We start from the raw sequence: 68,985 nt of genomic DNA, 5'->3' as shown, positions 1-68,985 counted from the left end.
TCTGGGGTTTAGGGTCAGCTAGCATTTCCAGGAACCTTTGAGTGCACTTCTTCCCCACAGCACATGGCTCTGAGCTGCTTGCTCCCCCCAGCCTCTTTCCACTGCCTCCTTTGAAGTCCCGTTTGTGGGTGAAGCACACTGTTTCTTACTGAATACCCTCTGGAGAGGAGGCCAAGCAGACAATTAGCTCCTGGATATTGAATTCACAGCTCCAGAGCATAGTGGTGCTGCTGGCAAGGAAAAGCGAGGGCTGCAGCAAGGAAAACAGAGCTCTGCATAACAGAGCCCTTATTCACAATGATCATGCCAACCCTTCCTTCCCTTCCCTTCCCTCCTCTCATACCTTTCTATTTTTTTGGGATCTATTATTGGCTCCCATTTTTGTATTCCTCACTCCTCTATCAGCTCAGGACTAAATATAACCACATGAGAGGAAGGGGCTATCTGTGGTAGAGATTTGGAAGACTTTCCCTCACCCTGCCACCAAAATCCAAAGGAACCTTTTGATGCAGAAGGTGAAAATATGCAGAGCTATCTCTGTGCCTCTTCCTCCACTGAGGGCTCGTCCTGGAAGTCCTGCTGGAATTCGGGGTGTTTTTCCCAGTCAGAAGGCAGCAGGCAGCAGCCAAATCACTGTTATCTGTGTCTCTTCCTTCTCAGGGAGAGCCATGTGACTTTTTCATTTTGGTAATAACAGGCTTTTGGTAGCACCTGCAGCACAAACCCAAGCTGCAGGTGAGCAGCAGGAGCAGAATAGTTTGGCTCAGGCTTAGAGATTCACTTTCAACTGATAACAGAGGGTTTCTCAGGGCTTTGTCAAAGCAGACTGAGTCTATCCAGGGAGCAGGAGGGCAGGGGAAACAGCATCCCTCATCTGGGAAAAAGGAAGAGGGGGATTTGTTGCAGGTGAGAGGATGACAGCAACTTTATGGAGAGGGATGAGCAAACCACAGAGGGCAGAGGACTCTCTTTGGGAAAGAGAAGCCATAGACAGAGGTGAAGTGAAAGGATTAGAGCAGGGGGAAAGTAAAGGGATAGAATGGGGGATTCTGGAAGGGAGCATAAATTTGGGCAAAGTTGAGAAGTGTCAAATTTCTGATGATGAGAGAAAGTTCCCAAAGTAGTATTTCTTGAGGAAAGAAAAGACAAGCTTTCTGCACACTTTATACCATGTTGGAGGAAGGGTCAATGACAGTACAATGACAAGCTCCAAGATATTCCTGTCACAGACTTTTCAAACTGTTGCAAGAGTTTATATTTCTCTCCCTTCCGTTTTCTCTCCCATGTTGCAATGGAAGATAAATGAGAGAGTACACACAGAAAGGAAAAAAAAGAAAAAGAACAAGCTCAAACTCAGTCACGGGTTAAATTTGTTAATATGTCAGACTATTTCAAGGTCTCTCTCCCCAACAAGACAATTTTAAATCCTCAGTTCCCCCCCTCCCCCCAAAAGCATTGAATACAATTTTCTGTGTACACTTTTCCTTGTGCAGTAGGATGGTTATACTTTTGGGGCTGTTTGGAGGTCTGTGTACCCCAAAGGAGGCTCTGGTTTACCTGTGAATGTGATTCCAATCAGATAAGGCTTCACTGTCACTCAGGAGCTTGCTGACTAGCAATAAATATTCATAGAACTGATTAGACATTAATTGCACAAATCACCACCTCTTCAGCCAACCCCAGGAACCTTGCTTCCACCCACCATAGTTAAAGAGGCAGCAGAAAATGTCTTTGCTGTAGGTTCCTTAAGGTCAGCCTCAGAAGGAAGACTGTTAAATTCCTCACCTTGCGATGTCCCTTAACATAAATGCCAACCCAAATTCTGCCCCAGGTCAAGGACTGTGTTCCCACTGCTGTAGCTCCCATGAGGCAGGAGCCCTGTGGTCTCTACAGACCTCACAAGCCCTTCTTCATCAACTACCTGAGCAAAACTCAGACTCCTCCACCCTCCCTGACTCTTTCCTTTAGTCCCCTCTGTCCCAACGTACACAGCCCTCCTACAGTTAAGCCAATACCATCAGCCTTCAGAAGCCAACTGATGTCTGCATACAGCCTCACACAGAGAGTACTGTGATAACCTGGGACAGGCCACATTCATCTTCGTCACAGGGAGGCAGCAGGATTGGAAATGGCGTGGCAAGATGAGACTGCTGTGTGCCCCTGTCGCAGGCACTTAGAGCAGAGACACTGCAAACATGAAAATAGTGACACTCCAAGAAAAATCCTATTCAGGTCCTAACCTCAGTCTGCCTGGTCTTCCTCCAGTCAGGCTGGAGACAGAGGTGAGCCGGAGCAAGGTGCAGCAGAGAGGCTGTAGTGCTTTTGGGAGCTATCTGGCCCTCTAGCTTTGTGCTCTGGACTTTCTGTGCAAAATACAGATTTAAAGAAAGTGTTAGGAGGGAGGAAGAACCACAACGGTACTTTCCAGACACCAAACATAAGGGATGGGAGAGAGGAGGAGATGTTCCTGTTGGACCCACAAATCTGACTGTACCATTTGAATCAGCTCCAATACACCAGGGCTGTGCTCCTTTCCATACAAATGACCAGTTTCAGAGGGTATGAAAGACATGCCTCTGAGGTCCTTGTAACAGCCTCCTGTTCCTCCAGGCTTATGGCACAAGCTGGTAAACCTGTTGGCCCCTCTTGATGGCAATCCCTGCACTGCTGTGGTGAAGGGAGGTCTGGGGGCATACACAGCATATCACAGAGGGAGTTAAAAGGCTGTCAATCCCTTTCCAGATAGCCCAGTTTAGCTGTTAGAAAAGAGCTGCTCAGTTTCCCCCTTGCATTGAAGGGTGTGTGGCACACAGCTGAGCAGTTTCAGGCCTGCCAGGAACGGGCAGTATCTCAAATGGGTGCTCCTATCCTGCCACTGAACACCACTCCTGGCCAACTCGCTTGCAAAGTCTGGCCTTCCCACAGACCTCCATTTGCTCACGAGCTCCCATCACCAGGGGCATTCACCCTGTGAAAAAAGACAGGCCCAGCACGTGACCTTTGATCGATTCCGAATCTGAAGTTCAGTCCGGCGCAGCCCTTCTCCATTTATACACTGCTCTTCCCTTCCACCTCCCAGAGGCTTTCTCTACCATTTCCTAGATACCTAAGCTGTACTAAATGAGGCTGCTGTCTCTCCTCACAGCTGCTCCAGCTCTGCTGCTGCAATTTCTAGAACGCCTTTTTAAAATGTATTAGCCTTCCAAAAAGGAGCTGATAAACAAGGGACAGGAGGAAGGGAGGAAGCGGGGAGGAGGACGAAGCAGGATGCAAAGATGCAGTCTATTCCACACATCTGTGGTATTCTCCTCACCAGTCCTTTTGTGAAAATAGATGGGCATTTATGATGAAAACAAACCACCGAGTCCTTAGGCGGGCAGGGTGTAAGTGTCCGTCTTCTGCATGTATGTCTATGTGAGCTGCCTAGGATGAGAAAGAGGAAAACATCTACAGGATAGACAGCAATCTGTCAAATTTAGTACCTGAAGGTCTCTGTGTGTGTCTGTGTGTGTGTATTCAGGTGAGTGGTGCTGCTGTTCCCCTCAGCAAAGGGAATGTGCAGTGGTGGTCAGCAACACATTTCCCAGTGGGGCCATTCTAGTCCTTGCCATCACAAATTTGCAAGGCCAAGCATGGCTGTCAATGGACACAGGTAGGAGTAGATGGTCAGTTTTCATAGCCCTGTCCTGAGTCAATACCAAACACAACGGTATTCGGCAGGCATGAGGTCAGGGATACCAGTTGGAGAGGGCACGTGTTGTGTTGCTGGAGAGAAACATTAGGTACCATTGTGTTCACAGCACTGAGGACACTGGAGTATGGTACAGCAAGGAGTTTGGAAATGAATTTTCTGTGCTAGAGACAAGGAAAGGCAATAAAACCCTCAAATTTGTCTTTCCCCCTACCTCAGGCTCTAGGAGAGAAGAAACCTGGTCCATCTCCTTCTGACTCTTGTGGTTAGTTTGATGGATGGAAATGACACAATTGCCTGTCTCTGTGTGTTGTTTTGCCTCTCACAAATTGTCCTTCCCGCTCTGTCTCCCCTAGGAAGAATTCTGCTCTGCGGGGCGTGGGCAAGATATCTGGGGCAAGAAGGGAAGGGAATGGACACAGGCATTCTAAAGAGAATCACAAGGATTTGGAATGAGAAGGGACTGGGAAGAGCTTGGGTAGGCCCTGCTGTCACAGGAATGATCCAGGTAAACTCTAGGGAGGGCTTAGCCTGAATTCCCTCACCCAAGACCAGGTTGTGGGTAGAAGAGAGACTCCAGGCTACATTTTGGTAGCTTTTCTCACACAGAGCATGAGCAGGAAAGGCACTAGAACAGACATTTCTCACCCAAATCCTAGGCTCTGGGGCATCTTTTACCAACTAAGCATTTCTATTTCTCTTACATATATCAGAGCTGTTGCCAAGTTAAAGGGCCATATTCTGACTTCTCTTCTGACATCTGGACACAACTCTGCCTCTCTGCATTGAATCCAAAGCGGGAGCTGGAATGTGCAGCGTGCACTGGGCAGCAAACTCACTTTGTATCACATCAGTGACAAAGAGATTCAAGGCAGGAGGCACTCACAGGGGCAAGCAGAAGGGAACCTTCACGTTCCTTCTTGTGGGGTGAGCGCGTGCTTCAGCTCCTAGATACACTCCCCTGCCTCCTGAAATTAATTCAACGTTCCCGTGGCTCTGGCAAAAATAACTAATGAATAATGGGGCTGCTCCAGATTGCCTGGTAGATAGAGCCCTCTGCAGGAAGAAAAAAAAAGGTAAGAGGCTGAGGCAGCACCAGAGTTTACTGGGAGAGACCTGAGAGGAAACAGATGAAATAGCAGTAACTTGTCAGGTCCTTTCACCCTGCAGGTGTAACCGTCTCTAGCTCATCTCTGGCATCGGCCTCCGCGGTGTTCGCAGCGTTCCAGCTCCCGGCGCCTTTCGTCTCATCCTGATAGCTGCTCCTGCCTCCCACGCTGCCCAACAGCTCAGCCTGCCTGCATTTTGGATGCACTGCAGAGCTGCAGTGCTGCTCTGGCTGCTTTACTACACACAGGAACATAACACCTACATCACACCCGCTGCCTTATCGTTAACACGATCATGATCATGTTTGGCTGGAGATTGTTTGTGGCCCAAGAGCTGTCTGGTGGAAAAGGACATGGGGGTGCTGGTCGGCAGTAGCTGAATATGAGCCAGCAGTGTGCCCAGGTGGCCAAGAAGGCCAGTGGCATCCTGGCCTGTAAAAAAAATAGTGCGGCCAGCAGGACCAGGGATTGTCCTAATTCTTGGTGCTGGTGAGGCTACACCTCAAATACTGTGCTTAGTTTTGGGCCTCTCACTGCAAGAAGAACACTGAGTGTCCAGAGACCAGCAACCAAGATGATGAAGGGTCTGGAGCCCAAACCTGATGAGGAGCAGCTGAGAGAGCTGGGGCTGTTTAGCCCGGAGAAGAGGATCTTGAGGGGAGACATGATCACTCCTAAAAAATTACCTGAAAGGAGGCTGTAGCAAGGTGGGGGTCAGCCTCTTCTCTCCAGTAAGGACAAGAGGAGATGCGCTCAAGTTGCACCAGGAGAGATTTAGATTGGAGATTAGGAAGAATCTTTTCACCAAAAGGGTTGTTAGACACTGGCCCAGGCTGCCCAGGGAGATGGTGGAGTCCCCATCCCTGGAGATATTTAAAAGCTGTGTAGCTGAGGTGCTGAGGGACATGACTTAGTGATGGGCTTGGCAGTGTGAGGTTAGTGATTGAACTTGGTCATCTTAAAAATCTCTCCCATCCAAAATGATTCTATGACTCTAGGCTACCCTGAGTAGCTGCAGACCTTCCAGATACAAAGCCCAGGCCTCTGGGATGGTACAAGGAAGCAACTTTTGTTGGTGAGCCACCAGCCAGGAGGAAAGCTAGTGTTTGGGTTTCTTCCCTCAGGAGGCCTGTGGAGGTCGCTGACTCTCAAGACAGAGAGTCAAAAGACCCAGAGTTGCTTTTCTGGTCCCATAGCCTCTCTACACTCACTTATCCTTTATCTCCCTATCCAACATCTTTAACTTTCTAAAACCTATGACTCCGTTGCAGGACAGGGACTTTCCAGGATGACAGCCCTCATGGCTATAGGAAGAGGTGGAGAGAGCTCTCTTCTGAAAAGAGGGTTTCTTCCCTTAGCCTCTGGTTTCACAGTGAAGCCTTAAATATCAGTGGGCCCTTCTCCACAACCACTACACATCTGTTCATGGAAGAGAACTGGGGCTTTTCTGCTCTGTAATTGACTGGATCATTCTCAGCTGCTCCAAGAGCATCTACATGTTTCCACACAGAAGAGTCCCAAGGCCTGGTCTGATGGCAGGAGGGGCTGAACACATTCTGGAGACATTCTTTTCTCTTCTCAGATCCTGTCCCACATGCCTGGGGCTATATGGGGAGAAGCCAAAGTCCAGCCATTGTTGAGCCTTTATGTTCAGACATGGGAAACGCCATGCCCACGGTTGTGACAGTCCTCAGTGGATTATACCCTCCGCCTCTGCCTTCAGTTTGGAAAGGGAAGAAGCACATCTGGCAAGTTGTCCTGTCAGTCATCTTCCTGCCAAGTGGGAGGCAGAGGGAACCAATGCTCCCAAATTTCTTCACTGTAAGAGCCCAGCATGGATGGGAAGCTGTCCAACAACTGCATCTTCCTGCTACTAGTGACCAGGTCAGAGCTCAGTTTTTGCTGGCAATCTTTTTCTTACGGGCAGACACCAGATCATAGAAAGGATCCTGTGTGATGCTGGTCCTGCAGATAAGAGGAAATGGGAACAAAAGTAAGAGATTTAATGCTGGAGAGCAGCACAGTCAACCTGACTGAACGTGCACAGAGATATCACTCACCAGAATGCAGGACTGGAGATCTTCAAACTCACAGCAGAGAAATTAGCTGTGGCTAGAGATTCTCCAGAAGGGACCTTGAAACTCTTTGAAGTCAAGAGGTACCACAGCTGCTAGACTGCAAACATTTCCTTCCACCCCCTTTTTCAAGCTCTGGTAGCCAAATAGACTGTGGGAACCTTTGTCCCCTGGGCTGAACAAAGACAAGCTCAGGCTTCCAGTTCTGTTCTCCTCACCGTATTGCCTCAATCCACTCATCACGTTCTGCTGGTGTGGCTGCTGAAATCTTGTAGGATTGATGCTTGCCTTCAACAACCTTCCCATCCCCATCTGTTTTGCAGGCTTTGATCTTCTGCCCTTTGCAGTTAGGATTGAAGAGCTCAAAGCAGTTCTGTCAGAAAGGGAATACAATGAAGCTGTAGGGGAGGACAGGGTGGGCCAAGGAGACTATTCTAGGTTTGCGGGTGATAGGCTCAGAGAGCTTCCAAAGGGGAGAGCATTCTGTGTCTAAAATGCAACAGGGCCTTTCCTTCCCCACCCACGAATCCTGCTATGAGCTAACTCTCCAGTTTATACCTCCTAAGTAAAGGTAACCTTTTTGTAAAGGACTGGAGACTAAAACAGGTTTTATGGATAAATGGTGTATCAATAGTTATGAGAAAAAAACCTCCTGCTCCATTCATGAAGATCTCTCCTCCTTTTAGGTAGATTCAATATCCCCTCTTCTGCCTGCCACCACACAAACAGAAGGCACTTTTCCCAGAGTCCTGACACATCAAAGAGTGAGTATCCACAAAGGATACACAAAGAGTGTCACCTCCTGGGCAAGTTTTCTAACACCACAACACTGTCTGATCTACATGTGTTGTAACACATTATGGAGAGCCCTGGGGAGAGACATTGAACCCACATCGTCTAGTGCAAAATGAGAGTCAGCTGTGTGCACTCATCTCTGCCTATCTACACACACACACTTGTAAACATACAATTCAGCCAGCCAAAAGACAGCTCTCCATCCATTCACACCAGAACTTCCCTGGTAAAATACAATCATGTTTAGATACCATCATGTTTAGATGAAGGCACAAGGCAGTTTGGAGTGGCAACTTCCCCCTGAGAAGCATGGCAAGAGTATAGTGTTTGCACCCTCTCTGCCCTCTGAGCACCTAAGAGTCTATGTTGGCAGAGTACTAAGCAATGGAGACTTACTGGCTTTTTGGGATCATCCACCTTCCTGACTGACAGATTCTCCAGGGGGATAATGCCCAGAGGCTCTTTGTCCTGAAGACAAGGAAACATGAATTAACATCCCATATTTATGCCACTACTTAAGAGCCTTGATGATTTCCCAGATGTGTGCTCTTGTAGGGGTGACAAGGGCAGTGTATGCCTCAGGAGACTCTCCTCCATTTACACAATGGGCAGCTTAGATCACAGCAACAGCTGCAGTGTCCAGCCTCTCTCCTCCTCAAGACCAGAGGCAAGGAAACAGCACAGGAGAGAAGGGAGGTCCGAATTCAGTCTGGGAGCATAGGGCAGAAGGGAAGAGTTACTCTTCTCTGGTCCCTTGGAGGCTCATATAACCACCCAGGACACAGTTTCCCATCTGGAGTTAAACCTTTACCGTGGTATACTCGAAGTAGTAGAGGCAGTTATCAGTCAGAATGAACCAACGGCGTTTCCAGGTTTTCACACGTCCTCCTAAAGACAGTGAGGTTCAGCAGCCATTAGTCACGTATCTTGCTGTCCTTCCTGCCCCCTCCCCCCACCAAACTCCAGACATGCACACACAGGAGTACTCTCCCAGCTCTCCCTACAGAGAAAGGAAGACAATGGTGGTGCTCGCCACTGATGTGATGCTGTACACACACAGGGAGCCAGTTTTGCTCTGATGGGGCTGGGAATGGGGAAGGAGTGAGGGATATATTTTTGAGTCCCCTTTTTTGAGCAGACAGAGCCTGCAGGAGCTGGGAGAAGGAAGCAGGCGATTTTTTCCAACAGCAGATGTCAGCCTCGTCCCACCGCTGCAGACAGGAGGAAAAGCCGAGATGCTGGTGGGATCCTGGGGGATATTGCTGGTGGGAGGCAGGCAGGCAGGGAATTCAGAGGAGCTAGGCAGATTCTCATACTTACCTAGTTTCAGGAGCCAGCCCTCGCGGTTAGGGTTGAAGAAAGTATGTGTGAGGTCATTCCCATCATCCTCTGGTATGGAGAATGGCTCGTTCTTTATGCTCTCAAACAGATTCTGCCCCAGAGTGTCGGCGGAGAAAGGAAGAAAGGAAGAAGAAAATACTTCTGACAAAGTCTGTACACAAAGATTGTATCACTCTCCATAGCTACCTGAAAGGATGCTGTAGTGAGGTGAGTGTCAATCTCTTCTCTGCAGTAATGAATAATAGGACAAGAGGAAATGGGCTCAAGTTGCACCAGGGGAGGTTTAGTTTGGAGATTAGGAAGAACTTCTTCACCAAGAGGATTGTTAAGCATTGGAATGGGCTGCAGATGGAGGTCATAGAGTCCCCATCACTGGAGGTATTTAAAAGCTGTGTAGCTGAGATGCTGAGGGACATAATTTAGTGGTGGGCTTGACAGTGTGAGGTGAAGGATTGGACTTGATGATCTCAAAGGTCTTTTGCAACCTAAATGGTTCTATGATTAACATAAGCATCAGCTGAGATGTTTAGATACAAACAAGGGAAAGAGATTCATAATCTGGATGACAGTGACATTGTCTCACAAACACAGAGAAGCATAAGAAACAGACATTCCCCTTTGGAGGCTAAGTCAAAAGAGTCAGGTACACAGCTACTTCCCACAGAGGTGGGTGCTCCATTCACATAGCCTCATATCTACAGGACACACAAACACCCACAGCTTACACCTTTCTGCCTCACGGTTACAGGATCTGTTCCTCTCTCACACAGACACATTTTAAAGCACAAAGTTTCCTAAAGTTATACTGCTATTCCCTGAATGTCTCCAGCCCCTCATCAACACGCATGTGTGCAGCCCCTCTCCAAAAGCAGTTTCTACACTTTCCACCTTTGCTTTTGTGCATACTGCCCTCTTTCCTCGTGCAGCCCTTCCCCTAGTACAGCAGAAGGTCAGCTGGCCTGTATTAAACTGATACCTGTGGAGCTTCACTTCTCAGTGCACCCCAAACCAGAGAGAAAAGAGAGACTGATGAGAAAATGAGACTCCTTCTTACCTTTAAGAGCTCTTCTGGCAGGTCCCCTCCATTGTCAATGCCTCTGTTGATGGATACAAACCTTTCAAAGGGGGGTTTGTCTTTCACATTGGGGTTGTGCAGACTGGTGTTAAGCATGATGATGGAGAAGGAGAGTACATAACAGGTATCTGGCAATGAGAAAGAAGACCAAGATGAGTGGTACTCGTCCTGGAGAGCAGATCTATCCACATCCTAATAGGTGGCTTGGTTTCCACTCACTGGAGAACAGTGCCATCCTCTTAGCAGTATGAGGAAAAGGGAGAGGTCTCTTCTGCTAGGAGAAAGAGGGATAGAGTTGACCTCCTGTGATGGAGATTATTTCATCCCCTCAGGCTAATGGGTCAAGTTGTGTAGTCCTGGTCTGATAATGGCTCTGCCAGCAGGAAAGTTTCTATGACCCATGTCTGTCAGTGCTAAACTTGCTGTAAGGAGGTATATATATGATGAGATATGGCGTGGGGCTGGGAGCACTTCTCAAGCCTATTGCCTATGAGGATGGACTGTAGCACAATAGCAAAAGGAAGATTGAAGACTCTCAGCCTATTGAAAATTTCACAGGAACTGGGCTGCCTCTTTCAGCTTAAATGGAAAGAAACATCCATGCTATCAGGTGACGGATGCCCTCTTTGCTTTGTGAATGGAAAAGGAAGGTTCCTCTTTATTGCAAACAGTGGAGCTCAGCATTACAGGCCTTCCTCTCCCCATAACTACCTGTGGACTGGAATACTCCCGGGTTACACTTGCAGTACCAGTTGGCAAAGGCCTCCATCATTCGGTCAATCTTCTGCGCTTCTCCAGGCAGCCGGAAGCTCCATAGGAACTGTCTATCAGAAGCAGCATGCCAGACAGTTAGTCAGATGGGGTGCAAGGGATATTCATCCCTTCCCTCAACCCATGGGACACCATGAAAATAAAAGCAGTCATCCTGTCACACTGGGGACATAACATGGTGCATGAAGCAGGAGCTCTGCTCCTCTGTCTGGAAATTGCCAGGGTCTATCATCCTCAAACACCCTAAAAGAAGAACTAAGCATCCTGGATATCATGGCTTCTCTTCCCTAGTGAGTGCCTTGCAATGCAGCAAAGTCCTCAACAGGAAAAAGTCGTGCTAGGAGGCTAGTCTATAAGAAAACAAGATGCCCTAAGGCAGAGTCACTTTGTCACTGATAGAACAGACACTGTGGACAGACGTGTTTCCTGGAGCAAAAAAATAACTTGCCCCATCCCCCCAGCCACTGAACCCATAGTGACCCACTTGCTTTTCCCACCTTCTCTACACGTGGTCAGTCTAGTCAAGGGGCCATGAATGATTCCCCCCCCAGAAAAAGGTGTTAACACCTCACAGAGCAACAGTCTTGAAGCCAACATGTGCAGCAGGACCTTGGGAAGTACCATTTCAGCCCAGGAGGGCTTCACAACCTTCTTGTCTTGACCCAGGCTGAGCAGGCTCCTGCTCCATGCCCTGCATTTTGCATGCTCACTCACCTCAATGCCTGCACCAGGTTGAGATTGGCAAACTGGTGACATGCCACAAAGGCTTGGAGTATCTGAATGTTTGTGGGGTCCCTGTTAGACGGTAGAAGGAAAAAGTCAGAAGAGAGTATTGATCCTGCACGGTCTGGATGTCATGTCTGACCGTATGCACGTGGCTCCACACAAGCCTCCACTTTCTCTCTGTCCAAACAAGAAGCCAAGAAGCTCTTGTCTGGAACGACTAAGCCCACTACAAGCAGAAGGAAAGGTAGCCTGTACAGGTAGCCTTAGCCCCAGTTCAAAGGCCAACCCCACAGGGTGTACTGATCACACAGCCCACTGCATTTTGAGGAAAGTTCAGCCTTAGCAGCTGACTGAGGTCTGTCAGGGGGCACCTAAAATGGTAGTTGAGAGGGGCTATGCAGGACAAGGCCTCCTAAAGGGCCTCTTCATCCTGTCTGGGTTCCTTACCTCCCACCCAGGTAATCCCCTATGGCTGTCTTGTTCAGGCCTTCACCCCTGTGGAGGAACTTGGCGATCTCCTGCGGGTCTGTGGACAATACTTGGTTCTCAGTCAGGTACTGGATTCCCTGGGGGAGAAGAAGCAGAGCACTGAAATAAGACAGCCCTGTGGGCTGATGAGAAAACTTAACCCCTAACATCCTGCTGTCCTTCCTTGGCTTTGATGATTTTGATTCCTCTGTTACTTCCCAGCCACTTTATGGGAGACCACAGCCATGTTCCTACCCTTTCATCCATCCCTTTTCATCCACCATGGTGGGACAGTCCCATTCCATTTCATTCCTTGATTTGGATAAATGTTTCAGTGAAGTGGAAAGACAAACAAACAAAGAAGGGCAATGTTAAAAGGTTAAAAGTTGAAAAAGGCAACATCACAATACCTCGTTTTAAATTTTTCAATCAAAACATCTTTGTGTTCTGTTCCTAAATGCCTTTTTTTTTTCTGAATTAACTTAAAGAAAAAGATGTTCATTTAGAAGTAGATATAATTTTAAAATGTACTCAGACAAAAATACGGGCTTGAGACAACTTAAAATTATTTTCTCCTAGTTCTCCTTCTATGCCACAGAACAGAGAAGTCTGCAATCTTTGCAGCTTCATCCTCCCCAGCCAGAAAGGATTGAATATGATTTTTAAAAAATGTAGAGGGTCTGGGCTGGGCAGAGTTGACATGCTCTTTTTGAGGGAATTTAATGACTTTCATAGTCACAGAAAGCTGGAGTTTTGTTCAGATTCATAACAATAACTAAAACCACCGCAACTCTCCAGACCATGTTGCAATTCTCCTCACGAAACAAAGGAATGAAAATTGGTTTAGATCCATCAAAATGTTCTGCTTGAGCAGAACCAATTCACTTTGCCTTGTAATACATAAGAAAATATCTCTAAAACACCCCAAAGGAAAAACAGTTTCAAAAGAAGAAATGAAAATGTTTGTGAGATTTTTTTTTTCCCCCCACACTCTTTTTCCTTTCTTTTTCCCCAGATGGAACTTTGGTAAGATCAATTAAATTCTACAAAACATCGTGGTGATGATGAGGCTCCATTTTCCAGAAGGAAATGTTTATTCCAAAAAGTTTTTCTCAGCTAGATTCCTAATGCTCACCCCCCCCGGCCCCAGGAACTTGGAGATTGTGGTGACAGAAACCCATTTGAAGTATCGGTATTGCAATGGGCAAAGTGTAAGCTTAGCAAGGAGGGGCAGAGAAAATTCCTTGCACTGCAGTACCTCTCAGCCTATGACACGTAGCAAAAGGCAAGCAATAGATCTGCATAATGGAGGCGAAAGGATAACATTTTGACCAGGCTGAACTGCACTAGTTCAGGTGTTTCTGTTACAGCATGACACAGTGTCAAAGAGAGAGATGCCTCTGAGGCCTTGAACCAAGGTCAGTCAGAAAGACAAAAGGAAACCCACTCTCCCACAGGCTGTAAGTACTGATATCACTGCTCTGAGATAGCTCCCACAGGCAGAGGGATGTCCAGGGGCCTGGCAAGTACTCCAGCCGTGCTGTGGACACCAGGGAAGGCATCTTGAAGGTGTTAGCAGTGCAGGGAAGGTGGCACGAAAAGCTGTTGCTCAGACCAGCAGCCAGCCAAGACGCTAGCTGTGTGGTTATCTGATGACGAGCAATCATTCAATCGCAGCTTGTGGTTTTCCTTACAGAGCTCAAAAATTAGTCCACCAGTACTGATGAAGGAAGAGGAAACTGTCTTTCTTACATCTTCTCTACTTAACCACAACGATTTTAGATCTTTCTGCAGAGTCTGGACTCCACTAGTCAGAGTTCCAGAAAGTGGAAAACTTGGGTTCAGTCCGCAGTCCAGCCAGTACTACCAAACCCAAAACTACTTACAAAATGACAGAGGCAGCTTGTCTTCCTCTGTTCTGAACGAGCCAAGGAATCTAACATGCTCTTAAAACGTCTCACCTTATTTCATCCTACTCCATCACACTATAGCCCATTTTCAGCCCTTACAGGCAAAAAGAGCTGGGCTGAACGGGGTTTGTCTCCTCGACCCACTGGCGGCGTTAAACCATCATCCTTTTATTTCTCTTAGTTCTGGAATGGCCTAGAGGCCCATGATGGGAGAAGGCAACATAGCTTGATCATATCAGAAGATTTTATTCAGGGACAGGATGGAGAGTGCTATTAACTGGAGCCTTAGTGAGGTAGGAAACCAGCCCCACCATCCCACGCTATAATTTCTTTGGCTGCAAGTGGAGCAGTAGCCAACAGAAGCTCTTCCAGCTTTCTTCTCACAGGTGAAATGATCAAATCTTACCTTTGCAGGGTCCATGTTGAATTTCTTCCTGCCCAGGGACAGAAGTTTATCTCTCTGTGACAGTTTGCTGCAAACACGAAGAAGGAAAGTCAAACATAAAATAAAGCACTATGTTTCAGTTGACTCACAAGGTAACTCAGATATCTAAAGGACAGGAAAAAAAGAGAGATCTCAGAAGAGAGAAGGGTATTCCTGGACTCATTTCCCTGTCCTTGTTGTGATCCAAATCCCATCCATGTTTTCGTTTTCTCAACATCAAAAGAGAGACTTTGTAAACAGAGGAATACCCATTTTGTCCCACTTGCTTGGTCTGTTCCCCAGGATTACTGTCTGCTTCTTGCCTTTCTTTTTCATTTTGGAAGCACTCAATCTCTGCGAACACTTCAGCAATCTCTTCCTTCAGCTTCTGCAAAAGAAGTATCAGGAGAATGAAGGTCATTGAGGGAAAACCAGCACACACACACACAGCAAGTCTTACTTCTCTCAATGACAGGAAAATGATAGGACAGATGGACATGACCAGTCAAGGATGCCTATGAAATGGGCACTACTCTGAGTGGATTCATTTAGAATCCTGCTGGATTCTAGATGAAAACACTGGGAGAGAGGGGCAGAAAGATGTTTTGATGTGTGTTGTCAATCAAGGCTAGAAAATGAAGCTTAGACAATGTGGAGAATGTCAAAGAACTCACCACAGTGTTGATTTCAGTTCCTCAAACAATGTCAGATGTAAGACTCCTTCCATTGTGCCCATTTTCTACTAGCTTATAGTTTGCATAGCCCTGATATACATCCAGGAAAGGGGAAGTGGAACCAGTAACTGTGAGGTCAATATGAACCTGAAGTGTCCACTTTGTGAAACTCCAAGCTTTTAATGTACCTATCAATCAAATACCACTGAGCAGAGACCTGTCTTTAGGTTAAGAAAGAAGAAAGGTGTAAAAGAAGAGTAATCACCACACCATTCACATCACCATTTACAAATCAATTGTAGAACACTTTGCTTTGAGGTCCTTGAAAGACCATGACCTTCTTGGTTGGATATTATGTGTTATCAAAGAAGTTAAAATGGCTAAATCTTATTGCTGCCATCCTGCAATTATGGTCCCCCTCAGACTCAGACTGCATCACAGATCCCTTCCAGGAATCACATAGATTCTTCCCCATGCAAACCACAACAGGCAGTGGAAAACAGGTTGCTTTACGTCAGATCTTGCCTCAACAAAGATTGAGGATGTGGCCACAGTATGCACTCCGAGAGATAATGAAGTTCTCCAGTATTCCACAATTTAAAAGACCTCCTGGATTTATTTTTTTTCCCTGGCCTTCATTCCATCATGCTTCATCCATCACCAGAGCTGTGAGCGCTCCTTACTAAGCTTCAGGTATTGCACAAATGTAACAAAGCCATGATCTTGGCTCCTGAATTTCAAATTATTATCAGTTGTGTTATTTTCTTTGCTGCTGACTTTTGGCAGTGTAACCCACAAGCCCAGACCCATCCTCTGCCCTTCTCCCTCTCCCATCCCCAGATTTCCTCTCAAGTCTTTGTGTTAAAGTGTATTGCTAGACACTTTCTGAAGAAATCCACTTGGGAAAATGACACCAGTTCTAGATACTCTTTCACCTAAACTCTTCCTGCTTCATTGGACAATGCCGATCTCATTGGTTCATGGCTTTTGGGATTTAGAGTGTGGGTTGGTATAGTCTAGAAGCTTTTCCCTGCCCATACTGGGTAAAAAAATGTAGTATTCCTATTCAAGCATCCTGCTCCCCACAATGCCCACCGCCTGTTCTGAAAATCAAAGTGGTAAGAACCACATGCAAACAAGCCACACGCACATACATTCACAGCCTGTTTTGCAAGAAGGGACAAGACACCCTTCTGGTTTGCAGCACAGACTGAGAGTCTGGAAGCCAGAGAAGTAATAGGTAGTTTGACAATCTTTTACACAAGGAACTCTTACACCTATTTCCCAGCCATCTGGATATCTTTGTGTTTTGGGAACATCAGTGCAAGCTCTGATTCAGTGCAAAAAGCTCTCTCAAATGAGAGACCACACTCCATGGTGGTGAAGGCAGACAGAAAAGAAAGTGTAAGGCGCCATGCATGACTGTGATGCAGTATTACTGACTGATTTTGAATGTGTTACTTTCAAACATTGTGGGAGTCAGTGGAGAAATGTTTAGGTGTGCTACAAGAAAAGAAGACAAGCAAATTCAACCATGGAAACTTGTGTAGAAGGTCCTGCCATCACATCCCTCTAAAAAGAGAGGATCCATCATGGATGGACTGGTTAGAGGTCCACAAACCAAACAAAAGTTTGATAAACACAGGAGGATGCAGCAGATAACTAGGACCAATATGTCCTAGTAATAACAGGTAATTAGTAATTAAAAATAATCATAAATGGTGAGAGCGATCTCTGCTAGAAGGACTTAGTAATTCATACTGATTTCTTTGATCCTAAACGTGAAATCCCAGCCCATCTCTGCCAATGAGCTGACCATCCTTCCTCAAGTATCCTATTAGGGTAGCTGATGACTTTTGCAGCAGAGAGCAGCACAGTTTGGATGTACACTGGTAGTAGGTTCAAGTTAAATCATGCCAGAGCAAATGTCTCCTGTGCAGGAGCACTGATTCATGGGCCTGGATTGTTACGTGAAGATACTCTTTGGTGCACTCTTTTTTTGAGAAACTCAAGCAGACAGGATGAACAGGACGGTCCTTACCTTAATATCCTCCAAAAGCTCCTGTCTGTGCTTCCTGATTGTCTCTATTTCAGCCTCTTCAGCTTCAGTCAAGTCACTTGGCCCTGGGAAAACGAAGATGCCTGTGAGAATAGTACTGGGGCCAACATATCACACGAAAATCTTCCTCAGCCTCTCGGTGCCTATCCTCTCCTAGGGTTATGCCCTAGGAGCTCTGATTTCTATGTTTCAGCATCTATGCTCCTTGCTGGTGCAGTGACTGCACCTCAGCTTTGCCCTGAAAATGGTTCTCAGTCCAGAGCGAGCAGCATAGACCCATATACCCCTCTTTGCAGCCAGCCACTGTGCTAGTAGTCCTCTAATCTAACCCTACAGCATTTACCCACTGCAAGCAGAGTGAAGAGGTCTTAGCAACTGCTCTTTGGTGGTTTTTATGTCAGTCATCTTTATGTGCTGAAAAGCTGTGACCTAAATACTTTATCTACACCCAAACCTCCCATGAAGAGCCACCGGCTTCTTGGATTGATCCACCGCAGCTGGAGTCAGCAATGGCTTAAGAGAGAGAATCAAGGGGTTTATTTTCAAGTCTGAGGGCAGATTCTGGATTAAAGCCTTGCTGAAGAAGCAGCATCTGTGGGAGGCTCTTGTTCTGTGAACTACAGACAATATAGAAATATGAGTAGGCTTCCTTGTAATGCACAGGAAGTTAAAGAAGATACCAGCGGAGTCAAGGCGACCACAAAAATGATTCATAAAAGATCTAGAATTGGGGTGACAGCACTGCTACTAAATATAATCCCACATCTTCAGCAAGGAGAATCAGAAGGCTGCTGTCCTAGACACAAAAAGCATAGGGTGACCCTCAGGAAAAAAGCCCAGGTGCTCACATAGGGCTGAGAGCACCAGCTCCTGGGAAGTCGCTGCAGAACTTGCAGACAGGGTCCTTGCTGCATCTAAACACTGAAAGACAAAAACACTGAAAGACAAAGCTTCCCTGGGAAGCCAGGTGAGGTCACTGTGTGCCTTGCTCCACTGTTTCATAAGCCAAAATCCCCCTGGGCCTCCCATCTTCCTGGAAAAAGGGGAAGTGGCGCCAGCTGCCTTGGAAATTCTCTTAGTGTGGATCTCACATGCAAAGCAACTTCTATAAATATGAGTGGGGAAAAAAGGGGAAGGAACCAGCCAAGGCAGGCAGAAGGAAAAGGGGACAAGGGCAGTGATCTGAAAGCCCATATGCTTCTTTCCTGTCATGGCCACAGCAGCTCAGAGAGACTTGCCTTCCCCAAATATAATCCCCAAATCTAATCTTTCCCCCATTCTTTCAGCTTGTTGGGTTTCCATCTGCTAAGTCTGTCCTATTACTTTTTTTCAGCCTGCAGCCTCTCTCTCATCACTCCTCCCACTGTTTTCAAGCATCGCATTCCCTGGGGAGAGGCAGCTGAGCCTCTGGGAGGAAAGCACTGGGCAAGGAGCCAGCAAGAAGCCAGGGCTGGGAAAGACCCGTGTCCCCTCCCAGCTCTGCAAGCAGCCTTCATGAAGAGCTGAAAGGAGCTGACTAATTGCTAAAGCTGGTCAAGAGGGGAGGAAAGCCTGTGGCATCCAGCAGCTCGCAACAGCCAAATCACAAATATGTGAGGGGAAAACAAACAAACAAGCAAGCAACCAAACAGCCAATCAACCAACCAGAAACAGCAGCAAACCCTGCCATGAAGCAGCTTTGTTGCTTGTTAGGTGGGTTGTTGACTTCCCCTTGAATGTCAGCCCTGTGCCTATGAGCATTGCCTTGATCTCTTTCACCCTGCGGGGGCTGGTAAATATGGAATCACTGAGGTGACTCCTTGACAAATTACCACTAAGACATTTTTGTCCTGTATTTCTTTCCACAAAAGTACCATAGCAGAACCTACCTGAGGAACCTTCCCTTCCCCCACTCCATCAGCAAAATCTGTGGTATGGCTGGTGGCTTTGCTTCAGTTGTTCTGTGTCTACTGAAGCAGCCTAAAGTATCTCAGAGACATGATGCTTCCAGAGGACATAAAAAAAGCAGAAAAGAACCTTCAGAGTAATTTAGAGGTAATTTAGAGGAGGTGATGAGAGCAGGCTGCTTTGCTTTTCCTTTTTTCTCCATGTTGAGAAGGAGCTGATGTGACAGCAAAGGGATGGTCCGAGCGACGCACTGCCTGGCTCGCTCCAGAGACTTGCAATGGTAGAGGGAACAGAAGAATAGCTTCAGCCTCATCAAAGTCCTCAGTACCACCAAGTTCCACTTCCCTCTAGGGTTAGGTCAGAGCACAGATGAAGCATAGCCCTGGTCAGGGTTCTCTGCACAGGGGGAAATTTCACCCTGATGAATTTCACCCTAAGAAAACACCCGTGGGCTGCAGAGGGATACTGTCAGCCAAAACAACACTGAAGCCTTCCAGTTCAGACACAAGACATTAAAAAAAATGGCTGGCATCCTCTCCAGAGAGGACATTAAATTGCTGCTTGAAATTTACCTTCAAAGAGCAAATGTTGAAAGCAAGGCACATCAGGATCACATCTGTGGGGCTTACATCTGCTCTTGTGGCAGGCTCAGATAGAAAGACCTGCCAGTTCTTCATTAACTGCCCAGGCTTGTATTTTTAGTGCTGTCTCTCAAAACAGAACACAGACTTCAGTCCCAGTTGTGGTGACTTACCACCCTCAGCCTCCCCATCTGGAGGGCAGATCGGAGTTACCCAAAAGTCTGGATACTCCTGTGGCCAGCAAAGAGTAACACGTTTGCTGGTCTTGTTTCCTATTGCAAAGGGCTGTGAGGAGCCATCCAGGTGCTAAGTGAGGCTTTCAATCCCAAGCAAAAGTATATGAATAGAAAGACAGGTTGTGGAGCACAGAGATGAGTGGGAAGTGACTACCCAGGAGAGCTGGAAGGATGAACTGAAGACACAGTAGGGAAAGGCTGGGAAGAATGACTGTGTCAGTAGCACTGTTGTGGGCCATGCAGGTGCTAGTCACTCACAGTATAAGAGCAGAGGTTCACCTGGTCCATTTGCAAGGCAATGTAGCACTCTGAATGTGGCTGCTGAAGGGTTTGGGCACCTCTGCCTGGTGCAACACACAAGCAGAGCGGCCTGATGGGCACTTTCTGCTGTTTCAGAAGGCTATTTCACCTGAAACTCTTTTACTTTTTTTGATATAGTTTTTGTGGCATCTCCAGCACAGACCACCACCTCCCCAGCTAAGTATGGTACCAGGATGGCACCAAGCAGATAAAAGGAAGCCTTCCAGCTCCTCAATTCCTCCCAGCCCGATCTGTCTCCCTCCTGCAGCCACTGCACAGTTCTCTTCCAGCTTGTATCAGAAGAAATTCAACACGGACCTCACACAGGTTTAATTTGCACATCCCAGCTATAGGGGGAAAGGTATGAAGAAGAATTTATGTTGTCTCCTGGTCTCTTTATCCCACATGACAACTTAAAGCAATCAGGATAGCTTCCAACCACTTTTGTCTATGGCTGTCACCCCACACATCCTAGCACATAGTACCATGCTACCAGCCTGCTCTCCCATGTTTTCACATGGCAGCTCAACGATTTAGCATACTGGCTCTGTGGCCTCACTCAGAGAGTTGCTAGAGAGTCCTGAAGGAAGACGAAAAAGAGGACATCCACTGCAGGGGAAGCAGTCACCCCACAGACATAGGTGTTCCTTGCACACGGCTGTGCAGACAGGTACTTCACAGGACCATTGTGTCCCCAGGTAGGTGTGACTCCAGGTAAAGCCACATGTGCACCTTCAGGAAAATCATGCCACAACTAAGTAAATTTAACTACATCCAGTGCTGTAAAGCTCACTGAAAAACTGCATCTGGCAAGAAGCCTTAGCTCCCAAGGTAGAGCAGCATCAAACCAACCCAGTTTCTCACCCAGCGGTGAAGTGACAGGCTAGTACTGAGCAAAGACATGAGTCAGAACCAGCACATGTCTTCAGGCATTGCCTGTCTCCAGGCTGGAGCTGAGCAAGCCTGCACTGTCCCTAAGCAGACTGTCATTGTGCTACTGCAGCGTGTAACTTTCAAGACATAATTAACTCAGTAACACATAACTTGAGCAAATTGCATTGTCAGACCATCAGTTCTGAGAGCCTCAGGTTCTGTGGAAAGCACAGAGTAAACAGCAAAACATGAGGGAGCACCCCTCCTCCTGCCTAGCTTGTCCTGCAGAAGCTCTGTCCACAGTTTCTTTCAGGTGATCTGAAGAGACGCACCTCCAACGACATCCATAGTCAGATGCTGGCAAGAGCTCAGCTCCCATAGGTCCCACCAGCTTCCCTGACGAGCAAGGCTGGTATGCAAGTCTGTGTGTTCCCTTTCCTTGGCTACCCACATAGGAGCCAAAAAGTGCAAAACAATCATTGAAATACTATATCCAATATGCAAATGTCCTATACACAAATGCCTGTGAGGACAAAGAGTCAGAAACAGCAGGGCTGTTGCAAAATGATCCATTTTCTTCCTGACCTTTTCTAGAAGTGTTTGGTCTGGCAGTATGTGTTTCCCTGCTAAATCCCAACCACTTTGTCCACCAGCTGCCAAAGCAGGAAATAAAACCTGAGATCTCTCTCACTTCCTCAGATGTGGCTTATTTCCCTCCACTCACATCTGCCTTTTGAGTTTATTTCAGGACGAGGCAGGCTCACCTGCAGGTCACTTGGAGTTGGTAGAAACCTAGTACAGTCATTTACCTTTAACATGGACATAGCAACAGAGGCCCTAGTACCAAAAGCCTTGCAAGTATGTTGAACTGGGATACCCAAGTACACGAGAGGGTCTGCAGAGGCAAACCATCTCCTGGGCACTGTAGGGAGAGGCCATCACAGAGCTTGCAAGCCACACCAGAGTTGCATGAAGACAGAGCTTATAGGCGCTCATCCTAAGTGTCACACAGACCCTTGATACCTCTGTCAGATTCCAGCTCAGCTCAGGATCACCAGCACGAGGGATCACAGCAGCAGACACCCTCGGCCGTTTGAATCAGTGGGGAAATTTCTCACAATGGGAAGAGAGTTTGCTCACAGGAAAGCAAGGAAAAAGAAAACCATGCCTAATGCTGAAGGCTGGAAAACAATTAACTGCACCACCAGGGATCTTCCACCACCTCATGCCTCTAACCACTAGCCCCAGCACCCACTCAAGCTGCCAGGATTTCATGGCCCCTCAAACTGAGCCCTCACAGAAAGCAAGGCAAAAGGCAGCCAAGGCTTACCAGCAGGACAAAAGTCCATCCTGAAGAGCACAATATATTTTCAACAAAAGTGTTGTTCCTCCTTGCCTTCTGCTTGTTCAGATGCTTCACAGAACTGAAACAACTTGGAGCCAGTGACCAAGATCACAGCAGCATTAGGGGGGCGGGTTGCCCCGTGGCTCCACCCTTCCTCTCCTCATCCCTCCGACCACATCTCATGGGCTCGCACCAGTCAGGGAAACTCTATGTGCATGCTCCTATGAGCTATGCTTTTCTATCCCAGCAGGTTGGGGTTTGGGTTGGTTTTTTTTTTTTGGAATCTCTGGTCACATATGTCTATTTGAGGGGAGTGAAATAAGCAGTGAGAGGCTGGTAGTAGTTTAGGCTTTTGTCTGAGATAGTCTGAGGAGAGAGCAGGGGGGAAAAAAAGGAAGTTCTTGATTCAGAAAACCCATCCGACTCAGGAGGCGGTTTCGTTTTAAAGGAAAGATTCTTTCTCTTAATTTTGCAGCAGATTGCAGGGGGAATGAATGTTCCAAAATTCGAGGATGTTTGATGGAAGGAAAAAAACCGACTCTTTTTCTTCTCCCTCCCTCACTGCCCTTTAACTGACTTTTACTCTAAGCCTTCCTCCTTTTATTTTCCTGCTAACAAGCTGTTTTTCTTGGGAAGCCTTGTAAGTAAGGTTGGAGTGATCAGAGGAGGAATGAAGTCTTCTCTCAGGTGTAGTGATATTCCTTCTCGTTGTACAGCTGGCATTAGCAGATCAGTTTTGCAGGCACTCGTGCTGCTCTGCTCTCCTGCAAGGCAGAGAGGTGCTCTTTTCTTCCTCCATCCCCTTCATACAGCCCCAGAAGGCTGTACACTTCCCCTTGAGCTGTATTTTGGTTGCCCTGTGATTTGTGTGATAGATCTCTGAAACAGGAAATGTGGAGGGGAGAAAAAAAAAAACCAGGTGTGTAGGAGAGCACCGTGTCAGAAACAGAAGAACTGGTGATTAAATAAATAGATCAAGGTAAAATTCACACCAGGTGTGATGCCCAAACAGGGCTCTTGCCTCCTCTAGCAAGACTGAAGCTGTAGAGAGACAGCTTGTCTCCGTGTATGAACACTTACCTCTGAAGCTCTCTGCATCCTTAGCTCCTTAAGCTGTTGCTGTACTCACAGCTGGTCTTGAGCAGGACAGCAAAATGACTCCAGACTTCTACCTACCATTTTTCCATGAGACAGCAATGTAGAGTTTGCAAGAGTATTTCATGTGTAGAAAAAACAAGAAATGACCCTCTGACGTGTCATCATAGAGTCATACAATTGTTTAGTTGGAAAAGACCTTTAAGATCATCGAGTCCAACCACTAACCTCATACTGCCAAGCATCTGTGTACATTTGCCACCATTTAGAACAGACTCCTGTGAAGAAGAAGGTCCTTGGCTCACTAAGAAAGGAAGAGCTATTACCTTTCAACATTCCCATTAACCAAGTCTGGTCCAAGATCCTCTGGAGAAAACAACTGTCCCTTTAAAAGGCTTGATGTGAAAGTTAGGATGTGCCTGAACACTCATAGGATCATAGAATGGTAGGGGTTGGAAGGGACCTTTAGAAATCATCTAGTCCAACCCCCGAGGCTTACTCTAGAGCCAGCTCCTCTCTTGAGGAAACCTAGGCCGAGATGAGACATTGGTTTGCTTGAGCATCTCAGACAGGCAATACAGATCTGTAGTGAAGTCAGGTGGGTGCCAACACTAATCCAGTCAGCAATGTATCTGGAAATGCCCTTAAGGTGACACGTGTTCTGTGGTTATGGCAGGAAAATACCAATGAAGGGCTACAACACAACTCTCTTATTGCTTCAAGTGAAAAAGGCAGGGGGGGACCAAAAGGAAAAGCAAAGACAGAGAGAGGAGGGAAGCAAGGAAGGAGGAGGAGGAGAAGGGGAAAAGGAGAGGAAGAACACAGGAAAGCTATCAAGAAAGAAAGAACAGAAAAATCAATTGTGCCCTGAGGCATAGAAATATCAAATGGATCCTAGGGCAGATGAGATTTAAATGCTTCACAGTGTGGCTAGAGCTAGCTCATAGCCAGTGGCTCAAAGAACATGGTTCCCCCACCGGTGGTCAGGACGACCAGCATAGAAACAAACTAGATCAGATACAGCCTGAGCAAGGGAAATTTGATGTGCAGCAAAAATCATCTGATGCTGAAAGACACCCACATCCAGGGGACTGACTCTTATATTGGACATTGACTCTGCCATTTTTCTTGTTCTAGAGAAACCCGTGTCCTATATATCAAAAATCCTACTCTGATGGCTGCGAGACATCTGGGAAAAGAGCAACCCAGATGAGATCAAGGACATACCTAACTGAGGAATGTACTACTTGGAAAAGCAGGAGACTGAAGGAAGAACTAAAGAACCTTTTCCAAGTGAAAGAGATTATTTCAAGAAGGCAAATAATAGAGCTGGGAATGGCCACTCTTTCCTCCAAGATATACCTGGTTCTGAGGTGCAAACAAAGTTCTCAGCTGTGCAAGAAGATGTGTCAACAAGGGAACAAGGCGACTGTGGGAGCAGGTGTTGAGTGGCCTACATAATATCAGGGTAAGTGAAGGGGACTGGGACAGGTCAGATATACTTTTTGGGTTGTATTGGGGTGGGATTTAGCCCTTTTTGTCCCCTCCTGTCATTCACCTTCATATTCACCATCACCTCATAGGTAAAACAGGGCCTCCCGTGCCTCCAAAGCTATTGGGAACAGGGACAGGAAGAAGCAAATCCCTGGAAATCACTGTTTCTGCTACAGGACTAGGGTTAGATCCAGTAATTGCTTCTGCCACTGCAGGTTCTTCCCAGCTGTGGTTGTCTCAGGCTGGGGCTGTACAGGCAAGAGGTGGGAGTATGTGCAACGGGGTCATCCAGGCTGATCCAGCAGTTCTCACCTCGTCAAGCATGGTAAGATTTAGCACACTGCTGCAGGTCAATCCTCCGGGATGCTCCCTGTGCCTTCTGTGCCACAAACTCATTTTTTTTCTCCCAGAATACTCCCTGACTGTACACAAAGACTTAAATTAGAGCTGGAAATACCTGTTGTTCTGGTGATCACAAAGGAAAATACCAAACCAATGACTTAGGTGCACTTTTTCTATGCTTGGTGTAGGCTTAACTGTGTAAATAAAAAGGAAATCTAAGTATTTCCCACTACTTTCAAGGGGATAAAGGCAGTGATAAAGTGCCGTATATTTCTCTGTGCTGAAGGCGTCGGCTGAGCTCCCACAACTATCCACAGAGAGACATAGTACAAGTCCGTACAAATTCAATAGCCTCTTCATGAGGTTTAGGCTGCCATTCAGCTTGGGCTTAGGGTCTGTAGTATGTGAGAAGAGAGCGAAGCACTTCTTACACAGTATTGTGGAGATTATGAGTGCATAGGCAGTATTCTCTTGCAAGGTAAAACAGCAACTGGAGAAAAGACAGTAACAAGATTTTTAATATGACAATTGGAATAAAATAATCCTTGTCTAGTGTGAGGAGCAATACAGATTAGGACAGACAGAGCAGTAGCTCAGGAGGAAAATATGCAGGCAGTAAGTGAAGTTAGTAGTGCAGAGTAACCAGTATAGCCTATTCTCGACTGCTTTTACTCATTCAAGGAACTGGAGTCTATCTTAAAAGGTAGAAAGATGATGATGATGATAAAAGGCCACAGAAACAAAAAAGACGTGTGTTATAAAAAGTACAGGAAGGTCACTTAGGGTCTGATAAACTTTTATGAAGAGCCAGAGTGATTTCTTTGTTGGACTCAGAAGTGCAGCAAGGCTGAAGCTTTATGCCTTTGAAAGAAGAAACGGTACAAGTCAAGCAAAGGATTTTACTTCGGTAGTTCAGGAAATATTAGTCTTGTAAAACGAAATAGTTATAGATTTCCTTAGTACTTTAAACAATTCTTTTCACTTCCCTGTTGCAGCCTTCCTAGAAGATAACCATAGCTCACCAGTAAAGATATGTATTAGATCTGGTTTTACAAAACATATTGTATCTAACATCTGATAATATACAAAGAGTTTTTAGCAGGCAGGGGAGTCAAGTTGACACTCTGGTTAGAGTTCCGTGTGTTATCTCCACTACCTGTTAGCTCGTCTCTACGACAGGCAGGTGAAAAATGTTCTTGAACGATCTAAGCACCTCATGGGGAAGGATGCAGTCAGATATCGATCTGTATATATCACCATTAAGTAACAGAGCAGTATCAGTGAGATGGGGGTTGTCACTGGCTCAGAACAAAATGCCTGTAAGAGTGGAAACTTGTATCAGAATCACTGGGTACTTGCAGAAGTATAGAGAATCACATAAGACTAAGCCATAAAAAAACCCCCCTGGTATGATTTAGAGTCTGTGAGCAACTACTCAATTGAGGGAAGTGCAAGTGTTAATCAGCCATTAGAAAGAACTTGATTCCCAAAGGTCTGTGCCATGGTCTTCTTACTCAGCTACATAATGGAGAAGAGGTGAAAGAGGTGAACTTCTTTCAGTGCTCCAGATAGCAATATGGCAGTGGACTCCCTATTTTGCCCCAAACTGGAAAGGTTGAGAGCAGCCACACTCAGAAGACAGAGGAGCTTCCATGGCACAATGCATTAGGAATGGACTACCTGCCTCTGATTGCAGTAGGGCTGGTCTCCATAAATGCCAGTGAGCAAGACAGGTCCAAGACTCGGGGACTACCATATGCAAGTTGCATCACTTGTGAGTTGCATTTGTGTTCAGTTTGGCTGGATTGGAGATATCTGGGGATTTTTTTTTTTCCAAAGCTTTTGCTTAATGGTATAAATTGAAGCTACAGAAACCTTTGGTATGGCCACATCAGGAAACAGACCCTGTATGAAGCAACTCCATCACCTCTGAAACAACAACTGCAGAACATGGTGGCCTGAGGTGCATCACCCTGCTTCAGCTCTGATCTGAGTTCTGAATTCCAGGAAATCTTTTCAAACAATCATGGCAGTCAGTGAGGAACCACAGCGGGGAGGGCAGCAACAGGGAGGGGTGGGGGTTTTAGAGAAGAGAAGCAGCAGAGCTAGAACTAAAAGCAGGAGGCAGATGGTGTGAAGCTTTGTGAATGGGGAAGTGTGAAGATGCAAAAAAAGGGAATATAGCAAGAGGTGAGAGTTTGCAGCCCAGCCAAGCTAAAGCAAATGGCTCTTTTCTCTGGCTAGGGCCCAGAGAAAAGGTCTCATGGCCACTCAGCACTATTGCCTGAGCAACAGCCCACATAAAATGAATCCTGTCAAGGCTTAGGGTAATAAGAATACCTGCTGTGGCCATGCCCTGTGTGGACAAATAAAAGAGCTTTATGCTTCCCCCCGGACAAGATTTCCCCTGCTACTCTGCCTATGATGCACAAGCCTCCTGCTCAGCTCCTGCCCTCCTGTGCAGGGCCACGAGTGTGAACATCGTTTCTGAAAAAGTCTTCTCGTCCTTTTCCTGTCCTCCCTGAGGAGGCAGAACCACACAGAAAGGGGGAGAGATGGAGTAGTCCTCATCCCTTTGAATCCTTGTGCAAGGAAAAATGGTATCATGCATTTCCTCCCTTGCCCAAAGACTGACACGAGTGTTGTGCAAATCCAGCACAGACAGGTCCCTCAAAACTGACCTAGTCCAGGGCCATGGAAATGTCTCAGACCAAAACTATCTCATCAAGTCAATTCTTTCTCATGAGCATCTTCCTCAAACTCAGCAAAAGAGAACAAGAAACTCCAAATGGGTGCCTGCCTTCCCTCAGCCCTGCCCCAGATGCAGGAGGAAACTCATGTCAAGAGCTCCTCTTGGTGGTGTGAGAGGACTTCAAAGCAGCAACAGACCTTTATGTGCCCAGTTAGAAGTTGTAGGCCTGCTTCCTGCAGGTTGCTTCCCTTTATCACAGCATGCACAATAGAGAGGTTTTAATGTAGCAGGTGGCAGTTGCTCTCAGAGTGATTACAGTATTTGTTGTTTGAATGTAATATCTGGTTTTTTTACTGACTTAAATATGAGGGAAAGAAATACTCTTATGTAAATCTTCATCTTTCCTCTACAGAGGCACTGGCAATGGAAGGATCTTTATAGGTTCACAGCACAGACCTCTGACCTGGATGAGAACTGACTATACGCTGCAGCAGCAGGCAATTATCTTCCAAAAGTAATTTGTCCAGAAGTGGGCGGGATATATATTCCTCCTCGCAGGACTCCCACAGCTCATTGTTGGCCATACTTAACAACAGAGTCTTTGACATAGGGCTCACCTAGACACAGGGGTCTCAAAAACAGTCCCTGCTTCCCGACCCATTTTAAATTGTCTTCTCCTTCCCCACACCCTTTAACCCTGCCAGTCCCACAAACCTATATGCCAGTCTACAAGGACAAAAGCAAACTCTGGCATTTAGCAGGTCAGTGGTCCTTGTTCATCCCTGCCCCCGGGTCCCACTGTGCTACTGGCCGATTATCCATCCTAGCCCCAGTACCCTGATATGACTGTTATTCTGTCCCAAAGTATTCTCCAGCTCTCTCTAGCCCTTTTCCCCTCAGTCCCCATCCTTCCCACCCAGGTGTTCACTATCTGTTCTTCCCACCCTGGTTCTCCCCAGGCAGATAAGGGTTATTGTGAGCTCTCAGATAAAAGATCAGGTGAAACCAGAAACATTTCTTTGGAGAAGCTGATTCCAAACAGTTTCAGTAATGCCCAGAAACGGGTTAATCTCCTGCTTTCCTAAGATAGGTTAATTTCCTGCTGCCTGCCTAAGGTGGAGCTCCCTGAATCCCAAGGGACTCCGCCAGCTCCAGATCTCTGGGCACTCACTTGGCACCCAGATGTTTCCCACAGAGAGCTCTCAATGTGTACAGCTGCTTGGGGAGCTGTAACAGTTTTTCTCCATCCGCCAGTGGCATTCTTCTAGAGCCAGATACACCTGCCTTTCTCTTCTGAGTCCCTATCTCCTGGCCTACTATGTTTGGCATCCGCTTGCCCTTTCCACCTCCTGCTGCTGCTCTCTCTGTAACAGCTTTTGTCACTCTCCCTTTTGTCCTTCTACAAACCTTTATTCCTACGGCCTGTTCTTGCTCTTGCTTGCAGACGAGTCAGTGGGTTTCCTTCCTCCCCCTTCCCTACCACCCACAGAGGGAACACCTAGTACAGCTGGTGGCTCCGTGCTTCTGAAATAGCCGAAGGACTTGGAAACATTCCACAGCTGAAGGTTTCTGGATTGCAGCCAGAACTGAGTGACAGATGGGAGAGTTCTCCTCCTGAGCAGGTCAGTTGTAACATCCTCCTGTGGCTGCAGCAGAGCAAAGGTCACCAACATTTGGAGAAACAGTTTCCCTCAGAGTTCCTTCCCTCAGGAACATCCCAGCTGCAAACCCACTGTTCTGAGCCTAACTGGCCTCCTGACAAAGCCTGGAAATTCTAATTAATTCTGTGTCACCACATCCCTTCATCTATAAAATGCATCTCCTGCCCATCCACTCAGTTCAGGCTGCAGCACACAGATATGCACACATACACACTTTTCCAGTCTTAGTGTTGCACGTGAGGAGAGGGAACAAAGAAGAGACAAACCAACATTTTGAGAAGGGAAAGGGGAGAATAAAAGCCTCTTGGGATCTTTCTACTCCTTGTCTCTTCCTTCTTATGGTGATTGCTTCCTTCTTCTCCTTGCTGCTTATCTCTAAAAGTCTTTTATCTTGTGAGAACAATGAAGACAGGCTGAGAGAGCTGGGGTTGTTTAGTCTGGAGAAAAGAAGGATCCAGGGTACACTTATTGCAGCCTTTCATGTCCCCTTTAGGGACGTGGTTCAGTGGTGGGCTCGACAATGTGAGTCTAGTAGTTGGACACAGCAATCTTAAAAGTCCTTTCCAACCAAAATGATTCTATGATTCTGTGAATACAGAAAGGCAGCTTATAAGAAAGATGGGGACAGACTTTAGTGGGGTCTGTTGGGACAGGACAAGGACTAACGACAGTAGATTCAGACTAGATATAAAGAACAAATTTTTTACAGTGAGAGTGAAACTAGGTTACCCAGAGAGTGGGTAGGTGCTCTATCCCTGGAAACATTCAAGGTTAGGTTGGTTGGGGCTCTGAGCAATCTGAACTAGCTTAAGGTGTCCCTGCTTATTTCAGGGGGGCTGGACTAGATGGCCTTTACAGTCCTTTCCAACTCGAATCCCTCTATGATTCTATGACAAGACGGAAGAGGTGTTGCAGCTCCTCCCACTGGCTGCTTTTATACAGAAGTAGGGGAGAAGATACACAGGGAGAAGCTGGTTTTTCCAGAGCTCCTCTCATCCACTAGTCTTGGCTCTCACGGCACTGGAAAACAGTTCATTGTATACCTTTGGTTCACTTCATAGTGAACACACGTTCACAACATACTTTGTGCTAGCATTTTGAGCAGGTGAGGAAGTGCAGCAGGGACTTTTTACCACAAATGAAGAGGGATAGAGCAGCCACGAAGTGGTTGCTACTTACTAGAAGTTGCTTAACTTCCTTGCCCAGTCTTTGCAGAAAACGTTGTTCCTTGTGATGTTTTGCCACTGACACTCACAGGCACTGGAAAGACCTGAAAATTCTTCATTGCCCCACATCACCCCCCAACCTTCACTTCAGATTCCCTTTCCTGTTTATACCTCTTCCAAAGTCTGGATGATAAAGGACACAGAAGGTAATCCATCCCTCCGCTTTCCCACCTCACTTTTAAACCTTGTTCAGCTCCCTTGCAGAAGCGGTTTGATGCCTCCAGCCATTCACTGGGATGGGGTGGGAAGGGAGTGGCTGAGACACACAGGGAGGCAAAAAAAACCCCCAAACAGTAGAGCAGTCGTCGTCCCAACCATAAAGTCATGCACGCTCCGCCTTCAGCTAACGGCCTGGCCGCAGAGCCGCTGCTGTGGTGGAAGGGGAGGAGGGACCAGAGGGTGATTGTCGAGTAGAGTTCCCCCTTCCACTTCCTCCCTCCCTGCAACCTGCCTCTTCACTGCAGCACAAGGGCTGATACCCAGATTTGCCCGTTCCTCCCTGCTGTTTGCCTCGGCCTGGCTTCCCTTTGTCCACGGTCCCAGAGACATGCAAGCCATCAAGTGTGTCGTGGTGGGAGATGGGTAGGTACCCCGCTGGTGTGCCGGGGATGTGGGGAGGGAGAGGATGTGGCAAGGGGCAAGAAGGGAAGGTGGCTGCTTGGTGAAACTTCCCCAGCTTTGCTGCTGACCTCCTGTAGGCTGCATTCCCTCTCTCGCTCGCAAGGGACCTTCCTCTGGGGACAGGGTAGAAGAGGGCATTGTGAAGGACATGGGGAAAAGGGGCATGGAAAGTAGAGCAGGTCTGTCGCACGCACAGGTAGTGGTGTCGCTACCTACTCCTGTAGGCTGGAGTCAGATTTAAAACCCGAGAGGTGCAAGCGCTCTCATGCAGGCGGATGGCTCCTTGAAAGCCATCTACCCTCTTGGGCTGACTGGGAGAGGGCACAGCACTATGCTCACAATGACATATCCGCCTATATCTCTGAGTTCGGCTTATTTCAGCACATTATCTCTGTATCAGGGTGTGGAGGAGACTGTTTGTCAAGGGGTTTCTGCGGGCAAGAGGAGGAGGAGCTCTTTCCACTGAGACAGGCACAAGTACGTGCCATTTGGGGAGCGGGAGGTAACACAACCTTGCCTTCACAGCATGACGGCATGGCTGTCCATGTCTCGTGATCCCTGGAAATGGCCCAAACTAAGCCATCAATAAGGGAAGCAGTCGGTACTGCTGGAGGCGGAAGGGATGGTGGGGACGGGGCCTCTTGCCCTGTGGCATGAATAGATGTAGGGGAAGGCGAGGGAGGAGAATCCACATTTAGCAGGGAGTAGGTTAATTCATTTCCCAGCTAGGAGCTGGCCAGACTGTTATCTGGGGCAGCCATCAGGTAGCAGATGAAGAGACATTTGCAGCAGCCCTGCTCCCTACAGTCACTTCCTCCTTCAAAACTTGGCCGGAGAAGAAGATGTCTGTAAACATAACAGTACACATTAGACACATCCTCGGGGGCTGGGGCAAGGGGATGAGAAGGGACAAGGAAGGACAGAGCCCCAAATAAACACTATTACCTACAAGAGAAGCCTCCTGAAGGCTGCAAGCTAGAGCTGGATGAAGAGCTCCACTGGGCATTTATCTGTTGCCCAGTTAACCCCCCAGTTTCCCCCTCTTGCATTACACCAACTCTGTAGCAATCCCTCAAGGCAACATACCCCTCATGTCACAGCAAACACCACAACACATCCTGCTCTCAAACTCTCTGACCACAACTCCTCTTAAATGTCTTCTGTCCCATAATTCTCCTTCTCTATACAGTCCACTCCCCCTCTCTCCATCTTGCAGCATCCTCCCATTGATCTAAGCTCTTGGTTCACCACCCTTCGCCTCCCTCACAGCCAGTCCAGTGATGTCCCACTCCCTTGGCTTCACCTTAATGACCACAGGATCTTCTGCCATCACTCAGCTAAGACCCTGATGTTGCCCTATAGCTGTTCTGGCCTCGTAGCCCCCTCCATCATACATCACTGACCTCTTAGCACACCCTGAGTTCAATCCTAGTCACCTGCAGATGCCACGACCCTCACCTCCTCTCTCAATGGCTTTGTTGCAACCTTCATCCCTTTACTGATTCTTTGTGCTCCTCTCTGTTCAAGCATATTACTTCAGAACAATCCTTGCTTCTATGATTGACCCACCCACAGTCCCATAGATATCCTGAGCTATTTCCAGTAGAGCTTCAGGAAGCCTCCCTGACCCTCCCTTAATACTTCTATGATAAGAGGGAAGTAAAGGGAAAGAGAAGCATCTGATAGAGGAAGATCTAAGAAAGGCAGGTGGCAGAAGGAAGAAACAAGTGTTAGAGCATGCCAAAGAGCTCAATTTCCTCCTTAGCTGCCCCACAGAGCAGTGACTGATGTAGGTGTCTTGTGACTGGGGTGAGGATGCCAGCTGTGCTTGCCAAGGGCACACAAAAAGGCAGGGACACATTCTGCAACAGGTGACTTTGCAGGTACAGCTGAGATGGTTGGAACATCTCCAGCAGTGAAACTCCATCCTTTCCCCTAGGAAAGACATCTCCCTCATCTTGTGGCTTTGCTCGTGGACTGAAGAGGCAGATTGCCCTCACCACCTCCCTTTTACGCATGCTGTAACTGAAACACGGCCAGACTTTCACAGGCCATGCAGAATTGAGAACTATCAGCCCAGAAGAAGGATTCTCCTTCCCACACCTGTTCTGATTGCTTTACCTTCTTCCAGTTTCTGTCTACTTCTTCTTTCCCTCACCACAGGCTTTACCTTGTCCATGACACCCCTCCTCCCCTTGATAGCTTTCCTGCCCCCTTTCCCACCTCCCTCACACCAGTGCTCTTACCCAGTCTGGACTGGGCTGCTACTCTGGCTGATTTGTGTTTCACTCGGCTGCAGCATGGGTGTGAAGGAGGCTGAGGAGAGAGGAAACACCAGCTTCTAGCTCAGAAACAGCACAAGCAGCATCTGTCAGCCACGGGAAGAGGCATCTTGTTGGCTGCTTACAGCTCTCTCTGCAAACAGTGTTGCAGATTACCACGGACTGGCAAGACTGGAAGGTGTTGAGGCCAAGTCAAGAAGAGGTGCTGTCAGCTCCTGGCCACAGCATCTGCAGCAGCAGGCAGGAAGATCTGTGTTGAGGAGCTGCAGCAGGCTGGGCAGCTTTGTTGCAGCACTCAATACACCTACCCTGTCTGCACAGCCCTATGAATGCGGTGGAAAATGGGCTCTGGCCTCCATCTCAGAGTGGATGTGTTTTAGCTGAGTGATCTCTGTACCAGACTGTAAAAACAAGCCTTTGTGCTTGAAGACAACAAACATCTTTGGGCGACATCCTGCCTTCCTTCCTGCCTATGGTTAACCTCTAGGTTAATCTAGACCTGCCTAGGTCTAACCTATGGTTATGCACCATCTGTGTTTTTGCTTCCAGGAGTCTCTTGACAGGGCTAGCTTAGACGTGTGGGAGGATTGCCTCATCTTCTACCATTACTTCCTGCTATTTTTGCTTTCTCTTCCAGAGCTGTGGGGAAAACCTGCCTCCTTATCAGCTACACCACCAATGCCTTTCCAGGAGAATACATCCCCACTGTGTGAGTAATGTATAAACAGGTCTTGGGCTGGGTAGGGGTTGCGGAAAGCAAGATGAAAAAGAGATGCAGGAAGCCCTTGTTGTACACTCTGAAGGAAGGGTCACAATCTCCATGCCAACAGATGAAGGGCTGCCAAACCAGCAAAGGTGGCTGTACGCTTCAGATCTGTCACCTTTTGCCAGAAGCACAAGTGGCCTTTTAAAATCCTGGTGTAAATGGGGTATTTGAGAGACACAAAGCAACCCAAGCAGTAGATGGAGTCCTGATAGACAAAACAACCAGACATCAGGCTACCAAAATTGGGACCAGACCAAAAAGAAGAGAGTTGGATGGATAGGGGTCCCTGTTTCCTTCCTTGTCCAAAGCACTCACTGTCATTGAAGAAGGCTCTGGTAATCCTGATGGTAAAAGGGCAGGATTCAGCTCAGTGCCAGAGTAGAAGCACTGTGCAATCCAGCAGATGTAAGTGTGAGGCCAGGACAGATGTGCCGACCATGGAAATAGGGAGCAAGCTTATGGTTGCTTTAGTTTGTTTGCACTTGTCTCCTCACAGTGCATGGGGATATGTTTGGAGATGCACACCACATGTACTCATACCACATCACTGGGTTGGCCCTGATGGCCACCCTGTTTCTGATACAAGCCAGGATGCCACTGACCTTCTTGGCTACCTAGGCATACTGCTGGCTCATGTTCAGGTGGCTGTCAACACCCCCTGGTCCTTTTCTGCAGGACACCTCTCCAGCCCCTTTGTCCCGAGGCTGTAGTGTTGCATAGAGTTTAAGAAGAAAGCTGGGGTTTAGAGCACAAAAGAAAGACAAGAACTTGGCTAGAGCAATTTTGGGAAGGATACTGGGGAAAGAAGTGGGAAACTGGAAGAATTATGGAGCTATATGCAAGGTGGCAAAGGTGTAGCTGCAGTCAGGCACCTGTCCAGGACAGCTGGGTGATGGGGAGGAGGCTGACGCTGAGTGAGACGTCCATAAAGTAGAGGTTCACAGGAAATCAGCATCACCCAGGTGAGCTGAGAAGAATCACTACCCTCCACATCCCTCCTGTGAATCCCACCTATGCTACTGGAAGGGCTCTCTCTTCTCCTGTTTGATCCATGGCCTACATCTCTGAATTTCAGGTTTGATAATTACTCTGCCAATGTGATGGTTGACAGCAAGCCTGTAAATCTGGGGCTATGGGATACTGCTGGACAAGAAGATTATGACAGGCTGAGGCCACTCTCTTACCCGCAGACGGTGGGTCACACTCCATGCCCCTCCTCCCTTGTGCCTCTCTCAAATGCCACTATCCCTTGCTGAAAAATTCAACAGTGACAGGACTGTTCCTGTCTCTTTTTGCCCTTTTCTGAGAATACCTGTGTTGATATACAAATGCCTTCAAACCCTAAAGGTGGAAGATATCTAAGGGTATTTTTGAGCCTTTCTCTAAAGTTCATTACTGGTATAACTTAGCAAGAAAAATGAGATCTTCAAAGGTGTTTAAGAGCCCATCTGACACTGATTTCAGTGTGGGGCAGATGCCTTACACAGCTCTGATAAAAATCCAAACAAATCAAACCAAACCAAGAACAATTCATTTTACAAAGTTAAAGTGGATCAGGGAATGTAGGAGCTGAGGCAAGATCTTCTCACATTCTGTGAACCTCACTACTCTGGCTTCTGCCTTTTAAAAGAGATCTGATGCATTCAAACTGCTAATGCCTCAGCTCAGCCCAAGCCTCGAGCAGAGCAAATGGATGCCTCAGAAACTGTGCTCATCAGCTTTTCACCTCGATGACAGAGTGATTTCAGGGTTTAAAGATCACCTTCTCTGGGGAATGCTGTTCCAAGCAGTCTGTTGGCAAGGTCTGTCAGACCCTTCTGCCTCAGGTGTTGGTCCAAAGGTTGCCATTGCAACTGGAAAGGTTAAGAATTGAGGGCACTGTCTGTTTCAGATAGGTTCAGCCACCTAAAATTTGGATACCTGGTATAAGCTGTTTGCCCAGGATCCTTCTGCAGCCAGTGCAAGCAGGCATATTTCTCAACAGTGTGCTTGCATTCACCCTGGGACACATCTCAAGAGCAGGTGGGGTAACTGTTCTCCAAGGGTATTGTCCCTGGTGGTTGTAGAAATATGGAGATGGATAGGCTGGGTCTGGTTTAGCTAGGTGAAGTTTGATGCAATAAATATAACCCTGAGGAGCTGATGTAAGTTTGTTCTGGTTTGTTTTTAATGAGAGTCTAAATTCTTCCATGCCCAGGAGAAGCGTGTACATGGATAACCGAAACTCCACCTCATCAGCATTCTGCCTGTGCACTTTTGAGGACTCTGTCTCAACAGCAGGCAAAAGTATTCTGGCCTGACAGCTATCTGGTATTCTGTGGGAAACGAGCAGGACGCTGTCAGGCCGTTTCCCATGAGGATGAGTGTGCCTACCGCTAAAACCCCATCCTCAGAGTTAAACATTTGTGTCTTCCGATAACGGTGGCTATGGTTACCAGGAGTCAGGGGAGCAAATATCCTTCTATCCTCTAGAGGCAATTAACAGCGGTCAGGACGGTGTTACATTGTGAGAGACAGCTTTCCCTAGCATGACTTTCTGCTGCAGAGGCACAGTGCTGCCCATCCAGCTCTTTTCTCCCTTCCCTGTCTCTTGTCACGCAGTCCCATCCTCTTGCCCTAACTGTGCACCACGGTTGTATGCCTACAGGACGTCTTCCTGATCTGCTTCTCCCTTGTCAGCCCAGCATCTTATGAAAACGTTCGTGCTAAGGTGAGACAGGGGTCAAGTCCATCAAGGATTGGGAAGCGCGAGATTGGTGGCGGTCTTGCAAAGAGAATGACTGTGGGTGGAGACTGGTGTCAGGACATCTAGATTCAGAGAGGTAGTGTCTTTTTCGTGTCGCTCAAAAGGATCTGAAATATCAGCCTCCTTCACGTGTCTTTTCTGGGTCATATGAAGGAAGGCAATCAACCCTATGAAAGGGCTGATGCTCATCTCGATGGGTTGCTGAGCTGTGAAACCACACAGGCTTATATTCTGATGGCATCTTTCAGACAAGATTGTTGCAGCACAGACGTGCAGGACCGGTCCATAGGGTATGAGAAGCAAGTACTCACAGCCTTTGGATGGAAAGTGAGGGAAGGAGGCAGAGACTGATCGAGAGGAAAACATGATTGTATTTCCTTTCTGCCACTTTCAGGTTCCTCCTTGAGTGGGAGCCATGAAGGGTGGAGAGCAGCTTGTGCTTTTGCTTGACAGAATTTGAGGTCCATGTCAGGGCTTTTGCCTAAGGACTAGCAACAAGGGCTGGCCTGGGCCAGGCTATAGTGTCCAATGCTGGGTGGAAGGGCTGTGAGGAAGGACAGGGTGTTAGCCATCTGTCTGCCATTTTTTTCAGGGGTGCCTTTTTGCTTCCTTTGTGCATGTCCACATGTGTGACTTCTCATATCTTTGCCATTTTGCCCCCTTGCTAGTGGTTCCCCGAGGTACGGCACCACTGCCCTAGCACTCCCATCATCCTTGTGGGCACAAAGCTGGATCTTCGTGATGACAAGGACACCATTGAGAAGCTGAAGGAGAAGAAGCTGTCCCCAATTACATATCCTCAGGGCCTTGCTCTGGCCAAGGAAATCGGTATGTGCTCGGGGTGACATGAAAGGAGAGAAGCAGAAGATAAGGGCTTCTGCTCCATCTAACGAGGCTTTCATAAGAGGTATCTCATGGTGGTATCTCAGAGAAACACAGGGACACACATCAAGAGTGATGGGACAAAATGTACTTCAGGAGATGCAGGAAAGAGATCTGCTCCTAGAGGAAGCCTCAGGCCCTCAACCCTCTGTTTTCAGCCTCTCTCTCACACAAATACACAGTTGCATATTCCCCTCCCCTTTCACTCTGCTATTTCTATCCGGGCCAATATTTTTCTGTGAAAGCCACAGCTGCTGTGTGGGCAGAGGCCTCTCCTCCACATCCGGAAAGAGACAGAAGAGTGAGTTTTTTAACCTCTCTCAGGAAGAGTTGCAACTGCAGCTTCCTGTCGTTGCTCTGAGTGCCGGCGCCTGTATGTGCAACAACCCCAGCTCTGTGTGCGTCACCCCACCACTCATTTCAGGGGCATCAGCTCCCTCCTGTATTTCGGGACATGCACAAATGCTTGTTCCAGGTAGCCAGTCTTCTCAGATGCAGCACACAGAGGCAGCAGAGAAGGGGGACAAACAGCTTGAGGGAGAAGTTTTCCATCAGGAATTTGGAGGAGAGGGTGTCCAGCCACGATAACGTAGTCAGCCTCACCCAGTGGCTCTGCTCTGGCTACAAAGGTGAAGAATAGGCAATTCCTGGTCATGCACAGCTGGCAAGCTTTGCCCTGAAGTCAAGGCTGCCTGAGTGAGTATAGTGTGTCCTGAGAATGCTTAATGGCTTTGATCACTTGAGCTGTGTTTATTTAATTCAGGCAAGAGCCGGGTGCCTTGCTTTCCAGAACAAGATCTATGAGAATTTAGGGGTACAGAGTCCAAAAAGGAAAGTGCCATATAATCTGAGATGCCACCAGAGGTGCTTGAGCCACGCAGTCTGACTGGTGGTTGAAAGCCTGAGGTGACAAGACCGCACCTCAGGACAAGACTCAGGGAATGTTGAGTTGGCGTGTACATGCTTCAGGACACTGTAGAATGTGCACTGACAGTGAAGAGTTGTGGCTGTGAAGTGATGTCAGACAGAAACCTGTGGGTGATACAGGGACATGCATCTCTTTCTGCTTGACACAACCTGTGGTATTCCTCCTACTTGTTTCTCTTCTGAGCACCCTTGGCAGCAGACTCCTGGGTAACCCCGCTGCCTACTTCAGCTCCCCTGCTTCCCATCACAGCACCTGCTTTCCCTCTGACAGACTCTGTGAAATACCTGGAATGCTCAGCGTTGACGCAGCGTGGCCTCAAGACGGTGTTTGACGAGGCCATCCGAGCAGTCCTCTGTCCACAGCCCACCCGGACAAAGAAACGTGTATGCAGCCTCCTCTAAACCAGTAAGTCTGAATGGGAGCCCTGGGAGGGACACCAGAGGCACTTCCCTGCTCCTGAACCCAGATGGTTGTGGCCACTGGGTTCCTATGACCTGCTATGGCTGGTGGGATCAGTCATGCTCAAAGGCAGAGAGGGAGACAGCTGTCCTGCTTGAGGAAAGGACATGGGACCCCTGGAACCACTTCCCTTTCCTTGCTGCTTGCCCGTGGGCAGGTTTGGCCCTATCTTCTGGTGCAGAGTGGCCTAGGCTTTTCCACCTCTGCCCTCACAGAGAAGAACTGTCTGCTACCTTCTGCCACAGAGGGAAGTGCATTCAGGCTGCCCTGGGGATGACCTGCTGTGAGAGTTTATAAGCTGAAGCCTTTGTCTATAGAAAAAAGTACCAAAGCCAACCAGCAAACTAAAAAAACCAAGCTACTCTTTATTCATGGTAATTGCCCAATGGCCCTTCCTCTTACCAGGCCCTGCGCACCTCAGAGGGGTTTTTGTGTTGCTGTTCATTGTCAGGCATCGGCTTCTCCCCCAGGACTCCTTTACTCCTCATATTGTCCCCACCTGCCCTTCCACTTCAACTCAAGGCTGCAGAGGGAGGAGAGAGGCTTCAGGATGAGATGCAAAGCTGGCCAAAGCCTGAGGAGGGAGAAGAATGAGAGCTTTCTAGCTGGGACCCTGCCTCTTCATTCTCTCACCACCACCAGCGCAGAGGGAGGGAAGGAGGGCAGGAAAATAGCTGACCTGGTTTCATGAGTTCTGTTGTGTTTTAGGCTACAGATCCTGGCCCCATGCCGATGCCAGGCTCTGCCCAGCACACAGGAGAGCGGTGGCTCCAGCATCCAGGAGCTCAGTACCTTGTGGCAGTCACTGTGCTTTGTACTTCTGCTGGCTTGAGAGACTATTGTGGGTCTGTAGCACTGGTTTGTCCATTTGCACAATTCCCCCCCACTCACCCCTTCCCTTCCTCACTGACCCCCGAGGTTACGATGCAGTGAGTAAGACCCAATAAACAGACCATATACTCTTGCTATGTCCGCGATGTGTTGCACCTTGGGGTAGGCACAGCCCTGAAGCAGTGAGCCACAGGACAGCTGGGGTGGAGGCACCTGCCAGCTGTACCCCTCCTTCAGCAGTGGCAATCCAGGCAGCTGAGCCCGACATCTGGGAGCCTCAGCTGCTGCAGGATGAAAAGATGAGGCCTGATTCATGCAGCGAGTCGCTGAGTTCTCAGCCAAGCCCCCTGCATTCCTCAGTAAAGTGCAGGCATCCTGTGCCGGCCAAAGGCAGAGGGGTGGTTGCACCTTGGCTTTTGCCCTTCCTCTTCTCAGTTTCCATGTGTTCAAAGAAAAAGTTGTCTCCCTTCTGAGACATACAGAGCATGAGATGCAGGTTTTGGGAGGGGACAGCCGGTCCCACACTCCTCTCCATGAGGACTGCGAGTTGCTGGGGATACCCTTGCACCAAAACATTTGTGCTTTAACACTCCTAAAGTCACGTCACAGGCAGTCATATCAGCACCAACACTCACTCACTCACAATGCCGAGCACAGGCAGAGAGAGAACAGGAAGGGGGAGGGAAAGGAAGAAAAAAAGAGAAAAGAGCAAGGAGTGAGTCACCAGTCCAGACAAATTGCCTCCAAGTCACTAAAATTAATCTGAAGAGAATGGTCCCAGTGGTAGTATGTATCTGGCAGCTGTGAGCACCTGCCTTCCTGATGCATTGCAGGGACTTGAGAATAAGGAGTGTTACAGGGTGGTTGCTACTGCCACTGCTTGCGGGAGGGAGAAGGGCTGAGGGATTGGCACTGCAGAATCCTGCAGTCCTAGGAGGGCAGAGAGGAACTGTGGAGTTGAGCCAGCTTACCACTCTCCGATGCAGCACTGTTTTGGAGCTTCAAAGAAGGCTGCTTCCTGCACCAGCCACAGTGAAGCCCCTGAGGTACCCTGCTGCCAGGGAAATTTCTGCAAATTCAATCCGTGGTTGGATCTGAGCGAGACAGTTAATTCAGTGATGTGACACAGTACACTGACAATGTCCAGAGCAACCTTGGAGTACATCCTGTGGCAGCCTGTTCCTCAAATGTCTGCATTACACACAGGCTGCCAGATGAATTGCCCGAGCCCCCTGCAAAGCTGATGTAAATTGTGTCAACCTAAATCCAGAAGAGCAGAAATGAAGTCCCTGGTGTGGGCATATATACCCATGGAAAAGTAAGGGACACAAAGCCCTTGAGGCTGGTACGTAGCCTCCCTTAATCATCCTAAATGTTACTCAAACCAATGAATTCCCAGTGGGTTTTTACTTCCTCTCCACTTCCAAGCCTTGGTTTTTACTTTCTCAGTCTGCTCCATCCCCTACTGTGTATGGGACTGCAGAGAAGAGAGGTTCACTGTGTGCATGAAACAAAATCCATGTATCTGCCTACTTGTGGAGGTGCACAGGCTGAGTTTTCCTTCTAACACAACTCAAGCAGCTTTTACAAGTCCATGGAGGCTGAGGCAGAGCAGGACTCTGAGCACTGAGGAAGCGAGCTGGGGACATGGAAGTTGGGATCTTATGACTGTGCTTATGTTAACAAGCCTTGGAAGGGGTAGGTGGTGTAGGCAGAGCTCTCCTGTTGTGTGGCTCTATTTCTTCTAAGACAAGAGCTCGGGGTGCTTCCTGTACAGTGCTGCAGGTACCTACCCTGCCATGACAGAGATAGCCACTGGGTGCTGCCCATGCCATTTCTTCCCCAGCGAGGCTTCACCTCTCTTGTGCCTCCACACAGCATCGCGGCCAAGATCTAGGCTAAGGCATCCTGGCAGCTTTGAAGCCCTGTACTGCCTTCACCTGTTCACCTTTGAGCAGAACTGGCTGGACATAAAATTGCTCGAGTAGGTTTATAAGGCCAGATTTTAGACACTGGCTATGTTCTGCTCTTAGAGGTGCTCCCTATTTCTGTTAAGACTGGAATTTGCCCTAGGAGCTCAAATGCTCTTAACAGCAGTGCCAAATGTGAAGGGCTGGGTGATTGCACAGCACAAGGATTCATTGATGTTAGCTGCAGAGCAGGGAAGGGGGTGAGGAGGACAGGGAAGCCCTTTGTGCAGGGAACGGGATGGGAAAATGGGAATTTCCTCCCTGGGAGAACCGTTAACACAAAGGAGCTTAATTTCCTACCCTGCCCTGTTTCTTCTGGGTCTGCTCCTTGCAGCACAGAGGAAATCTGGTAGGACAGTCTGGGGCTGTTGAACTGGAGGGTTTTTTTCCCAAAAAGGTGCAAAAGAGATGAGATCGTGCATGGAGCCAGGAAAGGAAGAGAGTTGAGATAAGCAGCCCCCACTATGTGCCCCTCTACCCTCATCTCCATCCATCTGGGGGTGCTCGTAGGGCAGAAAGGAGGGGAGGAGTGTTTGTGTGCTCAGCATCCACCCAGGTCTCTGCGCATCTCGCCAACCAGGAGGCTTTGCCGCGTCTCTGCAGCTCTGAGCAGCACCGGTCCTGCCCGCAAGATCTTGGGAGCAGGGAGCCCTCTCTTGTGTGACCACCGTGGGCATTCACAGGGCGCTGGGCACTGCCACAGCCCCGCCGCCTACTCGCCGAGGGGAGCTGAGCCGAGTCCCCCCCTCCCGCCACGCCACTCTCCCACCACACCGCTGCTCTCTGCCTCCCCCTCTCCCTCTTCTCTCCACTGTTCCCGGCTTTTTCACCGCACTCCACATTCCTCCCTTGCCCTCTCTCTCTCCTTGTCCCGCTCCGGCACCTCCCTCTCCCCTTTTTATTCTCCATCCCGGTCTCTCCGCCCGCTCCTCTCCGTTCTCCTGCCCTAGTCCATCCCCTCCTTCTCCTGCCGGTGTTGCCGTGCCCGGCGCCCATTGGCTGCCGGTATCCGTGCCCCGGTAGCCACCGCTCCACTCCGCCTGCCCGAGCCCGGCGGACGAGCCCCCTCTCCCGCGGATGGCGAGGGGAACGTGAGGGAGAGACCCGCCGGCGTGAGGGACCACCCCCGCCGCCTTCCCCCGCCCCGCTCCTCGGACGGAGGCCACCAGCGGGCACGGGAGCGGGCCCGGTCCCACACCAGTCACGGAGAGGGGTGGTGGGCAGGTCCGAGAAGAGGGACTTGCGTCTGAGGTAGGGAATAGTGGGACTCGCTCCCTCCCGGGACCGCTTCGCTCAATTGCTTCTAAGAAAGGGGAAGGGGAAAAACATGACACGGATTCTCCCGGTGAAGCAGAGGAAAATGTACATCCCAACGACACGTAAGTACCAGGCGGCTCTGCCTGCTCTTCCCAGTTGTCTGCCGCGGGCATGAGTCCATGCAGAAGTTAACTCTGCTGTCCCAGAGCAAAAAAAAAAAAACCCTGCCCACTACCCCCTCACCCCACCCCGACCCCCCCAAATCTGCCAGCCAAGCCCGATCCCTATCAGAGAGCCCAGCCCCGAGTTGGGGCAGGGGGAGTCTTGAGCTGAAGCAGGACCGTGGGAAGCAATGTGGGCAGGAAGGGAGAGTGGCAAGAGGGGCTGCAGGTTACTGGACCCTGTGGTCCCTTCCAGCTTCTATTCCTGTTTTGTAACCAGGTCCAGGCTCAGCTTTTAGCATCCACCTCCTCCTCTCATTCACTGCAGAAATTCTTGTTTATTTATTTATTTTCCCAAAGAAAGCAGCAGCACCAATTCACCATCTCTTCCTACCTCTCTGCCTTCCTCCTGCTCTCCAGATGTATGGACCAGGTATGTTCTGGCAGCACCCAACAGGTGCTATCCACATCAGGGACAGACCCCCCCGAGCAGATGCCAGCTCATTATCAGCCCAAGACCAAGGTTCCTCATCAATTCCCACCTATGCAAGTGAGAGTGGATCCAGCCCCCATGAGGCACCGGTGACCAATGGTTTTTCTATCAAACTAGCCACGATGTGTGATACAGAGTTTGAACTTGCCAAAGTTAGAATGGTGAAGAGATACCATGCCTGCTTCAAGACAAAGTTTCTCCACTGCAGGTGTCTGAGCAGATGAATGAGTTTATAGTGAATCGGTGCTTCGTGTTGTATGCCTTAGCATTTTGGATAGGGCTTGTGGAGCTCTAAAGATGGGTTTACTGTATTGCTAAACCACAGCTTTAGCAGTCAGCTCTGAGGTCTGGACTCCAGACACTTCCCCAAATGCTCTTCAGCCTCAGCACAAGTCCCCCATCCATATTTGACACGTGTAGATCTCTGTCTCCAAATTTGTTGTGTTTTGTTTTGTTTTGTTATTCCTTTGCACACAGGAAGAACTTCCAAAAGGATTCCTAACTATGTCCCCACCTTTCAGAGCATCATCTTTTTATGAACATACTGTTCTTGTCTCTGCCACCCTTTGAAGTGGAATTTGTCCCCAGAGCAGCCACTGCCCTCCCCTTTCCTCCAACAAGTGACTTGCATTACTTAAACAGCACTGGGAAAAAAAAAATATCAGAGGAAAGATCGTCAAGCTTAGAAACAGGGTTTCACATCACTACTTACTCAGCCCATTCGTTGCAGCCGCTCATAATGTGTGGGACAACCCAGTACTGCAAGACTCCAAGAGATGGGCTTCTATCAGGACAACATGTTAAAGCCCAAGGCACCTGCAAATAAAGAAAGGCTAAACAATCCCAGTCTTTTAAAGTTCATTTAAATATAGCAGGAAACATTTATGCTGTAGAAATGGCCTCAGGACCTAGTTGCTCAGTTGTGGTGTTACAGGGCCTATCAAATCAAGTCCTTTCAGCATAAGATCTGTTACATCTGTTGAGTCTGTCGAGTTTCCCTACTTGATATCCAAGGATATCCATCTAAAGCTCAGGTCTCTTTTAAGGTTTCCAAAAATTGGAATGACGTCTACAAAAAAAAAAGAATAAAATTTGTTCTGTTAAGACATTTGTCAAGAAAGTTGTGATGCTACAGAGAATCCCATCTGGGAGAAGTGTCTCTGGAGTATTTCTGGTGTCCTGAAAGCAAGTAATACTGGGAATCCTTCCCTTTGAGGTCCCTGCTTTTCATTTCAGCAACAAAGGAGCTTCAGAGCCCTAAGAGATTTGTTGGTATGGGTAAAGGTGAGCCTCAGGGTCCCTGTTCTCTTCCAGGGAACTAGTTCATTGAGAGGATGACCCTGCCAGTCCACATCTCCAGAAAATTTTGCCAGAGCCAGAGAGATCCTGAAAGCATCACAAATTTCCCCTGCCTAAGGTTTGCCAGGGTCTCTCTGGTCTGGTGTGTGTGCTGGGCTCTGTATCTCATATATCTGGAGCCCTGACAAAAGGCACGTCCCTCCTTTATCTGTCTCTTCCTGCAGCTTCTCACCCAGTGTCAGCAGAGAGCTGGTGGCAAGTGGAGTTTGTTTGTTCAAGGCTGTCTCTTAGTGAGCTGAGTGCTGTTTCCATGCCAAACCCTGATGTGACAGGCAATTGGACACCTCAGACGAGGAGGGCTGAAACACTGCTTTGGTGTCACAAACAGCTGGGGCAGGCACAGCCTCTTCCATCACCAGTGTGTTGCAAGGTGCAAAAGGGGTGAGCAAGAAAGCAAGAGAGAAAGAGACGAGAGAGGTCTGGATGTCAGATTTCAGCTTGGGTTGAGAGTGAAGGTGCTTTTGTTTCTGCTGATGGGGCTAACAACCCCATGATAACCTGACAAGTCCAAGAGAGCTTCAGCAAGCAGGAGGATACTCAGTGAATGAACGAGCCAGTGTTGGAACAGAGCTTTGTCACTGAATGCTCTTCCCTCTTTCATTTGCCAGACACCTACCACTTGTAAACGAGAAACAGGTCCCTGGTGACAATGTCCTTGGTACTGGAGCAATCAAAAAGTTTCCTGTCCCTATCCTGGTCTGTGGTTCTTTCCCCAGAGGATCTTTCCCCAGCGTAGAGGATCCGCTAGCCCATACTGAGCCGTGTCCCTGTTTGTCCTTCCATGCCTACCATGGCTCCTAGGACTAGAAGGGGTTGTTATTGTTCTACACATTCCAGAGGCTGCCAACATCTGCAAATTCTCCTGAGCTTCCCATTCCTCTCCATACCTTCACATAATTAATGTGGTGATTTTATCTATGGCTTGTTCAGCTGGCATGTCTCCACTATCAATGAATTTTTTCTCCTCCTCTCACCTCCAGATTGATAACTGATCCTGCAGGGACACTTTCCACCACCTTCTCCTCTGCCTCTGCTATGGACACACCTGCTTTCAGCCTCCCCACGCCAGCAGCAGTGTCGGAGGAGGGGAATGCCTCTGGCAGCTGGGCAGACTTCACCACTCCCAACAGCTCCACCACCGCCAGCCCCGGTGTGGTTGTCAGCGGTGTCCTCATCCCCTTGGTCTACCTCATCGTCTGCGTGGTGGGGCTGGTTGGGAATTCTCTGGTCATTTACGTGGTCCTGCGTCACTCGGTGAGCGAGTCAGTGACCAACGTCTATATCTTCAACCTGGCCCTCGCTGATGAGCTCTTCATGCTGGGCCTGCCCTTCTTGGCTGCACAAAATGCCCTGTCTTACTGGCCGTTTGGGTCCTTCATGTGTCGCCTAGTGATGGCTGTGGATGCCATCAACCAGTTCACCAGCATCTTCTGCCTGACAGTGATGAGCGTTGACCGCTACCTGGCCGTGGTCCACCCGGGGAAGTCCTCCAAATGGCGGACAGCACGGGTGGCCAAGGTGGTGAGTGCAACTGTGTGGGTGCTGTCTTCCATCGTGGTGCTGCCCGTGGTCATCTTCTCAGACGTCCCTTTAGGGATGAGCACGTGCCACATCCAGTGGCCAGAGCCGGCCTCGGTGTGGAGAGCTGGCTTCATCGTCTACACTGCCACCCTGGGCTTCTTTGGGCCGCTCCTGGTCATTTGTCTCTGCTACCTGCTTATCGTTGTGAAGGTTCGTTCTTCTGGCAGGCGGGTGAGGGCTCTGTCCTCCAAGCACAAGCTTTCAGAGCGCAGAGTGACCCGCATGGTGGTGGCTGTTGTGGCTGTCTTCGTCCTTTGCTGGCTCCCCTTCTACGTCCTCAACATCATCAATGTCGTCTGCCCGCTGCCAGAGGAGCCGTCCCTCTTTGGTGTCTACTTCCTCGTGGTGGTGCTGCCGTATGCCAACAGCTGTGCCAACCCCATCATCTATGGCTTCCTCTCCTACCGCTTCAAGCAGGGCTTCCGGAGGGCCATCCTCAGGCCGTCCCGCCGAGTTCAGAGCCAGGACGTGCCAGCATGCCCCCCAGACAAGACTGATGATGAAGGGGAAGAAGGCGAGATCAGCAAGATCACCCAGAATGGTAATGACAGGCAGGAGCACCCTCTAAGCAGTGGGGAAAGAGAAAGCAATGAGCAAAACCCACTCCCTGAGGCACCTGCGGGATGTGAAAAGAGCAACAAGTTGCATGTCAGTTATTTATGATGAAAGGGATGGTGCAGGGGAAAGAGATGTTGGGACACGGGATCCCCTTCACCCTCTGTGCTCTTCAAGACATCAATACAAGGGAATATTAAAGTCCAAAACTCTGCTTAAAGATGAAGAGGGCTCCATGAACTTGTGGATAAAGCAAGGCATTTTTCTCAGCTTCAGAAAAGACACCTGAGGCTTGTGTGGTACCAACTGAAGGAAGGACTGCAACCAAGGAGGGCACTGACAGTGTGGAGAGAGCAGAGTCTGCCCTAGATTGCATGATCCATCCTTAGATCACCCAACTGTCAAGGGCATCAGTCTCCATCTGACTGTGGCACCTCAAAGAAGTTCTCAACTAGCATATACACAAAAAGCAGGCATCCCAGTGCCTTGATTATCTTCCTTATAAACATGAGAAGCAGTTTACCCTAAGAGAAAAACAGGACAGAAAAATGTCTGCAGTGAAGAAATACCAGCCAGTTGCATGAATGGCTGACCCTTCTCTAGCTCTCTAGTAAGTCTTGGGGACAATTTTCCTACCCATGCTCGTTGTGGCTGGAGACCATTCTGACTGCTCAAAGCCTCCTCTTTCTTTCGTGGGCTATCGTGGACTCTGGGCAGGCTGATGAGTCTTGCTTGGAAGAGCAAATGAGACATCCCTTTCTTGCACCTTGCAGTCTTCAGAGTTTTCCACAGAGAAGGAGACAACAAGGCATGGGTTGAAGGCAGGGTTTCTTACAAGCTGAAATGCCCGTTCCCTTTTCCTCTTCCTAAGCCTTACTGTAAATAAACAAAAAGCTTTTGGACTTTAAAGGCCAATTGAGCAGGACCATTCTGTGTGTTTAGGGGAGAGGGTGCTGTAGATTTGGCTCTCCTGAGAATACACAATGTCTTTGAGACGTGTTGATCTCTGTATGGAGTAACTTTTGGCTGACACAGGAAATCAAGGCACGTACGTATCACTAAAGGATGGGGGCAGGGTACAGAGGGAGGTTGGGGGACCTCCTCTGTGTGAGAGTTATGGTTGCAATGTGCAAGAGAGCTGTGATGCCTGGGCAATACCAGAAACTGATTCATCTTTTGAGAAATAGTAGAGTATTTGGCTCAGGACGGAGAAGAAATGACGTGTCTGCATGTGTACAAAGATGGTTGTGCACAACAGTTTGGTCACTAGACTGTAACATGTATGAGAATGGCTGAACAGAATCAGAGATGGAGGATTTAGGACTGGTGGGATGGGCACTGATGCTGATCTGTGTGTGGCTGTGGGGTGTGTACAAACGTGTACAAATGTCCACAAGCAGTTATGCCTGTGTGTAAGTGTACACAGATGCAGCCCAGGAAGTGTGGTGTTGGTGTAATTGTGGGGTGTTTAAGTGTAGATATGGTTGTGTGGGCGTGCCAGTAAATATGGCGATGTGTGCACTCCTGCGAACAGTCGGCTGAGAGTGAGATCATAGGTGTTGCTGTTGGACAAATGCTTGCTTCTGTGCATCAGTTGTTGGAGGAAAGTTGTGGGTGGGCCTGTCTGAGTGTGTAGGTTAGAGGAGCGGCAGTGTTCAGGGGTGGGTGGAATGAAGGTCTCTCCACTTTGGCTTTATTCCTGCAGGCTCTGCTAAATATCCGTCCTCACACCTTGAACTTCTCCATGAATGCTGTTGCTAAGCTACAGCCACCAAGAAGACTCTCATACCAGAACCTTGCTTATATCTAGGCATTTATATCCACAAATAATTTTGATAAATGGGAAGGAGGGACCCAGCAGAAGGAGACATGCCTCCTTGAGGCCAGGAGGTGTTGAAGGAGGCAGCCCGTGGAGGGTCAGGTACAAGCGCTAGATGGGTGATGGAAAAATGTCTCATAGGTCACTTAAGAGAAGGCATGAGATGTGAAGGGATGACATGGGGACAAGCGTGCAGGGATAGAAGACAAAATCCCTGTACTGGCAAGCAGAACAAGCTGCAGTACTTGAGGATAACAGGAACAGAACCACTTTATGAGGAAGAGAGAGACGAAGTCATCCAAAGGCGATGTGAGAAGTGAAGGCCTGGCAGGCATCAGAACAACTGCAGTGCAGGGCACTCAAGTTTGGGTAAGAACTATCACAGAGTATCAGGTGAGGAGACATGTCCTAGCCAGGCCAGACAGCAAAGGAAGACTTGGAAAGGACTGCAAACATGACCAAGCAAAAGACATTCAGCTGTACTCTCAGCCACTGGTAGAGTCATCAACTCCCTGACAGAGAAAGATTGTCCCCGTGAACCTTCCACTGTCTTGTTTCCTCTTTGATTGTGGGATACTGTTGCTGAGCTGCCCATGCCTGCAGGCTCAGCCTCGGGAGCTGAGCTACCAGCGATGCCACACAGCTGTTGTGCTCCTCACAGCTAAGGATCCTCTTAGAATGCATGCTTGCTGTCCTGAGCGTAGGCACTCAGACACCCAGGACTGCAGGCTGAATTCATGGGGAAAAGAAAGTGCTTGGTAGTCAGTTGCCATCCTCTGCTACCTCTTCACATCTCCTCCTTTCATCACTTCCATCCCACACTGTGGGCCCCAGTGAGAAAAGTAGACAAACTATTCATAAGCACGGGATACACAGCCTGTTGGACTTTAAAAGCCTCCTGGGAAGCTTTTGCAGGATCCACTGGGGAGAGGCACAATCAAGAAACCCTATCAGGATTAAGATGAACTGCCAACGCTCCTGCCTCTACATGGGGCAACAAGCAGTAGGAAGATGAAAAGGTCTGGTTACCAAGAGGTCAGATAGATGGACAACACAGCACTTTAAACTGGGAGTCTGTGTTGCTCCTCTGGCTGTGAGGAGCAGGGCAGGGTGAATGCTGGACACCACTGGCACAGCAGTTACTGTAGGAGAAATGGATTAGCTGGGGAGCATGTAGCAGTGTTCACGGTTGATGAGCAGGCACTGAAGAGTGCATGTGACAGTGAATGAGGACCTTGCAGAAGGCAGTTCAGATCAGTGGGGGACAGATATAGGAAGGGTTTCCTTCTCCATGGAGTAGCTGCCCAGCTGCGGTGGGGAGATGAGGGAGTTCCCTGGCTGCAAACAAGAGATGTTCTCCTTCACCACCGAACTGAGCTGCGACTTCATTTTGCACGCCTTTGCAGCTCCATCTGCTGCAAGTCATCACTCAAGAAACTCCACCAACTGGTTGGCTGCTTAAAATACCTACACCTCTGAAGAGCTCAAGCACTGCAATGCCAGCACCAAGCAAGTGCGCCAAGGAGACATCACTTTGATACACGGGAGTCCGAGCCCACTAGCGAGGCAGCTCTGCAGGGGAGCCTGCTGCTGGGGAAAAACAAACATGTTCCAGGGAGACCTGCAAAAAACTGGAGGTCTGTAGTTTAAACAGGAGTTTAAAAGAAAAAGGCCATAAGCATGATATTCTCCTGTGTTGTTTTCCTCTCCCCCCTATGATGCATCCTATTTTTCAGTGACAAATTGGGGGAAAAAATGGAGATGAATTGAAAATAAGACTGGGGCAGGGAAAAGGTTTGTTGTTTTTTGGATTTTTTTTCCAAAATTCATGAGGAGAAAACAAATATCACAACATTCTGCAAACTATCACCATTGATATTTTTTCATAGGAACAGACCTTTGGAATGACAGAGGGTACCCTGCTGCCTCCTGACCTCTGCCTCTCTCCTCAGCTCTGTCTCCCTCCTGGTGAATTCCCAGCTTTTTTTTCTGTGTTAATAGCATTAATTCAATTGCCCTCATGATCCCTCTTCCTCTCTTAACGACAGTGAAGTTGACTCTGGGCAACCCAGAGGCCACGAGGACCGTGCGCAGCAGCTAAGTGAAATTCTGGCCATGTTCAGGGGGATTTGTTCTAGTCAGATACAGAAATGGATTTTTCTATTCTGGGTGCAGAGACAGGGAGATAAGGGCTCCATCAAGCCCTGTGCTGCACAAAAGGTTTTATTCGCATCACGTAGGGATTGGAGCTGCAAGGCTAGAAAGGGCCACGATGGTTTCAGCAGCGTTGTGCAATGCCTCTTCTCAGTAAGTGCTGGATCATAGGCAGGGTGTCAGGGACACGGAGAGCCCATTCTGCCAGCTGCTCGGAGAGTTCATATGCACAAGAGCAGATAGAGAGAGGTGTATGTCTGCGATGTGTGTACGTGCATGCAAATGAGTATTTATGCGATTGCATGCGTGTATGGGTGGGTTCACGTGACTGTGAATGTGTATAAATATCTACACATATTCATGTCTGTGGGTGCTTTGATTCAAGCGTGTCTATGTGTGCATGAAACCATATGTGGCCACCCACACAGACACACACGTAGCCAGACATGCACGTAGCTCTTGGTCTAAGCACGAACGCAAGAACACAGCACATACTCCTTCATACACACAGCCCAGGCATGGGCTAAACCTGAGAGATGACATGGACCTTGCAAATGACCCTTCCCACACACGGTCCTACCATATATGCACACCCAGGCACCTTTCTGCCAGGCTAACAGTGGTCCAAGGAAGCTTTGGACCCACTCAGCGTGACCCTCTGAAGAGGATCTTCGGGACAGAAACTGGAAGGGCAGTGAATGGTGACTTGGGAAGAGGTTCCAGCACAGGGAGGCAAGGGTGTGTTTCCAGGCTGTTACTAACACAACCCACACTTAATATCACTTGAAGCAGTTGTTAGGGAGCTACTGTATTTGTCATCAGGAGACAAACACGGCAGCTCAGCTCAGTCAACAGCAAAACTATCCGGGCCACGTCCTGCTTTAGGTGTTGTATGGGACCGTGGAACAAGGGGGGTGTGAGGAGGGGGCAGGAAGCAGTTAAGTAGTTGTTGAAATAAGGCAGCCAGTAGATAAAAGAGACCGGGAGATACAAGAGAAAGGGAAACATCTTGAAAAGAAGATGCTCCTGGCTCTCCCGAGGATCCGACGAGAGAATTGAAACGCTGTTATCTGCTCGAACGAGTGGAAAACATGCAAATATTTGCTCGTGAAAACTTGCTGTTCTTTGCCTTCCCAAGCATAAAACATGCAAACGCCACACGCACGCACATGAGCGGCAGCCGGCTCTGCGCTCTGCACCACGTCATGCCCAAACACGCACCGACCCCGCGCATCAATGCAGCCAGCCCGCGCTGCAGCCTGCAAAGGAAGGGCAACTTTACGCCCCGACCGCGGGGTGTGTGACCGGAGCTGCGTGCGGGTGTTTGCAGAGGCGGAAGGCCGGTGAGCCCACCCGCGTCGCGGCCTGCCGCCGGCCCGTCCCGCTGCAGCGCGGCCCGGCTGCCCGCCATTTGCAGGCGGCGGCGGCGGCGGCGGGCGCGGAGCGGGGGCTGCTCGGCCCGGCGCGCCCTGCAGGGGGCACTGGCCGGCCGCCGGGTGGGCAGGCCGCGGCCCGGGCTGTGGCCCTGGGCAGCTCCGGCTCTGCGCTGTGGAGCAACGCCTGTGCCCAGCGCTTTCTGACCGAGGGAGGAACGTCCTGGCGCTGGATCGAACGGCCGCAGAATGTGGCAGGGCTCTTGTCCCGGTGGCTGGTCCTCGGCTCAGGACAGTGCTGCCAAGCGATGGTGGAGCCGCTCTGTTTCAGAACCCACCGGTGTCCAAGAGCTTCTGGAAGCTCTTCAGCGGTGTTAAAGAGCTCACAGAGTCTCTCTGATTTATGACAGGCTACCAAGATGATCTGGGGACTGGAGCACCTCTGGAGACCTGGGGCTGTTTAGCATGGAGATTACCGAGGGGGGACCTTATCAATGCTTACAAATACTTAAAGGGTGGATGCTGAGAGGATGGGGCCAGTCTTTTATCTGTAGTACCCAGTGACAGAACAGGGGGTAAGGAGTGCAAGCTGGAACACAGGATGCTCCACTTGAAGATGAGGAGGCACTTCTTTGGTGTTCAGGTGAGGGAGCCCTGGCACAGGCTGCCCAGGGAGGGTGTGGAGTCTCCTGTGACGGAGGTTTCCAAACCCACCTGGACACATTCCTGTGTGACTTGATCTAGACGAACCTACTTTAGCAGGGGGCTGGACTGGATGATCTCTAAAGGTCCCTTCCAGCCCCTACCATTCCCAAAGGATAAGATGACCGTGAGATTCAGCTTCCCCCCTCTAGCCACAAATTGCTTGCTTCTTTGGTGAGAAAGCTCATTGGTACCCTTGCAGAAAATTTTATTGCTCTAACCACGGTCCACCTTTCACAGCATTCCCCATGAGAGTTGAGATGCCCTCAGTAATGATCTACTGTTGATAACTGCTCAGGGCAGGGATAGGAGTGTGTGTAGGAGAGGACAGCACAGGGGTAAAATGTCCCAAGTACACATAGGAGTGGATGGGAGGAGAAGGCATTCGGATGCATTCAGATGCAGAGAAGCAGGCTTGGCTGAAGATTATTTTTAAGATTTGTTTCAAACAGGCTGCAGCATCACCTGGTATCTCCCACCCAGCCAAGCTGTTGGGCCAAGATGCTCACAAGGCAGCAAAGTCTTGCTGGTTGCAGTAGGGTTTGTGCTGGCAATCACACGCCAGAGTTTGGGATGGATACTGGCACAGTTTCTTACCTCAGTGATGTCACAAGCAAGGCCCCAAGGAGAGATGGAAAAGCTCAAGATGGAAAAGCTACTCATGGGGAGAGAGGCAGGCTGGGTGATACACCTTAGCTGTAAGGCATCTCCTACTGAAACAGCTTGCCAGCTAGTCTCCAGTACACTGTTTGTCTCTATCTGGCAGATATGTGATGTCTCAGGACCAGCCAGGGGTTCAGGGGGAGGTGGGAGACGAGCTCATGCTTTCATGCTAAGTGACAAAGTCTGCCAGGTCTATAGCAATAGCTTTGCTCTAGCGATGAGTACAGGTGGACAGCTCTTCCAACTGCTCCTCAGCCACGTGGCGTTTCAGCAATGCACAGCAAAAAAACCAAACTGCAGCAGCTTTGCCAGGCCTTGATCTCCATGTGAGGCAGTGCAGGCCGCTGAGCAGCAGAAATCCTTGCTGGCAGAAGTGCCCTCACACTCAGCAGCAGCTCCCATCACATGGGCAGAAGTTATGAGAGAAATGTAGCCTGTCCTCAGAGACATACAAGATATTCTAAGCCAGAAATTTCGTGCTGTGTTGGTTGGTGCTCTTGAGTAACAAGGACTGGCTGTTACACAAGCCTTGTGCACAGCCATGGAGTCCACAGTTGGGAAGAGATGTCTCATCGTAGAATCATAGAACAGTTTGAGTTGGAAGAGACTCCCTCTGCAGCCTGGCCAGAGGTGATCAGTGATCTCAGTATGACAGAGTGCCAGCTGCTCTTACAGGGAAAACCAAAGGCATCCCAAAGTACTGAAGCCTGAAAACACACTGCCACCTTTCTGTGTCTCAGATGTCCCCCTCCCTGTTTTCAGGCACCACGGAAGGGCAAGGCCCAGGTACCCAGCAGTAGTCAGGCAGTGGTGGAGAACAGGTGAGCTCAGAGCAGTGCTGCCCATCACTTCCCAGCTCTTGAAACACGTGTGAGCTCTCTTTCCAAGGGTAGCAAACAGCAGTAGCCAAAGGCCTGAACTTTGCTTCCAGAAGGAATCAGCTGTTGAGCTGAGCAAATCATGATGCTGTGCGAGGTGGGTGGAAGGAGGGAGGGAGGGAGAGCCAAGCCTGACATGGGCCAGAGCAGCGGGGGGAGGCACTCGCAAAGGCCTTGGAGGCAGGATGGAAAAGACAGTAATTACATAAGAGCACTTGGCGAGCAACTGGCTGGAGTCAGCTGGGCCCCAGCAGCCCTCCCTCTCCGCGCTGCTAACCAGGAGCAGCTGAGGATACGGATAACCCAACGCGGGACCCCTCCGGAGGGGAGCAGGGGTAAGAAGTCCTCCACTTCCCCTCCTGCCCTCGCTATGCTCTTGGGGAGTGGGGGGCAGAGGGGTGAGGAAAAGGGGAAAAGGAAAAGCAGTTGCCTTGGAGGAGAAGCAGCCAGGAAGGGGAAGGGAAGGGGCTGTTTCCTTGCTTATTGGTGCTGGTGATACCTTTGCTCCGGAGGTTTGGTGAGGGAGGAGCTGTGAAGGGCAAGCCTGTGGGTGTTTGTGGGTAGATGTGAGTACATGTGTATATGTAGCAGGGCAGAGGATCCACACATGTAGCAGTTGTACCCAGGGGCTGGAACAGGGGCAAAACATCAAAGTCATTTCCTTCCTTCTGTACCTGTAGTAGAGAGGGTTAATAGGATGGAGGTAGTCATAGGGAGAGAGCCAGGCTTTATCTCCCTACTTTGCCCATGTTGGGAGTGTTGCAGGAGAAGGGAGGAAATGTAGGAGGAGGAGGAAGCAGCTGCTTTTGAGCAGGAATTGTTGCAGTCTAATCTGGCCAGAGCTTCCCTGGGCTGCCTCCAAGGCAGATTGTGTGATGAGGGAGAGGGAAGATTGTTGAGCACACAAGATGCCTTCAGGCTTGGGTTACACTTAAAAGCATGGCTGGCACAGGGCTGTTGGATAGCATTCTCAAAACTCACATCTTTGAGCACTTGGCCGTACAAGCCAAAGCCTCCTGCAAATGTGTTGCTGACCTGGTAAACTGTTGCTGGTATAGCTAGTTCTCTTCAGGGAGCAGGGCGATAATCCCTTGGCAAAAGTGTCTTTACCAGCATAAACTGGTGCCCAGCTGGGCAACACCACCAGTGCAAGTCTTTGTTTGCGAGGGACCCTGTGGGTCCCTATGCAGTTCAGACAAGACATGAAGTGCAAAGTCCTGCTCACTACCCACTGCGAGCTGCTCTTGCAGTCAGGTGAGGCAAAGGCTCCAGTTAATGAGGTCCTCCACGCAGAATGGTTTGGTTGGTTGTGAGCAACCCAAGAGCACAGAAGGAAATATGGGATGGAAATGAAGACAATGGCCTCCCTCTACCTGTTCCCCTTGGAAAGGTAGAGAAAGCCAGATGTAAGGCTGAGAGCTGCAGAAAGGGATAGTATCATGTTTGGAAATAGTTCAGGCAGGAAAGCCTGAGGGAGTGAGGCTCTGCAATAGGTTTGATGAGACAGAGAGGAACTTTGCTTTGGTGTCGGTCTCTGAGTTTTCATGCACCCCGGGAAATGTATTGGCTTTCCATAACAGTCAGCTGCCAAAATCCCCACCAGCAGCAAGCAGGAGCAGACCACACAACAAAATCACAAAGACCTGCTTCTGTCTGCTTGGCAAGGCTCTGTTAGCCAGAAATGTTATCCTAACCTTCCCCTCTCTCATTCTCCAAAAGGGGAAACGGAGGCCCAGGCAGCCTTGCGATGGGTCTCGTTACGTGTCAGTGCTGGAGCCCGCAGAGGAACTCGCCAGTATAGCAGCAAATTCCTTGGTCCTCTTCCCGCCCCGACTGGGAGGCATGTTCACTCCATGTTCATTGAGCTCCAGCTTGACAGGCAGCCTGAGAATATCTTCAGGCCTCCCAGCCCCCATTCCTCCCTTCCCCCAGCTCGCTGCACATATTTTCCCAGAGTTTTCCGCTTGCTCCTCCAGTGGTGCTGGGGTCCTGCCAAACGCCAGCCACTCTCTGGGAAGCGAGGCCTCCCATTCCCAAACCAAACAAATGGGAGAAGGAAAGCAGGAGTAAAAAACAACACCAAAAAAAAAAAAGTCCAAGCACACGTAGACACGCACAAAACCTTTTCCCCTACAGAAACCTTGGAGCCTTCTCCAGCTTCTCTTGGAAACTGCAGGAGGCACAGTGCTGACTTGGCACTTCTGGCCCCTGCAGAAGAGAGTTATAGCCCATCCTTCCTTCTGCCTCCCAAAAATATGTATGTGCACAAGCCTCCACCCAAGGTATACATTCCCAAATCCAGTTTTGCTGCACAATAGGATCCCCAAAATCCTCTTCCCAACAGATTCTGTAGTTTAAGAGAGTCTCCGGTCCATCTCCCTCAGCACACACTCTTCTGCCCCTAAAATGTCCTACATTCCAAGATTCTGATGCCGCCACGTAGTGCTTACCCCAACACCACAAGCATGTCAGCTCAGTCCCAGGCTGGGGACAAAGATCCCAGCCAGGGTTTGCTCCAGATTCTCGACTTTGCTGGCAGGCAGCTCCCTGCTGTGCTTTAGGCCAGGCACAACCCTCCTGTGTGAGCTCCTCAGCCCAGGACCTAACCAGGGAGTGCAAGGCTTGGGGCTCTGCCCAGGGAGAAGGAATGACCAGAGAGGGGAAAAAAAGAGCCTCTCCCAGTTGGCAAATGAGCCTAATAGAAATGTCATGCCTGGGGCAAGAGGCCACGGTGACGTGCAGAGGCAGCGATGCAGGAGAGAATGAAAGATGAAGTTTGGGGACAGGCACAGCTGGAAGACAGCGTGGCCAGCCAAGTGAAGGACTAATGCATGGGACAAGGAACTGAGGAAACGTTGAGTGAGGGCAGAGTCCTGCACCATCCCACTTGAAGGGAAAGCTGTCTCTTGCAGCGATGCACCTCACTTTGCCCACCTGAGATGCTCAGAGAGGATACTGCCCCCCCGCTTGCCCTCCCTTTGCCCGGGGTGCAGTCTGTGCTGGCTGCACTTTCCTGACCAGGGCTGATAGTGAAAAGCCAGAGGGAAAAAACCCAACAAAACAAACCCAGAACAACAAACCGTATAAAAGGCACTACCTAGGAAAGAGTTAAAAGGCTCCGAAACTCAAACTCGTTTGCAATGGGGAGCGCCCAAAGCCAGGGAGGGAAAGGGAGGGAGAGGAGAGGGGAGGGAGCAGGTCCAAGCCCAGCCAGCACTCAGCAGTGCCAAGAGCCAGCTTTCTTAAAGCCATGGGCCCGGGGGCCGGCTCTGGAGGCAGAGGGGAGCCGGAGACCAGGGGCTGGGAAGCACCAAGGAGAGCCTTCAGGCTCTGGGGTGAGCTGCCATTCTTGCCTGGGGGGCAGGCAGGAGGAAGGGGGGCAGGGAGAGGGGCTTCCTCTGCTTGTTTGCATGCCTGTCTTTTGTAAACATACTTCTCTGCTGGCTGCCTGCTCCGATCTTTGCTTCCTTCACCCTCTGCAGCAGAGCAGCTCCCCTCTGGTCTGTCTCCAAAGGCCTGGCACTGCTCTCGGAGGAACCGGCCATCTCTTTGCTGGGGGAGAGGTGCCGAGGTTTGGCTGAGAGCACAACTAAGCCTTGGTGGGAGGGGGTAAGGCACAGAGAGGGAAGGGATTTGGTGAGAGGGAGGAGAGGGACCAAAGGTACATTCACAGGCCACAGGAGAAGGGGCTTTATCTGCAGAGATGGGGCTCAGGCTCTGGGAGCTCTTGGGTTAGGCTCTCATAAAGAGTTGATAGCTAGTGAGAATGGATAGCTAGAGACTGGAGAAGCTTTTTTACAGCCCTCCCCACAGATTCAATAGCCTACCACAGCATGCTTTTGCTGAAGGGGCTGTGTGGTTTGCCATGACTCCTTCCTCTGTCCCGGTCTGAAGACTAGTGACTCCAGTGGTTTGCCCGGTGAAGGTCAAGCCTTCTCCCAGGGTTAGCGCTTTGTCTGCACTGATCTGGGCAGAAGGGCGAGGGGGCAACCTCTTGGACAATGTGGTTGCCACTCAGATTGCAGCCTTGAGCCTCCAGGGACTTCAGGCATGTAACTCCCTCCACAAAACAATGCCTTTTTGTCCCACCCCTGGCTTCAGCCACAGAGAGATGTTTAGCAGTGATCTCTGCCTCATCCCCTGTGTCCTCCCCATTTTCTTCCTCACTCCGGTGTTTCCTCATATCTTCCCAGGTCACCATGGACATCATTTACTGGCGCACACCCCTGGCTTTCTTTCTGCTCCCTCTGGTTGTGCTGGCGGCACCCACTGATGAGCCCAACCTCACAGAATCAACCCCTGGTGCTTGCAAACGCTGTTGTGACCCACTGGACCCTTCCGCAGGTGCCCCACCGCTCCCTCCCAGCCACCACCACTTACCCTACCCCATGCCAGAGGTCCGTCCCTACATCAACATCACCATACTGAAGGGTAAGTGCTCATCTTGGCCCCAGGATGCCTGCTCAGGGGCCAGTGGCACTGTGGTGAAGGTGACAGCTGGGTTGCTGGCGTGCTGCTTAAGCTAACGGACTGCCAGATGCTATTCTGAAGGGTATATGCCCACAAACAACATGGCCAGGGTTTAGATGTTTTGTGCTGTCATCAAGAGTAGTCTGGGGGAAGGGAAGTCAGTGCATATCCCTGCTGTGACCTCTGTGCCTCCAGATGCTGCCCGCTACCAGCTCTTCTTCCCTGCTAGAACAGGAGTGGCAACCACTTGCCAAGCTTCAGACTTCCTTGCCTCAGACTTCCAGAGTCCTGTAGTGCCTGAGGGAAGGAGCAGCCCCTATCCAGCTGCAAAATAGGTGTGTTTGGACAGTAGTCATTGGCACCCAGGAAGGCTGTGGGGAAACCTTCTCCAGCTCCATGGGTCACATGCATTTTTGATCAGGCGGAGAGCAAGGGGAGGCAGAAGCTATTTGCAAGCAATTCCAGGCTGACTGGCAGTCACCCCTAGCTCATTCCACCCTGCTGTGGCTGGCCTAGCTAAAGGGAAAAGTCTCCCTATTTTAGATCAGCTCCTCCCTTCAGGGCTCCCCTTTTAGCCTTTGCTGCGGGCAAAAGCCTGTTCCCAGCTGGCTCCTGCTCCATTCAGTTATTGCTGCCCTGTGGTTCCTCTGGGCTGGCTGGGCAGATGCTTCCCCTTCTTTGCCCAGCCTGGAAATAGCTGCAAGCCCTCAAAGCTCAGAAGTGTGTCTGGGGCAGATAGAGGCCTGGACTACAGTGGGTTGCTGCAGGGGGACCTGCAATACAATGCAGGGGAAGAAAAGAGCAAGGCACAAGTTTTGGTTGTTGTCAGTCGTGCTGGAGGCTGCTCTGGCTTCTCTCTATACACAAAGCACAGGCTGGTGCAGCTCTCTCTCTGTACTGATGCCTGCCCAAGTGTGTGACAAGGCAACACACAAACCCCGGGGTAAAATTGCAGTAGTAATCGTACAGGATGCCCAAGAGATGCCAGTACTGTCAAAGTACCAGCCCTCTAGCTTGGCACTGCACCATCTGCCAAGTCCAGCTTGGATCTTTTCCCTCTGACCCACCTCATTGTCCTTCTCTGGTCATATTCTCCCAGGGACACTGGTAGTTCTTCCCTTTCTCCATCAGTTTGAGCACCATATGGGTCATGGGAGGAGCACGTAGGAGACCAAGGGCTCTGATGGATGTAAAGGAGTGAGGACGAAAAAGAAGTGGTCAAGAGCCTCAGTGGTACTTTGCACTGCTGAACTCCTTCTCAGGCTGAAGTCTCCTAGGGACAGGTCATAGTGTCTCCAGCAAGGCCATGCCATGTGGTGAGCAGAGAGTTCGTAAGAGAAGAGACCCCACTTGCACCTAGAGCTCTGCTACCTCTTTTCCCATGAAACACAATGATCTTGTGACCCTCATGAGCATTCATTCTTCTGGCATTGCCCCTGCCTCCTCATTAGGCTTTCTCACCTCCACTTCCACCCCTACCTTCTGGTGTGGCACAGGGGTCGTGTCCTCTGCTTCCTCTTGCAGGAGAGAAAGGAGACCGGGGAGAGCCTGGCATGCCAGGAAAATGGGGCAAAGAAGGCCCACGAGGCGAGCGAGGTGCCCAGGGCCAGAAAGGCAGTAAAGGGCAGATGGGCACAGCGGGAGACCCCTGCAAGCACCAGTACGCCGCGTTCTCCGTCGGCCGCAAGAAAGCGCTGCACAGCAGCGAGGGCTTCCAGGTCTTGATCTTCGACACCGTCTTCGTCAACCTCTACAGCCACTTCGACATGTTCAATGGCAAGTTCTACTGCTACGTAGCTGGACTCTACTATTTCAGCCTCAACGTCCACACCTGGAACTTCAAGGAGACCTACATGCACATCATGCACAACGAAGAAGAGGCGGTCATCTTGTATGCCCAGCCCAGCGACCGCAGCATCATGCAGAGCCAGAGCCTCATGCTGGAGCTCCAGGAGAATGATGAGATCTGGGTGAGGCTCTACAAGAGGGAGCGGGAGAACGCCATTTACAGTGATGATGTTGATGTGTACATTACCTTCAACGGGTACCTGGTCAAGCCCAGCCTTGACTAACTGCCTCTTCTCCTCCTCCTCCTCGGGGCCTCTTTGGCCTTTTCCTTCTTTCTCTCTCTCTTTACTGCCCGCAACCACTGCAAATCACTTGGAAATGGGCCCATCAAGTCTCAGGCACTGAGTGTGAAACTTGCCACACTGGCTCCCACCTCACTCTCTCTTGTAGCCAGGCCTGTACTTGTCCACTTACACCGTGACACTGCCATCTCTGCCCCCCTCACCTCATGACCCCAACTTATGTTATTGGCTTCTTCTAAAATCCCCCAGCAAGCTGTTTCTGGCATTCAGGGTCCTAAGAGCAGGAGGAAAGCTAAAATGTTGCTTCTGGGCATGAGTCCCTGTAGAAAGGGATAGAAAGTCCCCACTGCTCAGGTCCATCCTGGCTCCTCTCTGTTTTACCAGTTTGACCAGTTTTAATGTCACCTGTCACAACTGCAGTCTGCAGCATGGACTGGGGTCTGGTGGCCTCCTGTAGCACAGGGAGGAGCAGCAAGAGACTGTACTGTCTTTCCAAAGAGGTAACTGTTGCTCTTCTGGGATGTCATTGGCTTTCCTTCCAGGTTGACTGTAAAACGTAGGCCTGATGGGATTGTCCTCCTCTGTGCCAGCTCTGGCTTTTCAAAGAGATGAAGAGCCAAACACTCAGCCAGACCCTTCAGAGGCATCTGCCATTGATTCAGTAGAGCCCACCACTCTATTCCCACTAGAAGTACAGAATGAGAGAGAGAGAACCCTACTGAACCTCCCCTCCAAACCTCCCCTGAGGTGCTACTTGGTCTTGGTTCCCCAGCTGAAGGAAGGCAGTCCAGACAGCAAACACTAATCTACTATTTTCGTTGGCAGGAGTGCACCCAAATCCTTCCATTGGTATCAGCAGTCATACCTGCTGACATCAGGGGAGAGTAGGGCCCTGCCTCTTGCCTGTCATTACATTGTCCTCCTGAAGGTGGTTCTCCCACATTGGTATTGAGGGACAGCTCTTTCAGGACCTAAGCCGGAGGCTGTTAGGGCATTGCAGTTAAGTCAGTTACAGCCCTGGGCAGGTTAGCAGCTCTTTGTGATGGAAAAGAGAGAGAGGTGAGACTGCAGCACCTCTCCCCAGGGTCTGAAGTTTCCCTGCCACATGATCTGGGCCCTTTTCTGGCGATCTCAACAGAGCAACTGAGAAAAGCCTGTGGGTAAAACAAACCCTTGCTCTTGTCAGGTTGGAGATGCCAGAGTGGGAAAGGAATGCCAGTGGTAGTGTTTTCTAGTAACATTTGTACTGGTCTCACACTGCTTGCACTCAGGTCCCTCTGGGATTGCTATGGTCCTCTGGGGAGCAGGTGAGGCTGACTCAGCACTTTGGGAAACTTACATCCACGTGTTGTGATGCTCCTGTAAACAGCAGTGCCAAGAGTTTTCTCGGGTTTTTTTGAGTCTCAGGACAGCAGAAGCAGGAGGAACTGTGTTTCTCCTCTGCCCATCACTGATAATGAAGTCTGACTTACCTTGCTTCTGTGTTCTCATGATTAGCCAGGGTCTCTGCCTGTCACACCTGTGACTCCCCAAGGTCTCCCAGAAGAGACACACATCATTATACAGGGCTAGGTCTGGTACACTCAGCCTGGGATAACAAAGGCATAGGGACTTGGACTAAATATGAAAAAAACAACTTGAGAGAAAGGCAGGACATTTTCTCTCTTGCCTTTTTTGCTTACCCTCCCTGCTTTGCTAAGGAAGCTGTGCAGACTGGAATGAGTTTCAGGCAGTTTTCTGCCCTACATCCTCCCCACCACTGTCACTGAGGCAATGGGTAAAAAAATAAGGTTTCACTGAGGCAAAGCTGTTTTTTTTCCGAGGGAAATGTGGGTTGATGGGATCGTGGGACTGTGAGTTTCTTCCCCTCCCGTAGCAGGTCAGGCACATTGAGTTGCTCAGAGACAGGATTTCAGGCAGTTAGAAAGGAAGCTGCATGCTGAAGCCAATGCTCAGGATCGAATCCCTTTCTCTCTTCCTCAACAGGCTGCAAACTCACATGTTGTCTCTTTACAATGCATAGTTCCCCTCTCTGAAGAGAAGCAAGCCTCTCTGACACTGAATATCTCCAGAAACAAGCTTCCTTCTTCCTCCTATTTGGTGTTTGAATGCCAGTGATAGGTCTCATATGCTACCTGTGAGCAGCGAGATGGTGCCTGAGGCACATGAGAGAGGAGGGCAGGGGGACCAAAGGGTGTGTTTAACAGGCTTCTTGGTGCTAAATAAGACGGCAAACCCTTGGTGCTAAATCAGATTTCAGGAGTACTGGGTGCTTTCCAAAAGGTGTAGTAGGCTGAGTTGTAATGTACTGTGGAATTAATGGTGCTTTATGTTACAAAACTAAACAAACTTCAAGAACTTTTGTATATTTTTTTTTTTTCCAGTTGTATTAAACTTTGGTCACCTGGTTGTTTTGCACTTAGATCTTCTTTTCCCTCTCAACCTATTCCTTCCAACTTTGGTTATCACCAAATGATGTGTTGAAAAAAAGACACTGACTTGGAAGAGAAAAGTACAAAGTCTAACCGAGCTCTGAAACTTCCCTGAGTGATTCTTGTCAATCTTCTCTCTGTTTCCTTTGTGAAGAACCGTTACCTTAAAGATATTTACTGCTTCAACACTTCTAATTATGACAACCCTTTCCTCTTTGCTGAGAAACCTTGAAGCAAATTCAAGGAAGGATTCTTTGCAAATTAAGAAAAAAGAGAAAAAAACCCAAACCAATAAATAGGGCAGCACAATGGGTTGTAGGATCAGGCTTCAAGAACTTAGTTGAGGAATGCTCGACTAATGCTGGAGTTCTCTTAAGGGGAAATAAGACCCTTTATCTCATGAAAGTTTTTAGCACAACCTTCTATCAAGTAGATATTACTTGTGCTTTCGGTTTTCCTTGTGGCATTTGTCTTTTCTCTGCCAAGGGGTGAAAGCCAGGAAGTACAGATGTAAGAGGGACATTAAGCTGGACACTTGTGCTTGCTAACAATGGGACGAGTGGTAGTTCCAGAGTCAAGATGGACACAGGTTTTTTGTTTTTTAAGACCTGTGGGTGATGAGAAAGGCTTGAGTTTCAGGTCAGAGATGGAAAGATAATTTCCCATAAAGGTGAGGAAAGTGGGGAGACATGAGAGGGGAGTGGATGCTTGGAGGCTTGAGTCAAAGATTTAGGTAGAATCCTAAGGACAGGGAGATGGAAGTCTCCGTGCAAGTTGAAGAGGTAAGTAAGTAGGGTTTTGTTTAGCATCTTTGGGGTTTAGACTGAAGGGACTCTTTCTGCAGTGGATGATGAATTAAATGTGAAGATGAATTAAACTCTAAACAGAAGGTCCTATATGGGTATCTCCGTTTGTTTTCCTGTCCAAATTCACCTTCACGTATCTTCTCCAGTAGTTTGACATGTACCAGACACTTTGTTTGGCAAGAGGTGGAAAAACATCATCACATGAATCCTTACAGGCCAGTTTGGTCTTGTGTCAGGCCGAGAGCTGAGGCTATATGTATCCCAGTGAAGGTGATATTCTGTCAGGTCAGAGCCTTCTTTGCACTTTTTATTTACCTCTGAGGAAGCAGATAAGAAATGTGTCCTCAGGAAGGGCAGAGGTTGCGCTTGTGCTTGTGCATGGCCCTTTGAGGTGAGATGCTGGCAGATTGGAGGTGTCTTTGTCACACTTACCAAAGGTGAGGAGCGAGGCAGGAGGGAGGAGCGGAAATATGTATCCAGACCTTCTAGAAAATAAGGGCTAGGGTAGGTCAGACCAGCCTTGCTGCTCTGCCAGGGAGTGCAGCCATGCCCTGAAAGCCATGAGACTTCAATCACCTCAGGGCTGATCCTTTTCCGTGCAATGCGGTTGCCTGGGGTTGGTAACAGCAGGTAGCTCTCTCCCAGGCAAAGTAAGAAGGAGCTACAGCAGCTAGAGCACTGATCCTGGGGCTGTGCCTTTCTTTTCCACTGAAAGGCAGGTCCAAGCTCTTCTGCACAGGGCTCTGCTCATGCCTCAGGCTTGTTCAAGGCATCTGCCAATAGGCTGTCCCTTTAAACTGTCTTCCTACGTGTTTGTGGTCTTGTAGGTATGAAAGCAGCAGGGAGTTGGAGAGAGGAGGTAATGGGGCAGGATATGGTGCTGTCTCTGGGGAGGAAAGAAAAGCTCAGGAGAAACTGAAGGCCCTGCAATAGCTCTTTGCCCTGTGATAGCTGTGGGAAAGGGGAAGAGAAAATCAGGGCAAGAAAAGGAGTATAAGAGGAGGCCTTTGATACTACTGAGGGCACTCAGATGGGCACAGCTGGACATGCATGCACCCAAAGAACCAGGGAGAGCAGGGGTGCAGCATAGCAGGAGCTGAGTCTGCATGTCCCCTGACCCTTTGTCACAGGTGAGGCAGCCATGGGAAAGGTCTCTGGCAGCCCCTCGAGCCTTGCCTCAACTGCCAGCCACGGTGCAGGGTCTCTCCCGTGTCAGAGATTTGTGCACCATTCAGGGAGCTGCCACACCGTACCATAGCAGGTTGCACCTCTACTCAAGCCTGCTGTCCTTCCTCCCTTCCCAAATCACCCAGACAACCTGCTTCACTCACTCCTCAGCCCTGTTTATCTCCCAGAGTCCAGGGAGGAGGCAATGCATCCACCACATCTCAGCCAGGGGTCAGCAATGGGTTGAACCTGCCCCAGATCTCCCCTTTTCTCCCCTTCCTTTTCCCATTGCTGGCTAGGAGCTGCTGTAGGGCCCAGAGGGCTGGATGTGGCCCCTGCCCGTGGTTGTGTGGATGATGGGAGCGCAGCTGCATTGCAGGGCCCTCCTGTGACCACATTAGGGAAAAGGGCCTTTGCCAAGCTCACTCTCTGTGCATGCTCTGTTATGACACCCACACTGTGTACACATGCATGTACCAGCCCCATATGGACATCTCTCACCTTCCTGCCAACGGAAACTGTTGCCCTTTGCAAGCCCAGCTCGCTCTGAAGATGCTATCAGGAGATGGGTAGAGGGGGGCTGAGTCTCCAGGCCTCCTCGGTATGAAGCACAGCTCTCTCACCTCAGGACATGCCTCCCCTTTCTTCCACAAGCCCTCTTTGATCTCTCTCCCCATAGTTACACCACGGTAAGTGCTAGGGCAGAGGGTTTAAATCAAAGCCTTCTGATTGTTTCTCAGCCCACAGACCATCCCGTCTCTTGAGTTTGTGTCATGTAGCTCACAGATGACCAGGGAGTTACTGCAAAATTTCACATCCTTTCTAGTCTCTGCTTTAACAGCAGCTAAAGCGGGAGGAGGGAGGATGGAGAGCTCATGGGTTGGGGAAGCTAAGGAGTAAGGAGATCCCCATCCACCTGGGAAGACTGAAAATCCAACCCTGGGTGAGTGGGAGGCTGGGTTCTGTCTTGATTCACTTTATCCTGATCACACTTTGAGAAGTGAGGGTCATCTGCATCAACCTCAAAGCTGCTGAGGTGCCTCAACTACCAGGGTCTCCAGATAATGCAACCTGCAGCCCGCGTCTGTGGTGGGAGCTATGTCCCAAGCCTTACTGGTTGCCTCTGAGGACAGTTGCAATGCTTCAAAGTAGCCAAGGGAAGAAAATGTCCAGGGAAAGGAAGGAGAACAACAGGTCACCTGTCCAACAGACACTCATCTGCAGGCATCATTTTCACTCTTCTGGCCTCTTGCTCTGAAGTCCTGACTACTCTCCAGGTGTATGATACAGTAATGTCCTAGGGCAAAACTGGGGCAAAGCACCTTCCACGGAATGCCCGGGACTCAGTGCATTCTCCTCTTTGCCCCACACGTGGTTTTCTGGGCTTAGGGCATACCCCTACAGACACATTTTTGGTTTCTTTCTCATGTCCTCAGTTCTTCCCCTGAAGGAGTGGAACAGGGCAGATCACTAGAAAGGACTTCACAGGCAACCATACGCTGTTACCTGCAGCTACAGACAGCTTTTCAGCAGATCTTTAGGGCCAAATGCTCAGAATTACGATTCCATACGCAGTCCAAAACACCTCCTGAGCCCCCGTGTTGCCTTAATTACAATCATCAAATCATAGGATCATTTGGGTTGGAAAAGACCTTTAAGATCATCAAGTCCAACGACTATCCTCACACTGCCAAGCACATCACTGAACCATGTCCCTCAGCACCTCAGCTACACGGCTTTTAAATATCTTCAGGGATGGGGACTCCAGCATCTCCCTGGATAGCCTGTGCTAGTGTCTAACAACCATCTCAGTGAAAAAAGTTCTTCCTAATCTCCAATCTAAACCTCCCCTGGAGCAGCTTGAGCCCATTTGCTCCTGTCCTGTCATTCATTACTGAGGAGAAAAGACCGACTCCCACCCCGCTACAGCTTCCTTTCAGGTGGCTGTAGAGAGTGATTCCCATCTCTCTCCATATGCTTTGCTGGTGGCATTGTTTGACTCTTTAGAGGAAGACTTATGCAGGCTTTTCCAGTTGTGCCACGTTTCACATTTGGTCCTACTAGGCTTTGAGGTGGGGTTTTTTTTTAGCTTTCAAACATTCTTGATATACCAGAGTCTGAAGCACCCCCCCCTGAACCCAGAACAGGCTTGCTCCTCCTCCCTCATCCTCAGCTCTGCCAGCTGTGAGGGCAGAACAGCTGTGCCTGCATTGCAATGGCTAGATATGGCAGGGGCAGTGGTGTATTGTCTCAGCCCGTGACCCTCTTGCCCTGCAGGGTGGCAACCTGAACTCTGGGAAGATGAAGAGAGGGTCTTCATTGCCTTCTCTTTGATGCAGGGCTCTTTCTTCTCTTTTTTCCACTCGCCTCCCTCCTGACTGTTTCAAAGCACTGTGCAGAGAGGTCTCTGAGCGCAAAGCGCAGGGGAAGCAGTGGGAGGGTCAAGCGAGGAGCGAGCAGGGCGAGAGGAAAAGGTCAGTGACGCAGAGCCCAAGGCGCTGGCTCTCAGCTGAGCCGCTCCGCTCTGTGTCCGCAGCGTGCTCCGTTCTGTTCGGCAACGATTCACACATCTGGGGACCACAACTCCTTCCACCGCCCACGCTCTTCCTCCCCCCTCATGGGGGCTGAGGCAGGGCAAGGGGGGAAGGAAGGGGGAGATACAGCAGTGGACTGCCTGCATCAGTTCCAAG

At 49.4% G+C, this 68,985-nt stretch overlaps 4 protein-coding genes across 9 annotated transcripts; 3 read left to right on the top strand and 1 right to left on the bottom strand.

Annotated features, from left to right (window-relative positions):
* Positions 1–6,245: 6,245 nt before the first annotated feature.
* Positions 6,246–22,411, bottom strand: CYTH4 (cytohesin 4). The gene is made up of 13 exons (XM_061988937.1): positions 22,326–22,411; positions 17,101–17,183; positions 14,655–14,773; positions 14,368–14,434; positions 12,031–12,149; positions 11,572–11,652; positions 10,798–10,910; positions 10,066–10,214; positions 8,991–9,102; positions 8,482–8,558; positions 8,067–8,138; positions 7,094–7,248; positions 6,246–6,765 (listed from the first exon to the last, which is right to left on the bottom strand). Exons 1-13 carry the CDS (start codon positions 22,342–22,344, stop codon positions 6,693–6,695), a joined length of 1,239 nt encoding a protein of 412 aa, XP_061844921.1. The 5' UTR covers positions 22,345–22,411; the 3' UTR covers positions 6,246–6,692.
* An 8,858-nt stretch (positions 22,412–31,269) lies between these two features.
* RAC2 (Rac family small GTPase 2) lies at positions 31,270–46,650 on the top strand. Of its 5 annotated transcripts, none has more exons than XM_062012100.1 (7): positions 31,271–31,432; positions 34,391–34,462; positions 35,595–35,712; positions 37,167–37,229; positions 37,934–38,093; positions 39,346–39,480; positions 46,586–46,650. In XM_062012100.1, exons 1-6 carry the CDS (start codon positions 31,398–31,400, stop codon positions 39,474–39,476), a joined length of 579 nt encoding a protein of 192 aa, XP_061868084.1. In that variant the 5' UTR covers positions 31,271–31,397; the 3' UTR covers positions 39,477–39,480; positions 46,586–46,650. The 5 variants fall into 5 exon arrangements, with proteins under 5 accessions (XP_061868092.1, XP_061868084.1, XP_061868057.1 ...); XM_062012073.1 differs by lacking the exon at positions 46,586–46,650 and adding an exon at positions 40,243–40,502; XM_062012082.1 differs by lacking the exon at positions 46,586–46,650 and adding an exon at positions 39,986–40,227.
* Positions 39,392–48,650, top strand: SSTR3 (somatostatin receptor 3). The gene is made up of 2 exons (XM_062012061.1): positions 39,392–39,480; positions 46,586–48,650. Exons 1-2 carry the CDS (start codon positions 39,461–39,463, stop codon positions 47,847–47,849), a joined length of 1,284 nt encoding a protein of 427 aa, XP_061868045.1. The 5' UTR covers positions 39,392–39,460; the 3' UTR covers positions 47,850–48,650.
* A 6,971-nt stretch (positions 48,651–55,621) lies between these two features.
* On the top strand, positions 55,622–62,297 carry C1QTNF6 (C1q and TNF related 6). Of its 2 annotated transcripts, none has more exons than XM_010201208.2 (3): positions 55,622–55,665; positions 59,524–59,761; positions 61,325–62,297. In XM_010201208.2, exons 2-3 carry the CDS (start codon positions 59,530–59,532, stop codon positions 61,870–61,872), a joined length of 780 nt encoding a protein of 259 aa, XP_010199510.1. In that variant the 5' UTR covers positions 55,622–55,665; positions 59,524–59,529; the 3' UTR covers positions 61,873–62,297. The 2 variants fall into 2 exon arrangements, with proteins under 2 accessions (XP_010199510.1, XP_061844920.1); XM_061988936.1 differs by lacking the exon at positions 55,622–55,665 and adding an exon at positions 58,471–58,665.
* The last annotated feature ends 6,688 nt before the right edge of the window (positions 62,298–68,985 follow it).

Source organism: Colius striatus, chromosome 1, assembly GCF_028858725.1.
Source record: "Colius striatus isolate bColStr4 chromosome 1, bColStr4.1.hap1, whole genome shotgun sequence".
Lineage (NCBI taxonomy): Eukaryota > Metazoa > Chordata > Aves > Coliiformes > Coliidae > Colius > Colius striatus.
The sequence above is the reverse complement of the archived record's forward strand: the minus strand, read 5'-3'. Positions and strand labels throughout refer to the sequence as shown.

Coding starts and splice junctions, on each gene's coding strand:
- CYTH4 (XM_061988937.1), bottom strand. Junction 12,150..14,367: donor TCAACATGGACCCTGCAAAG/GTAAGATTTGAT, acceptor CTTCTCCCCCAG/GGAATCCAGTACCTGACTGA. Junction 10,215..10,797: donor GGGAGTATTCCAGTCCACAG/GTAGTTATGGGG, acceptor TCTCATTGCCAG/ATACCTGTTATGTACTCTCC.
- RAC2 (XM_062012100.1), top strand. CDS start 31,398: ATGCAAGCCATCAAGTGTGTCGTGGTGGGAGATGG. Junction 31,433..34,390: donor TGTGTCGTGGTGGGAGATGG/GTAGGTACCCCG, acceptor TTTCTCTTCCAG/AGCTGTGGGGAAAACCTGCC. Junction 38,094..39,345: donor TGCTCTGGCCAAGGAAATCG/GTATGTGCTCGG, acceptor TCCCTCTGACAG/ACTCTGTGAAATACCTGGAA.
- SSTR3 (XM_062012061.1), top strand. CDS start 39,461: ATGCAGCCTCCTCTAAACCA. Junction 39,481..46,585: donor ATGCAGCCTCCTCTAAACCA/GTAAGTCTGAAT, acceptor TCTCACCTCCAG/ATTGATAACTGATCCTGCAG.
- C1QTNF6 (XM_061988936.1), top strand. CDS start 58,471: ATGGGGAGCGCCCAAAGCCAGGGAGGGAAAGGGAGGGAGAGGAGAGGG. Junction 58,666..59,523: donor GAGAGCCTTCAGGCTCTGGG/GTGAGCTGCCAT, acceptor ATATCTTCCCAG/GTCACCATGGACATCATTTA. Junction 59,762..61,324: donor CAACATCACCATACTGAAGG/GTAAGTGCTCAT, acceptor TTCCTCTTGCAG/GAGAGAAAGGAGACCGGGGA.